Source organism: Pungitius pungitius, chromosome 1 (genome assembly GCF_949316345.1).
Source record: "Pungitius pungitius chromosome 1, fPunPun2.1, whole genome shotgun sequence".
Taxonomy (NCBI): domain Eukaryota; kingdom Metazoa; phylum Chordata; class Actinopteri; order Perciformes; family Gasterosteidae; genus Pungitius; species Pungitius pungitius.
In genome coordinates this window covers 3,534,777-3,600,048 of record NC_084900.1, presented here as the reverse complement: position 1 = coordinate 3,600,048, position 65,272 = coordinate 3,534,777, and the positions used below count along the sequence as shown (strand labels likewise).

Sequence of the window (65,272 nt, the reverse complement as noted above, 5' to 3'; positions counted from 1 at the left end):
AGTTTGTGAGTTGCGGGCAAAACTTTTGAATGACATATGAATATGTTTAAATGTTTTGTATGTCAAGCAGTGCATGCTACCAGTCAGTGCCTTTTATATTGTACCATTATGTTCTCTGTAAGTGTGCATAGAGTGCAGTTGTGTGGTGCTTGGATATTTGTAATTAAAAAAGATTAATTCATCAAATGCTTGTTTTTTCTGGTAATGAAAAAGCATGTTCAGAACATCAAATGTGATGAATACACTTTAGTGTAAAATAACACTGAATGATATAAATTAACACTTTTAAGAGTAAGGGAGTAACACGATTTAGATGTAAAAATACACTTTAAAGTGTCATCACATAACACTGTGAATGTTAGAAATTAACACCCTCAGTGAAAAGGAATAACCCCAGTTTAGTGTAAAAATTACTCTTAAATGTGTTAAGAAACAACACTCTAAGTGTTACATTTTTAACACTATTATGGAGTTAAAATATTAACACCGTCCAAAGTGTAAATTTAACTCTGAACTGGTGAGGATTATATAAACTCAGGGAAAGTGTTAAATTTGACTCTATGGGAGTTGAATTAACACTGACGTTTTTGCTGTGTAGCACTGTAAAAAATAACGGCAGCTTTACTCATTTCAATCAATAGTTCATCCATGGCTCCGTCCTAAGAAACGCGGAGTGTTGACAGTCACCTTCTCAGGGTCAGGAGAGTCTGGTTTGATGACGATGTGGATGGTGGAAAGAGAGCCAGGTGACACCTTTAATCCAAACTGCTGAATGTTGTCGGCCAGCACTTGAACAGCTTCGTTCAGCGGGTATCTCAAAACTATTCCATGTCCGATAATGGGGAAGGCCACTGAGCACAAGCCCTGCTGTACGCAAAGGTCCAAGCACCTCCTCAGCCCAGCGCCAAGCACCTGGGCAACAAAGAGCAGACATTTCCTCTGTGCTTTCAAAGGTTACTCCAAAAGTTACCAATAGGTTTCACTTTACCTGCACACTGCTCCCACTGACTCCATCCCATGGCAAGCACTCAAGGAAGAAGAGCTTGGAGCAGCCCAGAGATGGAGGAGCATCGACCTGCAGAACGTCGCCGGGGTGGAGGACGCCACTCGCTGCCATCGAGTCGAACCTCCACTGGATTTCGTTCCCGGCTTTAGTCAACAGGCTTTTGCCAATTTTAGTAGAAGTCAGCTTCCGGTTGAGCATTGGAACCACTAACGCATTCACCTGTGGAGAGAAGGTGCAGAAAAAACAATTTGAGTATCTGCATCACTTCTTTATTGTTTAATGTAAAGCAGAACAGAAATGATCAAACCTGCTGATCCTCCAACAAGCCAAACCCGATCTCCAGACTTGGCTTGTTGACGATACTCCCAGCAGCCATGCTGCCTGCTCCCGGAAAAGGTCGGAACGCTGCGCTCCCCGGGCTTCTGGTGCTTTGTGGCTTAATTATCACACTTGGACACTGCAGACTTTGCTGTTCTCTGATAAGAACCTGACAGGAGCTCTCTACCAGCTCCTTGGCCACTCTACCCTCTGCTTGGAAGTACCTTTGAGCCCCTGGACCATCTAGAACCAACGTGTCTACCATCAGACTGTCCAGAGCTGAGCTCAGGGCCTGCTGGGTCTCCTGGACCAGACAACGGGGACCAGACACAAGCACACATGGGTAAAGATAAGAAGAGGTCGTTAAGGTCACCTCGGTCTGCTTCATGCCAATCAGGTTCACAAATTCATTGAGACAGTTGAGCAGTTCAGGATGTGGTAGCTTCAGCACTTCTTGTGTCCCGACTTGGTTGATCTGGTATTCATGCAGAACCTCTTTGAGCTTTTTCACATCTTCACTGTAGCCCACCAGTTGTACTTCGGGGGCTGCGGTTCCGACGGGTCCTGGGACGAAGCCGAAGTCCACTCTGAACTCTCGAGAGTTGGCCCTGTTCTTGGCTCTGTTGAGGATTTCCTTCACAGTGTCCAGATCCGAAGGTACGGCCGCGGCTCCCTGCAGTTGCAGATTTTCCGCGGCGAGGTCTCTCCGCACCGCCACCTCGGCCTCATCCAGGGCGTCAGAGGACAAACTGGACAGGAGCAGGTCGGACCCCGCCTCCAGGGAAACGGGGTTTCTGAGGCTTTGCTGGAAGCGGTCCTCGTACTTGGGGATGACGTCCCTGGATTTTATAAAGCTCAGCACAGCCGAGCAGAGCTTGACTCTCTTTTCCTTTACCTTCTTCATCAGTTCTTCCAGTTTTGTAGCTCCCGACTGCACATCCTTGTTTGGGCCTTCCAAGGTGATCCTACCGCGTTCTATCAGGATTTTTACTTCAGGGTAATACGCACACATTTCTCCACCGAACTCTTCTTTCACCAGTTTGAACTGCTTCTCCGCAATCGGTAATTCCTTCCGGGTGGGCATGCTCTTTTGGACCATAGATATCCTCTCATTCACCGCCTCAACCTCTCCAACGACCACGACGTAACCGCTCTCACTGTACGCTTTGATATCGCCTGTCACAAAGGACGGGTCCTGCTGTAGCATTTTGACTTCTTTGGGCTCAACCGCAGTATAGCAACAGTAGGTCTCATTGACACCGGTGAAGACCCGGTCCACCTGTGTCTCCCATTTCTCTGCTACACCAAAGGCTCCTCCTGGGGCCTTCTCAATATCCCCCCTAACCACCGCCTCCTCGTTATCAAAGTCCAACTCCACCGTGCAGCCAATACAAGATAGTCGCTTCTGTAAGACTTTATTAGCTTTTGGGCTGTCTCTCAGGAAGTACAGGAGGAAAAGGTCCAGCGGGAAAACCTTCTCAAGGCATTTTGTGTTTGCTTTTGGGAATGTCTGTAGAAGAAAAGCAACATAAAAGAAATCAATTCATCTTCAGTAATGTATGCGATTAGAAGCAGACTGTTTTATAATATATAAAAGTTAGGGCTGCCAATAGATTTTTTTTAAATGAACTAATTAACTGCACATTTTGAGATTCATTAATCGTGATTAATCTCAATTAATACATGTTGTTACAATGTTGTTGTTAATGAATGTTTGTTTTTCTTCTACAGAATTAATCTTACAAGTAATGATTGATCACTTTTTAGAAAGCATGTATTTTAGACACTGTTGGTTAATGGTTAATGTTGTTTCAAACACAAAACTACACACATTTGATCATCTTGGAGGCAGAAGTCCACCTGGTGAAAAAGTGACTCTTCCTTCTGTCCTCATGCACTTTGCTCTCAACTCTCCATCATTGGACGGCTGTGTTTGAAGTGCCAACGATCTCCACACATTAAGCCAGGGCGTTTTCCAAAGCACCGTCTTTTAGGGACACAGTGGTGGTCCTCTGCAGACTGGAAGTAGCCTAGCAGCTAGCTTAGCCTAGCGATGCTTTACGTGGTCTGTTTGCCCTTCCGTTTGACACGTGGAGGAATTCATCTGCACAGTTCTCCTCTCTTTGTCTTAAGCTCTCTTTGTCTTAAGCTCTCTCCATCTTCAGCTCGCGTCTCTTGTGTCTAACTGACTGCAGCTAGCGGTGGTTTTGTTTTCCGAGGTGAGCGATTTTAGCGCACAGATTAACAGCCCTAATGAAAATGTATCCGCCGGCCTGCACTTCAACTTGCGTGACATTTCCCTTCGGATGTTGACTGCTGAGAAGTCCAACCCAAACGTAAGTGTATTCAAATCATGTGGCTCGGAGCAACAGGAAGTCACCTGGGACGAGATGGAGGACGGCGGGTTGCCAGGCTCCGATGGCATCGATCGGCTCACTGTCAGACGAACTTCTCCGCAAGGAAGGGAGATGGTGTGAAACTTCCTCAGCAAAACCCTTTCCTGGTCTGTCAAAAGAATACAGTTGTCAGATATCATCAGAGTCCTGCGTTAAAACAGGTACATTCGTTCTTTTGATCTTTTTACTTCCATTTTACACAGGCTTTAGGGACATTCCTTCCTCGGAAAGAACTGCCAACCACACGCACCAACAGACTCAGGCATGAAAATAATACAAAAGCACGAGTATGTTCTAGCGACTCCTTTGCGCTAGATGGAATTCCGTACCTTCTTTCTCCTTGAAACAGATCTTATAAGTGTTGCCTTCTGCCTCTTCAATCGTCCCACAATCACCTCCACCAGACTCTCTTTTTATCTGAAAGTACCTTCTGATTTTCCCCTTCTCCTTGTCTTTCAGATCTTTTGCCTCAAAGAACAACGGATATTGGTATTCATCCATTTTACCTAAACTCTGATCTTCAAACTCATGTAAGGCACGTCCTATGCTGACGTTTTTTTATTTTTCCGGTTTCACTTTCCTTTCTATGCTGGCTTAGCTTTCAGGTCTCATGTTCATGTATTTGCATTTGGCACACCCAGTCTATATTTAGGGTTAACTGACTGGTTCGTCTTGGTGCTAACATTGATATCATATGTTATCTATTTGATGTGAATGAATGTACATTAAATTATTACATGACATGTCATTTGCATATACACTAGGCTCCGACAGTATTCTGACACTCTTTATTAGATGTCCAATGTAGCTCGTCATCTCGCCGTGTGACGTCACGCCACAGCGAAATGGAACCAATAAAAAAAAAAGAGACAGCAGCAGGTAAAACAGACGCTACCAGTTCAAACCATCAGATGTCCTCCTTGGACTAAAAACTGCACTGATGCACTGACTGCTGAGAAGCAGCAGCTTTCAGTCAGCCGATGCGGTGACACACAAACACAGTCCAGTAAATGAGTACAGACTATGATAAACATATTATATCCACTCATCCACACTAACAAAATTGTGATAGTGTTTTTTTACACTTTGTACTTTTGTCTCATGTGTTTATTTTAAGTTTTATTAACACGTTCACGTTTGTGTTTATCAGCATTTCTGGCCCCAAAATTCCCAGTTGTCCTCCGCTGGCAGGTCTTTCCACTGATGATGTGATCCAGATAAAAGCTCAAAGACCAGCATCTGAAACAACAAGTTTCACCATTATTCCCTCATTTGTAGATAGATTACCTCTATCTGCCCTTGATTACTGTGGAAGAGCTTTTTGACTTACAGGCAGGGTTCGAAATGAGGGGGGTATAAGTCATTAGGGAGCCCCTATAAGAATTTATTTTTAGATTTTGGGAGGTCCCCGACAAATATTTTTAACATTAAAAATGATTGTGAAAAGGTCTTTTGTAACGTTTTTATATTAACAATAATTAATTTACTACCTTGGGCAGCAATAAGGGCAGCTAATAGCATCACAGATTGTTGTTGTGCTCTATGACGCAGACCCGTAGGTTACTGTTGAACGAAGCCTCACAAAAAGTGAAATCCCCAATGAAAATGCTGTAAGTGCTTCGATTATGTTTATATCTCCATAATAATTGCTTATTATAGTAAAATATTTGGAGTTGGTGTTCCCATATCAAAAGTTGCATTAACTAACTTAGATACCCAGTGTAATGATTAGAAGAGTTTCTTGCTGTACGTGTATGAAGCCAAAGAACCTGCCAGCTAACAGCAGACAGTTAGCAGTTAGCTAGACTAGTTATTCAAAGCTAGCAAACCAAGCTCATTGTCCAGTCAGTGATTACGAAAGATGGCGAGGACTTAATTCAAGTCTGTGAGTTTTGAATGTCATCTACGTGAATCGTGTAGATCCGAAGAGGTTCTTTTCCGAAATCCGGTGCTAATACGGTACAGGTGTCTTAACGGCCGTTATCTACCGGACCGAATAGCAACTCTGATTTCGGTGCCTTCCTTAGAGGCCACTTAAAGGCCTCCGAGGGAACTGAAGCAGCGCCGCACGGGACGCTAGTAAACACTACACTAGACAGCAGGTAACGTTAGCCTACCGTTAGCTAGCAGCTGAAGTATATATATATATATATATATATATATATATATATTAAATATGTCAATGGAGCAACCACGGTTAAAATACTGACAGCTAAACGGTGTAAAGTGTGTCTGTGTTTCACTGAACAGTCTGTAGCTGCCGTTGTCTGTAAAACAAACAGATGTTGCGTTCACGTGAAATTCGCCTCGCCAGCCTTGTGCTGCATTCGTAGTTCTTGTAAAATACCCTTTTCCCGTTGTTTTTGTTGTTTAATAGTAATTTACTGGTGAAATAAGTTTTTGTTATATGTTATTGTTATTACATTATTAATAATTCATTTAATTTTCAGCTGACTATCAGCTGACTACCCGTGTCAACGGGTTGGAAGAAGACCTACAGGGCACCCCTGCTTCTTTTTTTTTTAGTTAGTAAAAAAAAAAGAAGCAGGGGTGCCCTGTAGGTCTTCTTCCAACCCGTTGACACTAACTGATGAAGTTGTTAACAAATAAATAAAATATTTTGAAATCAAAATCAACCCTTAACATGTTGATTTTAAATAATGTGGTTACTATTGGATTATTTATAGATTGACTACTTTAAAACAAAGTAAACCATCTAATGTAGGTACAGTCTTTATAGACATCATTATTATTCAATCCAGCGGCTAGTTGTTTTACAAATTCCATTGACATAAGGGATGTGAAATGCCATTTGTATTTCATCAAACCCTTTGAAGGTGCATGGTGCCATAATGAGGACACCTGGTGGATTTAGGTAACTTAGTTAACTTCCTTGCTCAAGGAAAGAATGACCTGTTATCCACTTTGTCATGTCAGGGATTTATATAAGGTGCTGTAACTTTGTTGCTCCAGAATTAGAGGGTTACCTGTTTGATTATAGCCAATCCACTTCTCCAGACACCACTACAATACTGGGACTAGTCTAAACCATGAAAAACATCCCAAGACCATTATCCCACCTTCAAAATATGTCAATATAGTTTTGCCAGCAGTATATAGTATATAGCAAGGGAGTCTTCAGTATTTTTTATAGTTACATTTTAGGGGACCCCCCAAGAGTCCTAAGTCATTTCGCAACCTGCTTACAGGGCAGGTTCAAACACGCTTGTTGTCCTTAAAACATGTCTGACTGCAGCCAACGGGCATGTCTTACCCTTTCCTTAATTACCTCTTGAGCAATAAGTGGTTAGTCTTACTCAAGTATTGTTCAACTGAATCCATGGGATATTTCCTCGACCGGATATGAATTCAAAAAGCACAAAAGGATAACTTTTATTGGACCTGAAATGAACCAGCCACACTTTACGAGGCCTGACTACACGCAGTGATTTCAATGTTGAAATCAAATTGAAATGAGGTCTATGACGTCTATGACCTCATTGCAACATCTTTTCAACCGGGGCCAAAAAGTGTGTGAAACATCAACGTGCTAGAAAAGGCTACATTTCTTGATTATGTGTCATGTTGTAACGTAAGGATGAAAGAGAGACAATAATATAATTTTCTTAAAACGTCATGAATATGGAAATACAGACTGTGTGTCGTTAACAATGTGCTTTAAGGACATAATAATGTGAGCCGTTTCAAATATTACTTCAAAACACTTAACTCTGCTCACATCTGTAACGCGCATGCGCAACTTCTTCTGGGAGCGGAGCGCCGTGAACGGGCTGATACAACCACGGCTACCGGCCCCAATACTCTGTAAGTAGGTGAGTGTTAGAACGAAGCACACCTGGAACTATAACCAGTTATTTTACTTGCCCACTCGATATGGGAAAGACTGTTGTTTTTGGTAAGCTAGTTCGCGGCTGAATTCTGCCTGTAAACAAGCCTGTAAACAAGCTAGCCAAAACATCGTAAGGTACTGCATGCTTAAAGCAACATTGTAAAGTATGGTACTGTGTAATATACCTGGAAATGTTACTCCAAGTAAACAATCTATAAAAAAGGGTTCTAACACACCTGCTGCTGTTATCATTATTATCATTAGTCACTTTTTTATTACTGTCATCATAAACCCAAATTACAAACTTTGCCTTTTCCCTAAAGTCTTTATTCTCCTCTCCTCACAGGTTCCTGTGGATGGAGGTTACATCTGATGGAGTTTGTCCCTGCAGTTGTCCTGCCGTACACCTGGCGTACTATTCTAAATATTTGAATAATTTCTGTCGTAGGAATTGAACGTACTGTACATCTTTAAGTTGTTCATTCTGTACACACTGTCTCCTCCGCTGTTCTCCCTTTAGGTTTTGTCCAGTTGAAGGGAGTTTTACCTGTGCCCATGTGATGGTTTTGGGACACGATGCTGCATGTTTACAGACTGTAAAGCTTCCTCGAGCTTATTTTTCATTTTGGGTTGAACAAAAAAAAATGATTTGAAATCTGCAACTGAGGGGTGTTCTGCCTGAAAATGAAGTGCCAATAATTCAGAAAAATGGTTTACAAACACAACATTCTAAACTAACTGCTTCATGTTGTTGCTGCACTTTACATTACATCACATGTCATTTAGCTGACGCTTTTATCCAAAGCGACGTACAATAAGTGCATTTCCACATAGATACAAACTCAGAAGAACAAGTAACAAGAAAGTACAATTTTCATCAAATCAGCAGTTTCAAAACATGTTATAGAAAAGTACCATTATAAGTACAATTTAAGTGCTATGATTTGTTAGTGCTACAGTTTGTTAGTGTCTTAGTCAAGGTAGAGTCTAAAGAGGTGTGTCTTGAGTTTAAAGATGTAGAGGCTCTCTGCAGTCCTGATGTCATCGGAGAGCTCATTCCACCATCTGGGAGCAGGACAGCAAAGAGTCGCGATCTCACCGAGTGCTTTTCTCTCAGTGAGGGAGGAACAAGCAGCTTGGCAGATGCAGATCGGAGTGTGCGGGTTGGGATGTAGGGTTTCACCATGTCCTGGATGTAGACTGGTCCCGATCCATTCACAGCATGGTTTGTCAGTACCAATGTTTTGAACTGGATGCGGGCAGCCACTGGTAACCAATGAAGAGAACGGAGAAGTGGTGTGGGAGTATTTCGGAAGTTTGAAGACCAGTCGAGCTGCTGCATTCTGGATGAGCTGCAGTGGTCGTATGGCGGTACCTGGGAGACCTGCCAGCAGAGAGTTACAGTAGTCAAGGCGGGAGATGACAAGCGCCTGAATCAGTACCTGTGCCGCCTTTTGAGTGAGAAGGGGTCGTATTCTCCAGATGTTCTAGAGCGTATATCTACAGGATCGGGTCGTCGCTGCGATGTTGGCAGTCAGGGAGAGTTGGGAGTCGAGTGTCAGGCCGAGGTTCCTGGCACTCTGAGTGGGCGTTAACACGGAGTCGCCAAAGTTAACGGTCAGGTCTTGAGTGGACTTTTGAGCTTTTTTCCAGGGAAGAAAAGTAGTTTGGTTTTGTCGGGGTTGATCTTCAGGTGATGAGCGGACATCCACTGGGAGATGTCAGTCAGACATGCAGAGATCCGTGCCGCCACCTGAGTGTCAGAGTCGGGGAAGGAGAGAATTAGTTGGGTGTCGTCGGCATAGCTGTGATAGGAAAAACCATGCGAGCGAATGACGGAGCCAAGGGAGTTGGTGTAAATTGAGAAGAGGAGGGGACCCACGACGGAGCCCTGAGGAACTCCAGTAGTAAGAGGACAAGGTTCCGACACCGATCCTCTCCAAGTTACCCGGTAGGTGCGACCATCAAGGTAGGATGAGAGAAGAGAGAGCGCGGATCCTGTGACACCAAGTTTCTTCAGTCTTGTTGGGGTTGATCTTCATTAGTTGGGTGTCATCGGCATAGCTGTGTTAGGAGAAACCATGCGAGCGAATGACAGAGCCGAGAGAGTTGGTGTAGAGAGAGAAGAGGAGGGGACCCAGGACGGAGCCCTGAGGAACTCCAGTAGTAAGAGGACAAGGTTCCGACACAGATCCCCTCCAGGTTACCCGGTACTTATAATTCCATAGTTTATTTTTATATTCTGTTTTTGTATAGGAAAAGTGTTTAGTGTTATATTGATATTAATAAATACAAATTAATCAAATGTGTTGTCCTTGTTAAGGGCTGTTGACATGACAACTGTAACTGTAAGTCTTGGTCTAAACAAGACTAAACAAATCTATTCATCGTCTCCTCAACCAAAAAAATGCTCACTGTGGAACTTCACTTCCAGCCATTGAGGAAGTCTAGAGGAAACGCTGTCTGTGTCGAGCTGGAAGCATTCTCCAGGACGCCTCCTGCACACAGGCCGGTCTCCCTCCTGCCCTCAGGCAGGCGCTTCAGCTTCTTCTGGACAAGGACCAGCAGACTGAGGAACAGTTTCTTTCCCAGAGCTGTGTCCTTACTGAACTCTTCCACGTGCAAACCTCTGCCCCCACTCCTCAACCACCACCGACAAACCCCTCAACTCGTCATCTCCCCCCACTGACCAAAGACTGAACACCATCACTACTGGACCTCCCTGCACTCAAACACTTTGGAATCTGTTTGCACTAAAAACTATGCACTGAACATTTGACTAGTCTAGTAACGTTAGGCAGCTATTGTTTACTGTGATGGACTATTTAACGCTCACTCAATCTGTATTACCTTACTAACTAGGTAATATCATAGGCCCATTTGCCTTTTGTAAATTATGTTTATAGTTCCTGCGTATAGTCTACCTACATTTAAATGCACCAATCAACCCGTATAATGTGCACATATTACCTCAATCAATCTGCATATCTCATATTGTATAACTTATATCTGTAGGATATTTATTATTATCTGTATACTTGTACCTTCTACTATTGCACTTCTGGTTGGAAGCTAAACTGCATTTCGTTGCTCTGTACTTGTACATAAGTAATGGCAATAAAGTTTAATCTAATCTAATCTAAAAATGTGCTGTCCTTGTTGAGGGCTGTTGACATGACAACTGTGACTACAGATGTAAATTTCCAGCGAGCAATTTGAGATAAACTGACAACTGTTTACCCCCCATCCGCCCCCCTCAATTCCTGTCTTTTTACTCTACTGACACCTACTTGGAAGTGCTTCTTTTTTTCCAGCCAGTGTCTCCCAACCTAAGCAGCATGTTGCAGGACAAAATGACCTGGTGTTGCTCTGTCCATTTATATTCCTTCAGAATCTAAATAAAGGGGGAAATGGGTTCCAGAACACACAGGAACAGTCCACATTTAGGCTCTTTACAGAGGTTTTCATGATACAATCACCTGTTATCAGGTGTGAACATCATTACCACGTAAGGGCAGACAGATCTGAACTAGCCAGGATTTATATTCAAATGAGTTTTTAAGTCGATAAGCTCCCTGTCAGGTGGGAACCTGCACCATCAATAAACCGTTCACATGGAAGAGGAAGCGAAAGGCTGGGTCAGTTCCAGCATGAATATGTGAACTATTTCATCAACCGCTTCTCTGGAAGTCGTGTCGTCATCACTGCGAGCGAATAAGAGGGGGAGCAGTAAAACATGAGGCTCATATTCTTGCACTCTGAGAAGAATCCTGCACAGAAAGGGGGGAGATTCAGCAAAAGCCGCGGACCGCACAAGACTCGCCTCAACCATCTAACGATGAATACCGCAACCCAGTGCATCATTCTCCTGGCCTGCGCCGCCGTCTGCACGTCCAGCACGCGTAAGTGTGCAGATCCTCTTGGATGCCAAACGCTGTATTCGTGCATTTTAGGCTGTAACCCCCCCCCATTTCTGACTTTTTTTTTGTTTTGTTGCATGGGTCGAATTATAACAGGTGTACCCCACCCTGTGCGCGGATCATTTACCCCGCTGTCTTGGTTCTTTCAGCGATTCTGAACTGCCGCTGCGTTAAAACCATCCGGGCCGTGTCCGCCAAACTCATCGCGCGCTTGGAGACGCTCCCGCCTCGCCCGTACTGCAACAAGAAAGAACTCATGTGCGTGTGCTGCAGGTCTAACATTCACGCCGTGCACAGTTCAAGGACTTTCCGCCGGCACAGTCGATTAACCTGAAAGGCTTTTCCGTTTCTCCCCTCAGTGTCGTGCTGAAGGATGGGTCCTCCAAGTGCCTCGACCCAGAAGGGAAGTTCGCCAAAGCCATCGAGAAATATTATCGGTAATTGGCCGAAAAGCTTTTCTTATCTAAACGTTGCGCTCTCATAGTTTACAGAGTGAACGCTGGTAATTGGAGGGAGGTTGTGCCAAGTAAACGATGTGCACATCAATCTGTCAACACTGTCATTGCGCGTGGAGGACAAGAAGCGTCACAGCCTGGAGGGTTCTGATGAGCACTTTGAACCAACGCATTGTATTTACCACTGGATTAAAAACTGAGTAAAACCAATCGGGAGATTCAACTGAAACACTGAAACAATTCATGTAAGCACTTGCAAGCAGACACGGCTTCGATTCACTGGGTCATGACCCCTGAAGAAACGGCTGTAAACCGACCAGTGTTACAGAGCTTTTCAAATCAAATGTTGAACATGAAATGCTTTCTCTACAGGGACCAGGCAGAGAAGACCAGCACCGCCGGCCCCAAATCCACCGCGACGCCGAGGGCCACAGCGAGGGCCACGGCGAGGGCCAAGGCGAGGGCCGCATCATCACAGTGATCCATCCGTTTGCACGCATTCACACGCCTGAAGATTTAATCCCGGCTTCTCTTCTTCACTCACTTCAGTGTACGGGCTGCAAACTATTACACACTGAAACGTTCTGTGAAAGCCCTGATTGCGATGTATTCAAATGTGCACGTAATAATGTGAAGGTTAGTATAGTAGTTTGTTTTGTCACGAAGATATTTGTATTTCTACACCACACTGTATTTTGTAATGGCTGACTATAATGTACAACAATGACTCCACAAATGTGATGCAAAAATGTAGATCTATAAAATGTGTTAAAAAAAAAAACTTTTTGGCATTTTCTTTTAATTAACTTTGTCAGGGCCGGATGCTGGTGCAGGCGGAAGGCAGGACCCAAACGCAGAGTTTTCCAAAAAAAACAGTGCTCTTTATTCCAAACCAAAATTAAGACGTGCTCCAACAACGACTGACATTAGACAATGACGCAACAAGGGATAACATGCACACGGGGCTTAAATACACAAGGAAGGTGCAGGTGATTGCTTGATTGTTTCCACCTGTGTCCAATCACAAGACAAGGCAGGAAGTGCAGTTAACCCAGGACCACAAGGAACATGAAACTTCAAACTAAAACAGGAAGAGAGACCAAACCGAGACAAACCTTTCAGTGTACAGCAACTCTGAGACACCGAATAGGCAACTGTATTAAAGTGACGCATAAATTAGCGGCGAGGTCGACGGTTCAAATCCCGGCTGCCACATGTGCCTTGTCGAAGGGTCCAAGACACCCAACCCCCTGATTGCACCCCGGGAGAAATGCAACGCATGGGTCTAAATGACATGTAATGCAATAGAAGTTAGCGCGTGAGTCAGGGAGGCCGAACTGATTCGATGCACACGTTAAACACACATTAAACACACGTTAAACACGTGTAAAGCCTCCCGAGTTTGACTTGGCCAATGACATTTAAAAAGCCTTTGTGATGTTTTTGAAAGAGAGCAGATTTCTCCCAGGATCCATGAGGACAGTTTTTCTGTCCTTCTTGCAGACCGATGGTCCGTCTTAATGTCTCTCCGTCCGTCTGTCTGTCTTTTCGTCATGCTTTCCTAAAAGGGGAAGTGTCAAACTTGTCAGTTATGGCACCTTCCGCTGCAATTGTTATTGGAACAATGCTGATAAAGTCAGATTTTCGGCCCATTGGCCATAAAACTCGGGTTTAAACAAAAGAGTCACATTGTATCAGTAGAAACAATATTTTAGCTGATGGTCGCGTCTTCAAATTTAAGTATTGTCCCATTCAAAGACAGAACAAACTGGAAGGGAAGGCCATGGCTACATTTATATTTAAACAACACACAGGAGTACGCAGAATGTTAAAGTCTTTCTGTGCTTTGGGTTGTAAAATTCCTATGAAACATTTTTTTTTTTTAAAAGAGGACAGTTTTGCAGAGTCATACTGTAAGATAAAAAAGTCTTCCTGTCATGTGCCGCTGAGGTTTCGCCTGGTGACCCGATTGAATCCCACATCCAAGTCCCGACGTCTCGTGCTTCAGTCATCGGGGAGTGATGTTACTCAAAAGGCAAGTCAGACGGGCGCCTTGTCATAAAAAAAAAGATGATTTCAGCTCTATAATGAATACGTATGTTGTGACTCTGATTAAAGTGAGAGAGACTGAACCAGAACAAATGGATTGCAACAGTGTGGAGAGAGGCCCCACATAAGATCCTGACATGAAAATGAATGTATATACATTGCATTGTACACTACAATACTATATATATATACACACACACACACACACACACACACACACACACACATAGTATTGTAGTGTTTTTGTGATCGCACAGCATATACAATAAAGTGATTATTTTCATGTTTACCCCATTCCACTTTGTTGTGAATTTGGGAAGTAAAAGTGAAAACGTAAAAACAAAAAATACCCGATGACAGTTTGAACGGAAATAACTCATGACATGAAAAGATCAAAGCTGAAATGAAATAGAAACAGTTTACTGACACAAAGTCTGCAGTATTGTTTATGGTCATTGTCCTTCGTCTGCAGCGTGGACTCGTTTCCCCGCGGCGAGACAAACGTGAGCGGCGGCGTCCTCCCACCTCAGCGAGGCCTCGCGTCTGACCCCCCCCCCCCCACACACACACACACACACACACACACACACACACACACACACACCCCGTCCCATGACTGCCTTCTGCTGCACACGTGAAAGCACCCAAGTGGAACCGCACACACTCACATACAAACCGGGCTTTTTGGGGGGGGTTATATTTCTCAATTCCCCCCGTGATTCCTGGGTACATAAACACGGGAGTCTGTGTGTATATAAACGGTCCCAAAGGGAGTTTGTAATCCATCTTAACAACAGCTGCCTGAACGAGATGAAGCTGAGTGTCCTCCTGGTTTTCGGGGCCCTGTTGATCATCGTTGACGGTAAGAGCTTAACGAAGGGTGGGGGGGGGGGGTTTTCTTGGTAATTTGGCTTTGTGAATTTGGCGGATTCCTGGAGTTTGTGCCAGATCGGGTGATTCATTACTTCTAATGAGTATTTAAGACATTTAGGCTTCCTGGGAGTAATCCAGTAAGCAGCAAAATATCTGCAATGTGTGATTCATTTTGAAGTAAAAATACTATCCATTTATTTTCCTAAATGTAAATAGATGAACGAATCGAATGGTATTTTACTCTAAAACTTTAGAGTTTTTAAAAACCTTTTTAACTACAGCGCCAGAATTAAGGCCAAACAGGTGTTCAGGTCCTTTGGTTAAGGAATATTAAGGCTGAATCCAGGACTAATAGATCCTAAATTGATAACTTTACTCGAGTGGAGCGGAGTCAGAGTACTGTAGTTTTATCAGCTACACGTACTTTAAGTGTTCAAAGTAGAAGTGCTCCCACGCATCAGAACTGAGGAATCGTGACATTGTGCAATAGTTCTTGTTACAGGAGAATGGAGGGAGGAAGAGCCGTCTCAACTATTTTATGTACAACTATGTATCCCATTTCATAACATGATTGGGTTTTCTTATCGTAATCTGCAAAGTAATCGCAAAATACACGCCGTAGAAAGCGGGAAATAAGCTTCAGCGCCACCAAGTTTCCAAAGAAAAACTAAATGCCGCCAATAAAACATTGTGACCGGCAATAAATGTGTTAAGCCACTAGATCAGGACAAAACAAGGTGCAGGAATGAATGTTTCACCTGTGAAGGAAGGAAGGAGTAAAACCTCTCACCGACCCCCAGGACTGAGAATTAAAGTTCCAATGAAAGTTACACAAGCAGGAAGAAAAAAGGAGAAGTGCTCATTTAAACCATGTCACAATCGGAACGAGGTGGTTGTGAAGAAAAGCCAATGTGTCAGCATCTTTTTCATGGATTGATGACCCAGCCCCCCCCCCACACACACGCACACACACACACACACACGCACACACACCCACCGTCAACCCGAGCTAACGCCAGGAAATAAAAGATTGCAAAGTGAAAACATCTGCAAGCGTTGACCCCTCATGACATCGGCCTTAAGAGAATTTCAGAAGAAAGAGCCAGCCAGGGAACAACGGGCCGCGGGGGTTTTTGTGTTCAAAGTTTAACGTGGTGGTCCGATCTCACCGCGTCTCGTCGCTGCTCCTCGCAGGCATGCCGCCGATCAGCAGAGACTACAACACGCGCTGCCGCTGCCTTCAGCTGGAGTCCAGGGTCATCCCTCCGCACGACCTGAGGAGCATCAAGCTCGTCCCCGAAGGGCCCCACTGCCCCAGTATTGAAGTCATGTAAGCGAAATAATTCATGTGTTTCTTTTTGCGTGATATCAGCGTTTCCCCGAGTGACTCTGACGTGCTTTTGCACTCGTCCCTTCTCTCTGAGCAGAGCCGGACTGGCCAACGGCGAGAAGGTGTGCCTGAACCCCCGGTCCGCCTGGGTGAAGAAGCTGGTCCGCTTTGTCCTCGAGAGGCAAAGTCACCAGCAGGGACAGGCGCTTTAATAAAAATAAACACCTTTCCCGCGGGGTGTTTCACACAAAGCACTTGTTTTGTCAATTGTGGACGTGAGAGAGACGCCGTGGGATCACACGCGTCACCAGCCGCACCGTGGGAGCCTCCCCAAGTGTTATTAATTCTGATGCCAACATATCGCTGTCTGCTATCACATTTCAATACCGTAACCACACTAATTGTGTAGCTTCTGCCAAAGGGGGGGGGGGGAGGTGTACAGACAAGTTCATACAAAGGAGGAGAAAGTCAACCTTTACCTGAAGACAGCATATGAAAGATTATTTCCTTCTGAAGCCGTGTGGGAGATGCGGTAGAGATAAAAGTGCATTTCTTTGGCACCTTCTTTGGCAAACGTGCCGTCACGGAGGTGTTACCGGATGTAAAAAAAACCACGGGACGCAATAAAGAGAAGCGTAGTAAGATAGTGGACACACACAGTCATCCGAACAAAGACCTTCGTGGGAAACTTCTTTAGAAACATTCAAATTGCTTCCCTCAACTGCGAACATTACGCAAGCTGCCCGTCTCCCTCCACCGTGCTGTCATGTAAGGTTAAGCATGAAGAACTCCCGAGAACCCTAAAAGTACAAAAGCACATTGGTTTTATTAAATTCCTGCCTCTAAATCAGTAGTAATAGACATGTGACGACTTCTTATTTTCAATGTAAACAACACGAAGGAATGTCGAACAAAATGGTCCTGTCTTTTTTTTTTTTTAACAAGTTCCTCATCAAGTTGCAAAAGCTCCCCTCGGGTAGTTGGGGAGGATGCAGAGAAAGTTCACGGTGAATCGCGGGTGAATGATGCTTTCACAGCGTAGCCCTTCCCCGGGGGGAAGCAGGCCTGCAGGGCTTCGGTCCAGCTGCCGGTGGCGCTGAAGGTCAACAAGATGTCAAACACTGTGGGAAGACAAGAGAGAGAAAGTGAGACGGGTCAGAAATGCTCCAGTTGTCAGTTCTGGCATGTTAAAAATAAATGGATCACCTTGATTTATTGCCAGGATCTTGGAGTGGAAATTCTTGGCGTTGTTGTTTTTCACCATGTGCTCGTTTATGGGAAGCCGCGCCGTGTGAACGCTCAGTTCTCTGGCTCTAGACAAGCTCAGCGTCTACAAAAGTTGGGCAAATCGCGATAAAACATGTCCCCCGTGTGTGTTGTTCTCAACGGTGAAAGAGTTGCTGTTATGTCCAGTCTTGGTGTAGAATACCTTCCTGATGCTTTCGTCCACAAGGCCACCGAGGACGTAAACCTTGTCGGCGTCCACCGTCTCTAAAGCTGAGGTGAGAGAGAAGACCGATTTGTCTTAATTGTCGTATATATTGTATAGTAGCAGTAGTGAAAGCTGCAATAAGATACTGTGATTATTTATAGACACATCAATGTGGTCGGAGTGTGACCCCTGCTGGACAAAAGGTGCATTTCAATTCCAATGTTTTTAAAAGAAATTCAACTTCATTTTTAAACTCTTGAAACATGAAAACTTTAGAGGATTTATCTCTCAGAAAAAGGCCATTGTATATTCTTGCTATCCAATTTAAAAAAAAATCAAATAAAGAAAGAAAAAAGTGATAATAAGAAGCAGTCATATCTTCGATTGAGACATTTTGCCAGATATCAACTTTTGAGAAGTTCATCAAACCTTCTTCTGCATCTGGCGTGAGGTAGACGACAGTCTCTGGAGGAAAAAGGTCCAGACAGCTTTCTTCTGTCATGTCAATCTGAAACAAACGTGCAAAAACAAATAGAAAAAAACCCGAGTAATATTATTATCAAAACTACTCTAGGTCGACATTATGTGTAATCTTATGTATTCATTCAATACTCCATCTATCTATATTCTCTCATTCAAATACTTGTTTTGTTTTTATTTGAGAGACTTCAAGCTTTGTCCTGTTTCCCCCAGAGAATTCTGACCCAGAACAATAATCACCATGTAGTTGAGGAAGCCCTCGTTCATCCGAAGGCACTCTCTGTAGAGCCGGCCGCCCTCCACCAGGTCCGTCAGGAGGAGGTGGAACGGCCGAGCCGCCTTCTTGTTGGACCCGTACAGCCTCCTCAGCTGGCCGGCGAGGCGACTCACCTCCTGGGAAAAGAAAAGAACAAAACAGACGGGTGAATTCGATGGTTTGGCGACGGCCGTGCTCTGAATTCCTGGAGGCACCTGCCTTGTCGGACATGCCGTCGGTCATGCTCAGGTCCACGCAGAGTTTGAGCCCCGTGGACCGGGCCTCGGCCAACCGCTCTTTGGTGATCGCTTTCATGACTCGTTTGCTGAACTCAGGATTATCTGACAACAACAAAAAAAAGAAAGAAACACACACACAGGGAGCGTTAACGGAGGCGCTGGCGGGCGCCTTTCGATCTCCGAAGGGAGCGTCTGGGTCTCCTCGCTGGATCCGTACCGGCCTCCGGCTCTCGGTTGAGCTTCCTCCTCTGCTTCTCTTCTTTCCTCTTGCTTTTCTTGGCTGCAAGCTGCCTCTCCCAGTGCCGCTGCTTCCTCAATACATTCCTCTGCATTAGAGGGAGCAAGGCAGACAATAAATACATCGTTTTAGGAGCAACTACACTCCAACCACACAGAATTACGCCTTGCATCAGTCAAAGTAATCCAGAAACATCCTTATTACTTAAATACGAGTGAGATAAATATGCTTTGAGCTGCATACCATTGGGATATGAATAATTGGGGTGTTTTGGGACTGCTTATCACACTAACGTAATGAATGCAGGCTCGATGGAGTGCATTAAAAAACGGAGGCCTGGCAAACAGACTCACGGAAAACAGGGCAGCTTCTCTCGCCGGCCTCTCCTCCCCCACATCGGCCCCCACGTCTATCCGAAGCAGGTCCATCGCCTCGGAAACTCCGTCCGGCCAAGTCTCACCCGCATCTGACCCGCTGTGCGCCATTTCAGTCGGCGGCTTCAGGCGCGTCACGTGACAGGAAGAAGAAACATCTGCTCCGTAGAAGTTCTCCAAATCGTTCGTGGGCGACGGTAGATGTTTTGATCGCGTCCGTGGGTTTGTCTTTCATGAAATCCACTCAGTGAAACACGCTGCGAAGTCCAAGAGAGAGAGAGAGCAAACATACGTGAGTTGTCGCTACGCCTCGTCCATGCGAGTGGCGCATGAGAATGACGTCAGCGTAAACAAAGTGGAGGAAAGGGGGGGGGGGCAAGAGGGTGAAGTTGTGTATTTTGGAATAAACAACAGGTCTCCATTTGTGCATGCTATACATCAAATCCCTGGTTCTCTGGGTGTGTCTAAAACAGCCAAAAGTATAGCGGAATATGAGTAGTGAAAGTGTGAAAGTTATCCCGAACACGCCATGAGAGGGCAGTGTAAAGGCGACATCGATTAATGATTGGGAAGCTATAACACAGCAGATGAAACTATGTCAATCACATGTTTAGTCCCAGATGTTCATTCGTGTTCATTTTTTAATATCTGCCAAAGTTCACTGTGTAAATTCTTCCCCGAAACACAATCATAGGCCACACGTGTGACTATAACACATACTTGTGTCATTCACTCAAATTGAATTCATTATTTGGATCCCACAAATAACAACTATATAACACGTTAATTAATAGCGCCAATAAAACAATAAGAGACAAAAGAAGCCGAATGTTAAGGTTTGAAATGGCTTGAAATGACGGTGTAAAAACTAAAACTTCTTGCAAATACACAGTGAGAAAATACTTATTATTTATACATTGAAGATTGTCATTATTACTTCGCAATAAACTCCGAACCGTATTTTCTAATTATTTTTTATACTTTTTAAAAAGAGCACACAATTAGAATATTGATATACTTTTTAAATTTTAGCTTGACCTTTATGAACTTTCTTCCTGTCCCTACCGAGCATGCGCAGTGCGGCTCGATTGATGGATTGCCATGTGGTGAGTAAATGCTTAATATTAATTTTTAATTTCCCTTAACTAACGTTAATTAATAACGTGTTTAGCATCTTAAAATATTCAAACTGTGAGGTAATGTAAGTTGAGTGAATAAAATACTCTCTTTAATGTTAAGGTTGGTTATGCTAGCTAAGATTGACCTTCATAACGGAGTTTTCAAGCTAACGTTACCTTAAAAGTCATTATTTTAACGTAACCAGTGTGTGTGTGTGTGGTTCTTATCAAGACAATGGTTTTCACCATCTATACTCAACGCGTGGTGGTGGAGGGGTTAAACATTAAGAGGACAACGTTTTGTTTGCCTCCAAATATTGCATCAAGGTCGGGGGGCGTACCGCTAAAGCTAACGCTATATAAACGTGCGCTAGCTTAGCGCTAGCTTAGCATATCTTGAGCGGCTGTCGATGCTGTGAGCGAACCAAGCTTTCAGTTGGCCTGCTAACGGTGCGTCTTACCGGTCATTGGTCTAACGCTATAACATTACACTGTGTCCTGGGTCAATCATCGATGTTCAGCGTAAGTGGAGATAGTTTTCCCCGTGGGGCCTGCTGTTATAGAAGGGATTTGGCCCATAAGACACTTGGTGTCGGTTTCACATTTAGGAATACCAGCTTGCGCAGTGACGTCATTTTGCGGCCAAACCTTTTGATGATCACATATTGTTGGATCCACCTCGCACCAGGTGATACGTCGCCGAAGTGTCACATAACGTTACACTTCATTAACCACATTGAAACGGACCCTCGCCGTTTTACAAATAACGGTTGGATTTCTAACACTACCCGTTATGGTTTTCTGACGAAACTACCGATTCGTTCGTGTAATGAAGTAAGATTGTGAAATAACTACCATGTCATTACCATAGAAGTTCCCTCGTGCCGCTACCGTTTGTCAACGCACAGGAACTACCGCGTGAGCTCGTTTGTGGTCGGAAGACAAAAAGAGGTGCACACTAAGTCCAAGTTACTAACCAGCTCAACTTAACGTTAACACGTAATTCTCTCGTTTCCTCCGCTGTGACAGTATTCACACATGACATGGATCCACACAAGGTCACAGCGGTATTTCGCCAATATACATATACTAGGATTGTCTTAAATACCGGCTTTAAAAATAGCAGTTATCGCCCTGCAGATGTTAGCATTTGAAGCTAACACGCTGCCATGCAGGAGCCCAAAAGCCAATGAGACGAGGTATTCCACCGAGCAGCATTGTGGGTATTTCAAAATGAATATTTTGATTAGATTATTTAATGGCTTTATAAGCCTGTATGGTGTGAAAAGTTATCATGTATACGCTGATCTTTGTACTGTTAACGGAACAGCGTTGACATATTTTCTGGTTGCTAAATAGTGGTTATTTGTCATTTTACGCTTAAAATGCTACAACAGTTACAGTACAACATATGTTAATGTGCAACGTGTGACTTTTATCCGGTGTTAGCTAGTTGAATCTAATATTGTGGTCATATGTATCTGTGTCAAAATCGCGTGCACGTGTCTGACGTGTATGTGAGCACCCTGACAGAGAAGAGCGCGCCCGTCCCTCTAGTAGCAGGGCAGGAACACTGCAGAGGTTAAGACTATACTTTCAGGGATCATTTCTATAGTTTCTGACTCGAGAAATGTGTTTCTAATTTGTTTGGTCTCGCTATCCACGATGATGAGATGGTGATACTCTTCCCTGAGCGCGAAGCGGGCGGACAGACTTGATTAAGTTCTTACGCTGTCCGCTTTTGATGACCGTTCTTTGTCTCTTCATGGGACATCGAGGGGGAGAGTATGTGCGGAGTGGTAGTGTAACATTGTATAAATTAATCCTAACTTAAAATAGCTGCTTTAAGAATGATCACTGAATCATCAACCAGCGTTAATATATGCAGCAGCTTACAATGAACGTATCAAAAGTTACTAAATTGCATACATTTTCAATAAATTGTATTTATGCTCGTTAACAGAATTAGATATTGACAGTTAATACTTACATTACATATACATCTCTCCAATTATTACCTCATTGGATTATCCTTTCATGCTGTAATAATTCAATTTGAAAAGCCAAATGTGCAACGTCTGCACCATAAAAAACAGAAACATGAATCAGTGCTCCGACTGAAGAAAATCACATAATCATTTCGTCCAGCAAAAAACAATTGCGTGAGGGGAAATCACGTCATTTCCCGGTGCTCGAGGCCTTAGTGACAGAAGAGCCACTAGCGAGAGCTCGTCAGCTGAGCTTTTCATTGGTCACCTGGAGGACGCGTGGTTTCAGTCCGCATGCAAAACACTGTCCTAGTGTTTGTTTAAATTTAATGCTTTAAAATCACTATCGTGTGTTTGTAACCATGTGTTGAAGTGCAACGTGTGACTTTTATGCGGCGCGTCCACTCCGCATCTATTTGAATACTATTTTGTGGTCAGATTGGTTGCACGTGTCTGACGTGTATGTGAGCACCCTGACAGAGAAGAGCGGGCCCGTCCCTCTAGTAGCAGGGCAGGATCACTGCAGAGGTTAAGACTATACTTTCAGGGATCATTTCTATAGTTTCTGACTTGAGAAATGTGTTTCTAATTTGTTTGGTCTCGCTATCCACGATGATGAGATGGTGATACTCTTCCCTGAGCGCGAAGCGGGCGGACAGACTTGATTCAGTTCTTATGCTGTCCGCTTTTGATGACCGTTCTTTGTCTCTTCATGGGACATCGAGGGGAAGAGTATGTGCGGAGTGGTGTGTTATCTTTGTCAAAATGAATTTAAATCTATCGACTTTATTATGGCTCTGTAGATGTAGTCCAAATTTTAAACTTCAATTTAAAAGCAGCTCTATCGGAAATTGGTAATACATTTTTAGTTATTGAGTAAGTTACTGGAAGTTCAGATGGAAAGGACTAAATGGACCGTTGGAACGTATCCCAGAGGTTTTCTTCTCGTTCTGCTCTGACCCGTCGCCCCTCCGAGTCGGTGACCCACGTGAGGAGGAAGAGGAGGGCTCGTTTCTGTCGCAGCTCAGCCCGCACGGTGGGGTTCGTGCGGGGCACGCGAGTGGGATTATTTTTTTCAGTTTGGTTTAAGTATTTCTTTATTGACCTTTTGGACCCTGATATTTTATAAACTGGACAATCGATTCCGGTTTCGGTGAGAAATTACACGCCTATGATGTTCAACATTTCTGCAGATGGAGGTTCATCTTCTGAAAATTTAGAGGATTTTGACTCCATCCGGAGTGTTCTCCTTTACAGGTCAGTAAAAGCTTATGATGCTGCATTGATGGCACGAGTACCTTCATTTTGAAGAGTGGTGTTCGCTCAGATGTGCAGTTGTTTTCTTAATGCCGTACGGGATTGGGAGGAGGAGCAATATGCTTACATTTAATAACTTCTCCCGCGCGGCATCATTAAATCAGCGTGTATTTTCGGCTCTATTAACTATCACTGAATCTTTCACCGCGAGCTTTGGTGTGGTTTGTGCATGATTTAACCCGGTCAACTCGCACGCACGGTCTCCCGCGCCCGACGCCAAAGGAGCACTAAAAGTTTCTGCGTTGTCAGGGGCAACTGCGCCGCCCACCAACCACGGCGGACCGACCGGGTCACGTGACAACACCCAGCGCACTCACCAGCGCTTCCAACATGGCGAGCGAACGCCGCTGTTGATGTGTCTTGTTTTTGTTTTGTTTATAGTTACGTTAATAGTTACGTTTTCACAGACGCGCTGCGCGCACGCTAGAGGACACGGAGCGCGTCGCGTAACACGGATGGCCTTCGCGGACGCGCGCACCGAAGGAGCCTTTGCCGCCGGTGGGGGGGAAGACGAAGACGGTGGCAGTGACCGCGGGTCCTCCTCGCCGAGCTACTGCTCCGAGTAAGAAGACCAACACGTGCACGCGCTGACAGGAGGGGCGATTGTGTGCGTGCGTGCGTGCGTGCGTGAGGAGCGAGAGAGAGAGACCACAGAAAAGTTTGTTAGGAGGAGACGCTGTAACCAGTTAAAACATTCACAAGGGTCTACGTTTCAGATATCAAAGGCTTTAGATTCAACTAGTTTACTTACACAGGTCACCCAGGTGTGTTCTTTTGGCCTATAAGTGTCCCGGACGCTGTTTTCCTTTCTCCTCCCCCCCCTCTGTGTTTGATGCTTTTTTGGAGGGCTTTCAATTCGGGAGGTAAACCTCCTTAAATAATTGTGTGCTACTTGCCACCCTCGGTTGATTCATGGATAACCTTCAGAGTTGCGCCCCACAGGTTCTTCAAAGCCAGTTTAAAAAGAGAGAAACCAAAGAGACGTTTTTTTAGGCCCACCCTTTTAGACAAGCATGTGATTACACTTAACAATGTATTTTTGTCCCAAGGCTACTAACTGATACTGTAAAAGAAAATATAATTTAAAAAAACTTGATTGACTCAGTATTTGGACATAGGTTTGTCACAAACATTTCCAAAAACTTAAACCGTGCATGGATGGTTCTACGTGAATGTGGATATGATGAGTAGAGGCATTTATTGGACAGTCCAATCAGAAAACCAGAAAGTGAAATGAAGCCAGTGCATCTCTGCTACCGGTGCCCCTTTGACACTAGGATTCTTTTTTTAACCCTCTTTTCTTTCCCTCAGTGACCTGGAACCAGAATGGCTTGACGACATCCAGAAGAATGGGGAGCTTTTCTACCTGGAGCTGAGTGAGGGCGAAGAGGAGGCCGCATTGGCCCAAGCCGCCGCCGCCGCCGGCCAAGGCGTGTCCACCAATCACGTTCGCTTTAGCGAAGAGAAGGCCGAGGTCATCACTGAGCAGCAGCAGCAGCAGCAGCAGCAGCAGCAGAAGAAGAAGAAGAAGAATCAGCAGCCACGCGGCTCGCGAGGGAACAGTGAGCCCACTCTCAAGAGGTTAGCCAGGATCCTGAGGAGAACACGCCGGCCATCTCAGCACGGAGCAGGAGAAGAAGAAGGAGAAGAAGGAGAAGAAGGAGGAGATGGAAAGGATCGAGGCAAAGACGCCTCGACTTCATCACCTCCAGCCTCAATCCTCAAGAACCAGCCCGGTCAAAGGCCCGGCGTGACGGCCCAGCAGCAGTTGAAGGAAGTGTGCGTCTACCTGAACCCGAAACGCCTCGGAGGTCCATCCACCCCTCTGGCTGAGGGCGGGGGGCTGCTGGAGGCGCTGCTGGGGGTGGTGCACCGCGCCTCGCGGAGCAGAAGCCGGGAGGAAAGACTCACCGTTTGTGGATTCGTACCCAACGGCCCGGCCGCCAAATGTGGCCAAATTCTGATAGGTGAGACGAACACGGCCGACGGGCGACATCAGTTAAAATAAATAAATAAAATGCAGGTCTCGTGTTGTGTAAAACTAAGCCCATTGGACAGCTTTCACCAGCAGACGGGGGGGGGGAGCGTGGTTTATTTGCTGATCCAGATGTGCTTTCCTCTGTGACGCGTTCAGGTGACGCGCTCGTAGCAGTGGACGATGTGGACGTGACTTGTGAGAACATCGAGAGGGTTCTGTCCTGCATCCCGGGGCCGACGCAGGTGAGTGATTCACCTCCCCTCAGCTATGGATTGTTGAGCAGGCGTCACTCTCAGCTCGTTTTTATTTTCCTCCCAATTTGAGCCCCTTTTTTCATGCGAGTATTTCCACATTTAGAATCGTAGGTTCCTGGCTCGGGACGCTACAGGACGCTACACATGGAGAACAAATTACTTTAAAATGCAAGGCTTCTTCTGAGTAGCTGGAATGTGAATGGAAAGTCAGCGCGGTTTAACGTTTGAAAAACCCTCAATTAGAGAAATGATGATTTGAGCAGTGACTTAAAAAAAAAAAAAAAAATCTACAGTACGTGCTTTTTAACCAAAAAGCTGACCATCACAAAGTAGGAATTTTCTAATGACAGAGTGTGTGTGTGTGTGTGAGCGAGAGCTGCGCCCTGATGGTCGCTCCTGGTCGTTTATGACGACGCCGGAGATTTTCCTTTCTCTTTTTTTTCTTTCTGAATTTTGACTTCCTGCGCTCAGTCTCATCAAAGCTCCGTCTCGCACCCAAACGTTGAATCACTGAATCAGCGTTTTGAAAGGACACCACGGCTCCGCTCTTCCTCTTTAATAACAGCCCTGCAGTCGGCTGGGATGGCGGGCGGCCCAGCTGCAGGCGCCGGGTGTCCCGTGGTCGGCGCTTGACAGACCCGTGGGGTGGTTTCTGGGAGCGATGGTCGGATTAGAAAAACACAGTTTTCACTCTTTTTCTGAAGAAGGGAACACGATCCTCCTTTCTCTCTCCCAACACATTTGGTAGGCAGTCTTGCCAAGGATAACCATAGTGAATGATTCTTTATTTCTTTAAATATATATATATATACGTTCTCCTCCTCTCCTCCCGCAGGTGAGGCTGACGTTGGAGACGGCGCCTCAGGTCGACGGTGGCGACGGCGGCGCCGACGCTTCGGCGGGCCGCAAGGCGAAGGCGTCTGCTCCCCCAGTCAGCCAGCTGGTGCGTCTGCTGTGGGGAGAGGACACGGCGGAACTCCAGATGTCCATCGGACACGTCCCGCACATCGCCATGTTCCTCTCCCTCAAGCTGGACTCGGCGTCGCCGCAGGAAGAGGTCGGTTTGTGTCCAACGTGAAGTCCAGGCTCACTGCTTTGCGGGTTTCTATTGCGCCTTAAGACCCAAATAGTTTGAGGATATTAGTTGGCCGACATGTGGAAAAGGTGAACAATCAGTGTAACATGCGTCAGTAGAGCTGCAAGAGCGGTGCAACGTTGTAGTTAAGAAGAAGGAATGCAGTCCTTCATCCTGGACCAGTCAGCAACGTTCTATGCTGCAGAATCCCTGCACGTTATAACTATCTCCACCAGGAGGGTGCAGCACAACCGTCTCTGTGGCGCAATTGGTTAGCGCGTTCGGCTGTTAACCGAAAGGTTGGTGGTTCGAGCCCACCCAGGGACGCACATGTTTTTTTTTTTTTTTTTTAAATAACAGAAGACGTCATGTTAATAATTGGTAAAGTTCAGATAAATTGTGGATGTTTTGGACAGAAAAGATCGGAGTTCCTCGGTGGGAAGGTTTTTATTTATTTATTAAAGAGCAACCAGGAGGGACCGTTGAACGGCTTCTGGGAGTAGAAAACAAAACCTAAATATGGTCATTACTGATACAAAAAACCCTGGACGACCACATGTTTTTCCGTCCCCTCTGGCGGGTCACAGTGAAATCTGAGCATGAGTCTGTGGTCAACAGCCCTCAGCTGCAGCGGAGGAGTATTCTGATAATTGAGTGTGACGGACGACCCGAGGCGTGTAGGAAACATCACCTCCGGGACGTTATTGCCTCATTTACTTTTTAATGTTCACTCAAGTGTTAACCCCACAGGCTTTTAAGTGAAGTCGGCTTGAGCCTGAGCTGTGTGGTGATTCTGTGATTGATTGCAGCCTTTTTTTGTTCCTTCGTTGTGGTTGTCAAGGCTACAAGGGCCCGTTCATTGAGGGTTCTGGTCCTGTGTGTGTTGGTGTCTGCAGGAGGAGATCCTGTACCAGTACCCGTCCTCCGAGGCGTCCGGCCAGCTGAAAGGGGTGAGGGGCATCTTCCTCACGCTGTGTGACATGCTGGAGAATGTCACGGGGGGGCGCATCCTCAGGTAGGGGGCGCCGCTTTGCCTTTCTCCATCCCTTTTTATAATGGCCTTATATATATATATATATATATATGTGTATATATATATATATATATATATATATAATTTGTATAGTCCTATCACAGTTTTTTCTTTTTTGTTTGTAGTTCTTCTCTCCTTCTCGGGAAGCGGCTGGTTCACGTGGGCTACTGGAAGGAGAGCGGTTACCTGTTGGTCATCGGCCTTCCTGCGGACAGGTAGATAGAGATCACATGACTGCTTTCTCGCTTTTAGCCACCGGGGCCGAACGGGATCAAAAATACACGACGCTCCGCAGCCAAAGTGTGTTCACGTCCTCCTTTTGGCGTCTCCTCGTGTCCGTCCAGGGTCCCGCTGCTGTACCTGCAGACGGTGGTGGGAGACGTGGTGCGCACGCTGAAAGTGATGTACGGCTCCTTGGACAGGTGAGTTATGCGTTTAACATGCCTAAAAACAACGTTTGTCCAGTTCGTTCTCTTCTGCGTTTTAAATTCTCGGGCCGTTTGTCCTCGGCAGGGCGTTCCGTGAGGTGGACCACGCTCCCAGGTTGGACCACTTTTTCTGCCTGTTCTTCCAGCAGCTCATCCAGCCGCTGCGCCTGAGGGACGGCGCCTCAGCGACCGCCGATGTCTCGGGGACGCTTTTCCTCGACGGACTGCCAGCGGTCCGATGGCTCACGCTGCCTCCGGAAATCAAGGTGCGTCGAATCAAAGAATTTTGTTTATAGAAAGTAGAAGTTTATATTATTTAGGGGAAAGGTAGCGCTGGAAAGTAAAGGCAGCAACGACAGCTCGTTTCCCCACCAGGTGAATGTGACGTGGTCCCAGATGCAGCCATGGCGCCCTCTAGTGTCCACTGTGGAGACCGACAATGCGTCACTTAGACTAATTAATTAGTTTTATTATGAATGTTTGTGCGTGTGATCACTAGAATAAGACAGCCCTGGACCTAGTAAATGATGCACCAGAGGCCCTTTTTAATGCAGAATTAGTTTGGAATTAGAATTATATTTTACTTTCTCTGCCCACAGATGGAGGTGGAGACTGTGCTTTCTGATTTCGAGTCTTCTGATTTTCGTGAAATGGTAGGAAAATACCACTGTCACCTGGAGGGACGTTTGTCACATAACAAGATGTGTAATCCTGTAAATGTTATCATCTTGTCAGTCTTTTAATTGATCTTCTGCCCTTTAACAGTCTGAGGACTTTTTTGGCCTGAGGCGTCTGTACCTGATTCTCGGCTCCTGTTTGTTCTACAAGGTACACACATTCATACCCCCCCCCGCCCCCCCCTCCCTGTAATATACATGTGCATTGACAAAGTGGGACCTTTTGAGGAATGCCTGTGTAAATAGATGGATAATAACGGGTCCATTCAAAGGCACTGAAGCCAGACAGATGTTATGTCCCGTTGGTTTATGTTTCTTGTTGCTCTGCTGGCTGCGAGCCCTGAACTCCTCGTTTACTGACTATTTGCCTACGTCGCCCTCCAGTCCTACCTGATAGCCAACCATCTGCCCAAGGAGGACCTGCTGGACGTGTGCCTGTACTGCCAGCACTACTGCCTGCTGCCGCTGGCCTCTGAGCAGCGGGTGGGTCAGCTGGTCATCTGGAGGGAGGTGTTCCCCCAGCAGAGATCCAGCAGCAGCAGCAGCACGGCGCCCGGCTACAGCCAGCCTGAAGGACGTCACTTCCTCCTCATCGTTGGATTGGTGAGGGGACGATTCCCCAATGTCTTTGCACATCATCCACTCACAGTATTGTTTTGTTTATCGCGCTGTTTATTTATTTGCATGTATTCCTTTCTGTCTCCACCACAGAGGCACTTCATGCAGTGTGTGCTGTTGGAGGCGGGTGGCTGTGCTTCACCAGCTCTGGGGTCTACAGGACCCGATTGTGTTTACGTGGATCAGGTGATCCTTGTTGAGTTGCCTAACATGCATATCATCCATACATGCATCTACTTGAACAAAAGCACAACTTTTATTTTTAAAATGTTCCCCTTTGGGGAATTCTTTAGCTAAACCCCCCCTAAAACCAAACCCCATTCATTCTCTATGGTAGTGCTAATCCACTACGGATGTAATATATATTTGTCCACTAGTTGTGCTATCGAGCCGTTTTTACCATTCGGATGTGATCACGTTGAACGTCAATTCTTAACTTGTACTAACAATCATTCTTCTATTTCCGCCTCTTGGGCTTTTATAAAGTTAATAACAGATTATTACCGACACAAGTAAAGATGAAAAAGAAAAAAAAAAGAACTCCCCGTCGGGGAATCGAACCCCGGTCTTCCGCGTGACAGGCGGAGATACTGTCCACTATACTAACGAGGAAGGTGAACGAAGAATAAACAGAGGGGTATTTATACACCCACACGCCACTAGGGACGTTTTAGCTAAAATCCCTAAACAGAATCCCATTCATTCTCTATGGTAGCGCTAAACCACTACGGATGTAATATATCTTTGGCCACTAGTTGTGAGTTTCAGTCACAACGGCAAGAGGATGACAGCACACCTCTCCTGGACCTGTCACTGTGTCAACCTTAGCTAAAACAAAAGAAACAAATGCCATGAAGTCAACTATGTACATTTTCAAATTATTTTTATTATTTCTATAGGTGTCCATCTGCCTCAAATGTAAACTGTAACTTGACTGGTTTGCCTGAAGCACACAACATTCTGCTTCCTACGTCTTATAGTTTTAGTTTACCTTCTGCAAACAGAAATCACGCCCATGTGCTGGATGAAAATAACAATACGTTGATCACTCTCTCTTGCATCCTGGTCCAGGTGAAGGCCACACTGCTGCAGCTGGAGGCGTTGGAAGCGGGCATTGAGGAGCGTCTCAACGCTCCGCCAACTCCCTGCCTGTCCTGTGCCGACTGGTTCCTCCCTGCTGCCTCCTCCTCCGCCTCCTCCTCCTCCTCCTCCCCCGTCTTCAGCAAGCTAGCGGGGGCTGTGAAAGGCTCCTCGTCCTCCAGGTCCAGAGGCCGCAGCCTGTTTGGGGAGAAGGCCCGGAGGTCCAGCCCCCAGAGGAGCCTGGCTGACGGCGGCAGCGAGGGACAGACGGACGCCGGCTCGGGATCGGGTCTGGCTCCGGGCCTCAGTCCGCATTCCACCCCGGACTCTGCGAGGAAGCTGGGGGGGCGCCGGGACTCGTTGGGATCTGCGGGGTCCGATGGCAGCGGAGGCCTCTTCAAGGTACACCTGCAGTCCATTGTTGAGTCTGATTATTTGCTCCCGCTCGGCTCGACGCAAGAGAGCGCCGCTGCAGCGATGGAGAGGATGGGTGTGTCGTGTCTCACGCTTTTTGCATGCCTTGTCGTCAGATCCCCAGAATGAAGCACCCAAACCCGTTCTACCTGGGCACCCTGAAGAAGACCCTGACTGAGAGGGAGGCGGAGGAGATGTACAACACCACAAAGTGAGTGCTGGGGGAAGTGGAGCGTTTTCTCTCCCCTTAACTGCGTTTACAATAAATGTTGCTAGAAGTGAAAACCTACATTTTTGTTGTCGATACAGATTGACCTCAGGTGCAGAGAACTCCTTGTTCCACTACGTCTTGATGGAAACCGTTCAGGGCATCTTCATCGCTCCGACTCACAGGGAGGTGGCTCAGCTCAGCGGCTCCATCCACCCACAGCTCATCCGCAACTTCCACCACTGCTGCCTCTCCATACGGGCGGCATTCCAGCAGAGCCTGCCCGCCAAGGTGAGTCAGAGTTCTCTGGGTCAGAGACTGCAGCCTGTAGACTGTGGCTCATTCCTCGCCTCACCTGACGCCTCGGTTAGTGGCTTGAGTGTAAATAAGAGGTGTTGAACTGACAGAGCCTCGGGTGAGTTTCAAGCCAAGATTTTCAGTGTAGTTTTGACTATCAATTATTTATTACGTATTTATTTATTAAGTATATCAGCCATGTGGAACTTTAAAGTAAATTCTTAATGTATTTGGCAACACACCGATTGTATATTATTTATCAACCCAAAGGAGAAAATAGAGGATTTGTTCTGCCTTGTTGATTTGGTTGTAGTTTAATAGTAGAAATGCTGATGTTAAAGTCAATACCAGGTTGTTACAAACACAGGCATAGAAACAAAAATGGGGGGAAAAAACAACTCCCCGTCGGGGAATCGAACCCCGGTCTCCCGCGCTTCACCCGTGAATGCTTTAGCTAAAAATCCCTAAACCAAACCCCATTCATTCTCTATGGTAGTGCTAATCCACTACGGATGTAATATATATTTATCCACTAGTTGTGCTATCGAGCCGTTTTACCATTCGGATGTGATCACGTCTTGAAGTTATTTCTTAACTTCTACTAACAATCAATCTTCTTCTTCCGCCTTTTGGGCTTTTACAAAGTTAATGACTGATTATTACCGATACAAGTAAAAAAGAAGAAGAAAAAAAAAGAACTCCCCGTCGGGGAATCGAACCCCGGTCTTCCGCGTGACAGGCGGAGATACTGTCCACTATACTAACGAGGAAGGTGAACAAAGAAGAAACAGAAAGGTATTTATACATCCCATTCATTCTCTATGGTAGCGCTAAACCACTATGGATGTAATATATCTTTGGCCACAGCGCTGTGGTGCGGACACAACATTTACCCGCCCATCTACTCTTAGTGGATGTCAGATTAGATATAACATTATAACAAAAGTCATTAAACACTCATACACCTGGATAATATTTATAGGGTGCCATATAGTTCAATATACACTATGTTTGGGAATTCTTTATACAACTGAGGTTGGTTGTCAAATGTAGAGGTGTGAAGTAACAAAGTACAAACTTCACTACCTTAATTAAGTAGACATTTTGGGAGTATTTATTTTTCAGACGACTTTTTACTTATACTCCTTACATTTGCACGCAAATATCTGCACTTTCTACTCCTTACATTTTATAAACAGTAATGTATATTATTTTATATATTCACAAATATTAATTTGGCATGTTTTCAATCCTGTTTGTCATCGTTCAAAAACACACAGAAAAAATCCTATCCAGGTAAATATTGCGCCATCCGGATTAAGAGAATTTAATTGTGGTTGAATGAGAAGTATAAACGTATATAAGTCCGCGATGCACCTTCAGATGACACAAATCAGCGAGTGTGACGCCGGGTGCGAAATATGGTCGGTGGAAGGATTCTGTTTCAGAAAGGCAGCTTGCGGTGGTCGGTGGATCCTCCGGTGGTCGGTGGAAGGATCGTTTTCAGAACGGCACAAGCTGATCTCAGTTGGGTATTTAGGGACATGGACTCGCCTCCTCCTCTTCATGCAAATTCCCTGTAACGTGGAATGACGATCTTCATTACTTTATTGAGAATTTAGCACAACACAGCGGCTTGCAAGTAGCGCAGCGTCTTAAATAATATGATGGGGAATTGAACGCCGGTCTGGCGCGCGCGTCACCCGTGAATGCTTTAGCTAAAAAGCCCTAAACCAAACCCCATTCATTCTCTATGGTAGTGCTAATCCACTACGGATGTAATATATATTTGTCCACTAGATGTGCTATCGAGCCGTTTTTACCATTCGGATGTGATCACCTTGAACGTCCTGAAGTCAATTCTTAACTTGTACTAACATACAATCTCACATTTCCGCCTCTTGGGCTTAAAGCTAATAGCTAATAAAGTTAATGACTGATTATTACCGACACAAGTAAAGAAGAAGAAGAAAAAAAAAAAGAACTCCCCGTCGGGGAATCGAACCCCGGTCTTCCGCGTGACAGGCGGAGATACTGTCCACTATACTAACGAGGAAGGTGAACGTAGAATAAACAGAAGGGTATTTATACACCCACACGCCACTAGGAACGTTTTAGCTAAAATCCCTAAACAGAATCCCATTCATTCTCTATGGTAGCGCTAAACCACTACGGATGTAATATATCTTTGGCCACAGCGCTGTGATGCGGACACAACATTTAAGATGTAACGTATCGAAGAAAGTCATTAAACTTTTATAATCAAAGCCGTCTTGGCGGAACTAATAAAGGAATATTTTATTATAGGCAACGTTACAACGTTTGCATTAAGACTAACAATTTACTAACTAAGCGCTAAAACACTACGGATGTAGTGGTGCGGACACAACATTTACCCGCCCATGTGACTGATAAAACAGGTCAAATAAAGTCATTAAATATGTATAGCATGTTGGGGGACAATTCATTAGTCAGCTGGCCGCATCTTCTCTGCTGCAGGGCCGGCGGGCTGCGGACCGGCCTCGGGGCGCGGGGTGGGGTCTGGGTCCCGTGAAGGAACAGGGGGTCCTGTTTCAGTGTAAACCCGAAAACTGGACCGACCAGAGGAAGCCCGCTCCCACCATGACTTACTGGGTCATAGGGTACGTCGCCTTTTCCCTATTTTGGATATACACAGACCCCTATCACGGAAGGGAAGGGATTCAAGTGAAAGCCCTTCCTTCCTCATGTGCCCACCTTGCAGGCGCATGCTGCTGGAGCCCGTCCCTCAGGAGTTCTACGTGTGCTTCCATGACTCGGTGGCAGAGGTTCCGGTGGAGATGGCCTTCAGACTCTCCTTTGGCCTGGCCTTGTGATCTCAACATCGCGGACTCTCCGCCTCACAACATTTCCTGTTACACCTAATTTGAGTTGAGGATAAAGCCTCTTCTGCTGAGAGAAAGTTAGCACCTGTAAAACTTTACCAAGTTCAACCAATTAATGGACGAGTCTCCATGGAAACGGGACAGATCAGGTTTTCTTTGCTGTGTTCCAAAGCTGTTACTTAATTTAACGTGTACAGTTTTGTATGGGAATTGACACATTTCTCAAAAGATTTAAAGATTAAAGAAGGAATATGGTTTGTTTTTTTTCTTTTACAACCTCTAAACATGATTGTGGAAATGTTTTCTTTCATATGTGACAAATGTTAAATAAATATGTAGTCTTCAACAAACAGGAAATCATAATATTATTTTTTTCACATTTTTTAAATTCTTATTTTATAAAGTACATAATTGAATAAAAAAAAAAAAAAAACATTATTGATGACACAGCACATGAAAAATCCACATATTCAGTCCAGTTGCTCAGGGCAACACGAGCGCCTCGGTCTACGCGGCGCTCTGAGCGAGCAGCAGGTTGGCCTCGTAGCACCGGAGGCTGCAGAGAGGAACCCCGGTCTTGGAGCACGAGTACTTCTTGGGGTTGGCGCAGCCGCCGACCCCGCAGCTCGCCGGGGCCGCCGGCGGAGGACGGCGGGGCGCCGGCGTCGGCGCGGCGACCCCGGCGGGGAAGGAGACGGCCATGCCCAGGGCGCAGTCGCTGTACCGGATCATGGGGCACTGGTTCTGCTTGGACTTCCTTTCCCTCATGCTCTTGATCTTGGCCTTGCTGGTTTTCGTCAGCCTCTCGATGGTCTGGTTCTTGCTGTCCTCCGCCTTCTTGGCCGCCTGCAGGCGTCTCTTCCGGGCGCGCTCCTCCCGCTTCTGCATCATCTCCACAGTCATCTCCTTCTCCTTGTAGCCCATGGGGAGCTCCAGGAGAGGCTGGCTCTGCTGCTTGTGCAACAGGGCTTTCTAAAACACACACGAAAAAAGAAAAAAAAGAAGACATGATTATAGCAACATCGCCAATTTATTTTCAACGGATGGGGCACTAAAGTACATCCTGCCTCACCTGTCTGGCCGTGAGCAGAGACTCGTCCACCTCCTTCTTCAGCTCCCCGTTGTCGTCGAGCTCTCCCTTCTCCAGAGCGTCCAGCCACCTCTCCTCCTCGTCCACCGGCACGCCGAGCATGGAGTCCGAGTCTATGTCTGGCACAGGGCATGTGGCCAGGTTACTGTCTTCATCTGACACAGAACAGACACCAATTTATTGGTCGAGCGGGGGCCGCGTCACGGGGGGTCTGAATGTAGAGCGGATTTATCCGTTAAAACTTCTGTGGGTGTCGTCTTCGCGTGTGTCATTACGTACAGCTTTATTAGAGCAGTTCATATTAGAGGTATTTTATAAAGCTGGTGTTTCTGCACGATTAACTCATTAATGCTACATAGTTTGTGATTCTTAGTTGTACTTATCTACTGTTCATGGGGTTCATTTCCACACAGCAGTGTTTACCAACCACTTGGTCTCGTGATCAGTTGAGATGAAATAAAGTTCCTTCCTGATCACAAGCTCAGTGTGTACGACTGCTACACAAAGTTCTTTCTTTCTTGTAGGGGGGCAGACAGATAAAGTGTACAGTATGCACAAGAAAGAGAGATTAAAGAAAGGTAAGTGTGGGGGGGGGGGTTAGGTGTCAATCCAGCAACGGGAAACAGTACTTCCTACGTGCCCTTTAAAAAAAAAGAAGCTTGCAATTGAACCTTTTTTTTAAAAACAACATGGCATGAGCAGATTTCTAATAAATATAACAATGTACACTGCACATATTAGTTGGTACAGAGACATTATCTCTGTTGTACCCTCTCGGCAATGAACAGAATGTGTCAATTCATGCCGGTTTTAACTTAACCTTCTTAGCATGTAAACATAGAAATAGTGTTTTAACTGTAAAGCATTTACTTTAGATTTAATTTAGGAGCAGCAATCACAGAATTAGTTTTTGTAAATCTCTGCAGTGTGTAACTCTTTTCAATCAAAAACAAAAACCTGATTAAACTAAAATACCAGAAAATAACGTTTCATAAAGCTCCAGTCTAAAGTATCTTGGTACCTAGCCAGGCCCGGTACTGCTCCAAAGGCACAGACGGCTCGTCGTCGTCATCATCATCATCATCTCCATCCTCGTCTTCATCATCATCATCATCGTTGTCGTCGTCATTTTTATTGATAATCATCAAGGGCGAGGGAGGACAGGCCACGCCGGGGTGCACGGTGAAGGTGGGAACACTGTTACAGACAGGAAACAGAAGCTCCGTGACAGATTGGGTGAAGACGAGCGCCGCCCCCCCGCCAAACCGGTCGCCTTCGCCGTCCCGCCTCACCTCTTGGTCCCCAGCGTCTGTCCTCCCAGCTTGATCTTGAGGCGGAGCTGCGGGGGAGGACGAGGAAGCGGGACGGGCTCCGGGGCCTCTGCGAAGCTGTGATGCTTCCGCTTGTGCTTCTTGTGCTTCTTGTGTTTCCGCTTGTGCACGCTGTGCAGGCTGTGCAGGCTGGAGGAGCCTTCGCCTGCAGGGGGGGGGTGAATGCAATAAACATGTATTTCAGACGGTTTTCCCATTTCCTGACAATGCATCTGTTGATCGAGAAGATCTACATGCAGACTTCTGATCTTGCACAGTACATTGTGTCTATATATCTAAGTATGGTGCTTACAGACGTAAGAATACGTAAAATAAAAGGAAGGTACTGTGAGAACCGGGCACAGGTAACGATCCCAGGAAGGAGTCTGCTAACTGCTCACTCGGACTATTCTCACAAGAATCAAACAATAACACGCATTGCATACAAGAACCTTCAAAACCAAGTATAACCAACAACATGGAGATTAAGCTTCATAACGAGGCTGCTGTGTTCGCTTTAAAAACGTTGAATAACAAGTGAGTGTCCACGAAAACACAAGTGATGCGTAATTGCGCCGTTCAAAGGATACAATTAATATCGCATAGTTACCTAGAAACCTGGGGTGAATCATGTCTTTCCTTTTCCCCATCGGAACAACGGCGTGGAGGTAAAAGCCAAGAACAGGAACGTCGCACTGCGGCTTCACATCTCAACGCGCCCGCTGTTACACCTGGAAGGAAACACTAGTGAAGTGAATGTTGATGTGCCGTAATCGGCATGTTAGCTAAGCCATGCCCGGTTATTTGCAACAGGCCCGTCACGTTACCTTATTTAGCCGAGAGAGCGCTCACGTTCTCCTTCACGCATCCTGAACAAAACTCCCGTCTATGAAAAACATCCAATTCATACACGATGCGCTGTACAAAACCGAGGCAATTTGGAATGTAACTGATTTAAAATTAAGCTACGTTTATGGACGGCAGCTAGCCAGTCAGCTCGACTAAACTAGATATAAACACGGAAGTAGATTGACGTCATTTCCGGTCGGTTTGAGCCCTTGTGTTCGTTGGACTGCCCTCTACAGCCTGGGAAATTAAAAAATAAATATCCGCGTCCGCCTCACAATGTTAACGTTTACGACCCTTTATTTTAATAAATCGGAAGTTATGTGACATCAATTTCAACAAGAAGGCGACAAACGTGTTAATGTGTGATGGAACCGCAGCTGCGATTATGTTTTCCTATGCACCCTGGGTAATGTAGTTCGCGTTACGAACACCGCACATGAATCCCGTCGACGTCTTGGTGGTTCGAGGACTACGTTACCCAGAAGCCACCGGGGCGCTTCAGCTGCGACACGCAAGGTCAGTTACGAAGCCGAACGTGGTCGAGTTAAAATCGTTATGACTTCTTTATGCTCGTTGTTAACCTGCTCATCGAAGTATCCTCATCTTATCGAACTTTGTTCCACGTGGCCGCTGGGCTGATTCCGTCAAATTAGAGGGTTACAGTTGAGGAGTTTACGGCCAGCATGTGGGCAACTACGCTGTCACACAAGTTTCATTTTTATAAAACTGCAACCTCTTCATACGAAAGGAAAAACAAACAATATATTCATCATCATGTATTTATGTCATCATGATTTTATAACTTCACAGGAATCATGAATTACGCTCGGTTTCTCACCGCTGTGAGCGCAGCTAGAAAGCCCTCCCCCATCCGGATGCTGAGTAAGTATTCACCCACCAAACAGCTGCTATCAACAACTCCTGCAGCTGGTCACCACACTACCAGCAGAAATAGCTACTGGCGTACAGATGCTTGACACGGGGATCCTCCTCAAAATCACACGATAAAGCACCTGGAGGTCGTCATTCTCGTGTCAATTGATGCAAAGCTTTGTTTTGCCCACAGCTCAACACGTTTAATCAACGTTACCTTTTTACTTGTATTAATTTTGTCGCACTGCTGGAACACAGTTCATAACTATTCGCTCTTGTTCTCCGCCCGGCGTGAAGCCGAGCTGCAGCAGCGGTCGCCCGCGTCCCTGATCTCTTTGGCCGGAGGAGCGCCCAACCCGGACACCTTCCCCTTCCGGTCGGCCTCCATCGAGGTGAAGAACGGGCCGACGCTCACCTTCGACAAGGCCGCGATGAAGAGGGCCCTGCAGTACTCGGCCTCCAGTGGGTGAGGCACCCAAGACGCCACTGTCGCTCCAAAAATAAGTTTTTATCCCCCCCCCCAAAAACACAGTAACCTACCCGGCAACTGAAAATAGCAAAAAGGGAAATGCACAGTATTTTAATAAGAAGAGTATTGTGTGCTGTGTAGGATACCCGAGCTGCTGACGTGGATGAAGAGCCTGCAGAAGGACCTCCACAAGCCGCCGACAGAGATGGACATGTGCGTGACCACGGGGAGCCAGGAAGGCCTCTGCAAGGTACCAACGCCGCCCTTTACTGCAGCCAGGGATCCTGCAAAGACATTGTGCTCCATCAATGCATTCTTGCCTCAGGCTAAATCTTATTTGGCGTGTTTTAGGTGTTTGAGATGCTGGTCAACCCCGGGGACAACGTCCTGCTGGACGCACCCACGTATTCGGGCACACTGGCAGCGGTGAGAGCGCGTTCTTTCCAACAACAACAACAACAACAACACCGTAACTGGAGCCGCCGTGACCCCTCCGACCTTCTGCGTTCCCCTGCAGCTTCAGCCGCTCGGCTGCAACCTGATCAACGTCCCCAGCGACCAGCACGGCATGATGCCCGCGGCGCTGAAGGAGGTGCTGTCTCGCTGGGACGCCTCGGAGGTCCACGAGCCCGGCAGCACCGCCCCCAAGGTCCTCTACACCATCCCCAACGGAGGAAACCCCACCGGCGCCTCCATGACCACTCAGAGGAAGCAGGAAGTGTACGAGGTTTGTTTTGTTTGTATTACAGCCCGTTATGAGGTCCATCGCTGTGCGGTTTCCTACTAAAGACCCCCCCCATCTGTTCAAACAGCTGGCCAGGCAGTACGACATGCTCATCATCGAGGACGACCCGTACTACTTCCTGCAGTTTGACAAGGTTTGTTACTTTACAGGCTGACCGTAGGAACAGTGCAAACTCAGTTGTTGTTGTTTTTTTTAAATCCACGTTGTCATTCGTTTGAAGCCGTGGTCCCCCACCTTCCTCTCCATGGATGTGGACGGGAGGATCCTCAGGACCGACTCCTTCTCTAAGATCCTGTCTTCAGGGTGAGTGTGTGTGTGTCCTTCCCCATCATTGAATGTGCTGCTGCATTAGCTCTGGTTAATGGTGCGTCCCTTTGTCCCAGGCTGAGGATAGGCTTCGTTACCGGTCCCAAGCCGCTGGTGGACCGGGTGGTGCTGCACATCCAGGCCTCGACGATGCACACGAGCACCTTCACGCAGGTGAATCAAACATTGGCCCCCCAGTACTCGGTGCACACATTGCATTGCTGATAAACTGCTGTCTTGGAGAAAAAAAAAGAAAAAGAGAGAAACGCACAATATGGGAACTGAAACTGCAGCATGTGGAGTCCTCCTCCCACGTACTCTGCTTCGGTTCCCCTCCCCTCAGGCACGACCTCCCCCCCCCCCCCAGCAAAGAGGGGGAAGGGGGGCGTCGTCACGCTGCAGCACGAGCCAAAACAGGACGTGGTGCAGCGTCTGGATCAGTAGCTGCTGCAGAGGAGTTTAGGGAGGATTCATTAAGATCTGCTTTGATTCGATCCTCGACTCGGCTTTCTGGTCCAATCTGGACTAAACGTTGCCAATAACTCACACAGATTCTAAATGGGACAAGAACAGGTGGGCTTTGTGCTCCAAGCCCCTCTTCACACATTACGTTCTGCCTCCTTTCAGCTCATGGTGTCCCAGTTGTTGCACAGCTGGGGCCAAGAGGGCTTCCTCCAGCACATAGACGGGTACGTCGTATACCGAAGTGATGGCTGTTGAAGAAAGCAATCGGATCCATTTCTCGGCGCCCGCGGTGCCGTCAACATGAGGCAATATGGGTGACGCGGTTTCTGTTTCCTCCCACAGGGTGATTGAGTTTTACAGGAAACAACGCGACGCCATGCTCCGCTCCGCAGACAAGTGGCTCAGAGGTTGGTAGAAGACGAGCACGGCCCATACGTTTTTTTAATTGGCCATTCTGTAGCCTTTGGCTTTTGAATATAATGTCAATATTCATTCTGGAAACACTCCCCTGTTGTCTGTTTACAAGTAAACCCAACAGGGTGACATCACATTCTGTATCAAGCAGGACACATGAAGCGTGTAGACGACGTGAGAGCAGCATACGGCAATCTGACGCCCTTCCTTCATATGCTTTCAAGTCCGGGCCCGTCCTTGTGTCGGTCCAAGTTTATAAATACTACCATAGTCAAGTGACGGAATGTCATTTTAGGACTTTTTCAGACGAGAAATGAGTTGTTTAAGCAAACATTTCTGCGGTCGGTTTGTCAACATTCAGCCTTCGTAACGTGGAGGATGTCTGAGGTGTAGTTCACGGGACCATGTGACGCCTCCAGCACCGGGCGACCCAGCAGTGTTTTAATTGTGTTTTAATTAAAGCTCTTGTGCGGAGACCGGCAGCAGGACATCAGCTTCAAAGCGACTTCAAAGGATAATAATTAATAAAAAAATCCAAATATGAATTATTGAAACAAAAACGACAAAAAGAGAAGGGAAATCCTGATGCGCGTCAGAAAGCAAACACACACACACACACGTGTTGTTCTTTCTTTTTGTGTGTGTTAGATGTGGCAGAGTGGCACACCCCGTCGGCCGGCATGTTCCTGTGGATCAAACTAAAGGGCGTAGCCGACACCCAACAGCTGATTATGCAGAAGGCCTTGGAGAAGGAGGTCAGCGCATAAACGTGTTCCCGCTGTGGTCCTGTCTAACCCCTCACATGTTAGCAATCTCTTCTCGGGGCTCAACGTGGAAGAAAAACCCAAATATCTGAGGGTCGACGTGTACCCGCTGTGCTCTTTAATATGCAACAAAAAAAACAAGTACCCAGAATGCATTTCTGGATGTGAGCAGATGTTTTGGCACCGGGACGGTTTCATGTCCGGACAGAGTGTAGGATGGGGAATGTAAAGTGGCTGTTGCACTGTGAGTGGGTTTAGACGCTCACACACACACACACACACACACACACACACACAAGCACACTAAATCCCTGCAAGCAGATATACGATTAGCTGAGTATAAACAAGAGTGGGTACAATCCGGCTCTTCCAAGGTTTTGCACACTTTCCTCCACACAGCAGATAGCAAAGACTCCCCGGTCTCCCTCCTCCATGATAATATATTTCTTTGATTATAACAAAACTAATTGTGTTGTTTGCTCCAGTGCACAAAGAGATCAGCTGTGCAAAAACGGAACAAAAGTACTGATGTGGTGTGTGTGTGTGTGTGTGTGTGTGTGTGTGTGTGTGTGTGTGTGTGTGTGTGTGTGTGTGTGTGTGTGTGTGTGTGTGTGTGTGTGTGTGTGTGTGTGTGTGTGTGTGTGTGTGTGTTTGTGTGTGTTAAAAGGTACTGCTGGTCCCTGGAGGTGTCTTCATGATCAACAGTAGTGACCCTTGTCCTTACGTCAGAGCGGCCTTTTCTCTCTCCACGCCAGAGCAGATTGATGAGGTAGGCACACACACACACACACACACACACACACACATATATACTCACATGCTGTATTATGACTCTAATATCTCTCAATCATTTCAACAGGCTTTCAGAAGACTCTCTTCCCTCATCAAAGAGGCTTTATGATCAAACGTATGATTATTTTTTAAGGCTTCTATTTCTAAATACCTAAGTTTGAATGTATTTGGATACTGTGTGACCCCCCCCCCCCCCCCATTATGTCTACATAGTGAAGAGGAGACGCTCAGAATGTATGTTCTGTACTTAGTGCTGATTATTGAAAGCCATTTGTAGCATTGAGTTGCACTACACAGGGAGGCTGTCTTTATGTTTTACATGTACAAAAAAAGTACTTTTTTTATCATGTCGTCTTTTGAGGTTGTGTTTTTGTGACTGCTGCTCGACGGGAACCCTTAAAATGTTTTGATTACTGATGGACACACAGAGTTAATCTGGATTAGACTACATCGGTTTAAGGTTGCAGATTAGACAAGAACTGGATTGTCGTAGTTTTGAGATTCATATCGCACATCTTTCGATAGTTCGTCATGAGTTCTTCCTGCACTCGACCAGACTAAACCGTCTCTTAGCTGGGATTTGGGCTCTATTTACCATACTATATGGTGAGACTGAGACAAGGGTCATTTCACAATAAAGTTGTTCTTAAAAACACAACATTTCCCCTTTTTGTTATGCGTCCATTTGAAGGAGTACTGCGGTGTTTGCTTTTTTTTTAATGTATAAAGTGTAAAACAAGTGGTGCCTTATCTGGATATAAAGATTTAGGCTGCTGATAACCGGGGTAAATAATAACCCAGGCAGTTTTTCAAATTTTTTATTGGTAACAGATGAAAGAAGTGCATTTGTGTTTTTAGGATCAAACCTTGTTGACCCAACTTTGACTGGAGTCCTGGTGTTAGACCCTCTTTGATTCTGCAGAAGAACACCGGCATGTTTGGCGACAGTGAACAGTAACTACCTGCTGACAACAATAGGGTCCGTGTGTGTGTGTGTGTGTGTGTGTGTTTCCTTTCCCTTTGTGTTTGCTGATACGAGGCCCTTTTGTGAGCAGAGTGGCCGAGCTCTCAGAAGTGTTTGTGGAAAGCTCGAGCATTCATCCGTAAAGGATAACTGGGTCAGAGGGTTAGCTTAAAAAAAACAAAAAAACACACATGTATGGGTAAGAGAGGTTTTAAAGACTCAAATACGCTTCATTAAAACCGGGTTAAAACTGACGCAAAGAGAAATTAAGTTAAAGCGCAGAGTAAAAAAGTGCAGAAAAATAAAGCATTTCTCACAAAATCTAAAGTTTGCTAAACAACAGCACGCAAACAATCCCTTCCGTATGTCAAGGCATAGATGAGGCACTATTGACTCATTCGTATTGACGAGCCGGGCCTTGGTACAGAGTGTGTGTTTCAGACTGTGGCTTCAGGGTCAGTGAGCTATCAACAAACAAACCGCCCAGATGACCCCGACCCGGCCTCCACTCAGAGGGAACATGGACGGCCCGTCCACCTGTCATTATGCGTCCGAAAAGCCACCGTGCACAGAGGGCTCCACAGCCTGACCTGAGTAGAGATTCAAGCCCGGTGGTGGGTTGGCACACTGGGAAGCTGTCCAGGTCCTGCTGCGGTGCTCCCTGAGGGGGAGGGGGGGGGGGGGGCTCGGGGGGCCTCCAGCGCCAGGCTGCACAAACACACAACATGAATACAGATGGGTTACAGATCCAATTGCACAACTACAGGAAATGCCGAATCTCTGGAATGGCTGTTGCGGAATTACGCCGGGAATCCGTCACACGATTTGACTACTTCAAAGCAACTTGTATCAATTACAAGTGGAGCAAATGACCAAAGGGTTGGTGTGACAGGGGGTTGCTCGTGGCAACAATTCCACTGGAGATGATCACCCAACTCGCTTGCTCTCCTCAGCTTTATGGAGGATCTTTGGAAGAAGACAGATAAGCCCCCACAGGACTTATTTTTCATTCAATACTGTGCTGAAAAGAGTGGGGACGAGTTGCCGTCTCTATTCAGTGCTTTATTCATGTAAAGAATGTCCAACAGCTGCTTTAAACGTCTGTGTTTTTTTTCTGTTCAAACATATCCAAACCGTTAACTGCATCGTCGTAACAGCCCTACGTGTTCGCGTTGTTGTCGCACTTTGATCCTGGCAACGCAACCCGGGCAACTGGGCGACGTTGCCTCCGGGGGTTGCCGCTCGGTTCCGGAGGAGGAGGAGGAGGGAGAACATTGGGGAGGATGGAGATGCGGCGTAAGAGCTGAGGACGGATAGACTCCGGTGTTGCCCTGCTAGAAACGTCCACGGCGACGGGAGGGTGATGTGTGAGTAAGAGACCGTTAATCCGCGGGGGACGGTGCGCATTTGGTGGGTTTTTAGTCGACGCCTGAGCCGTTGGCGTCCATTCTTTAGGGCCTCTGACGTCGACGTTTGAGCCGGCCGGACCGTTGTGGGGAAACGTTAATGCGTTAATTTAAACGTTAATTTTTTTTAAAAGGCATTACGCTCTCTACCGATGATTTGGGCTGTTAACGGACGTCTATATTCACGTGTAGCTCATCAGGTAAATTATCTTTGGTCTTGTAATCGTTAGCTTGAGGCTTAAGTGCCGCCTCCGTTCCAGAAGCGTCCCGTGATGTAAAACCAGCACTCCAGCAAATAGCCGTGTCCCGCGCCCTTGTTTTTTTTGTGATGTCTACCGATTAAACGTCTAAAACGGCATCGAAATGGTTAAAAAAAAATCCTTCTCGCACTCAACGGCTCGCATTCGACTAATATGTACATGTAACTAACGAGTCGTTCCCATTCGCATCGAATAGCAGACGACGTTCCTTCGATGGGGTCTAGCTACGTCTGTGCAACGAAACGAGCGGGGGATTAGACGGCGCCACCCAGGCGCTCCGTTATGTTGCGGTGTGGCGCTTGCTTTACCCTTCATCGAGCTAATGGCTGCCGTTGTCCAACACAGGAGACAACTAACGTCACAGATGATCTTCTGCGTGGCCATGGAGTTATTGACAGTTACATATGTGTTATTATACCCTCAGGTAACGTTAGCCTCTTTTAGCTGTGTGCGCGCATTGTCGAGATCCCACTCCACCATTATAGGATACATTTGTTATGTTAATGTTGGCCAAATATCAACGAACGTTATATTTTTGCTGATAAAATAGAAAAGGCTATTTGACAACGGGGAGTTTGTGCGCGGACTATGACGTAGGGTGACGTCAGCAGCAGCCTATACTCAACGGCTCAGTCATCAAAAATGATGCAGTAACTCCTTTCTTCGCTCTGTGTTTATATGATTGCAGGTTGAATATCTTTGTATTTGAATGGGCTGTTAATTGCTAAACTGTTTAATGGTTATTAATGATGGTAAGGCGCAATCATGGCACCTTATCCTAACTCCTCCTCATCGGTTTGTTCCAGCTGCTGAGCATTAATAGAACAGGTTGTTTTGTCATCTTGGATTAACACGAGCTCCCCTTCTCCTTTTCTAGTGAGATGTTTCAAGCCACAGAGCTGATAACCAAATTGCCTTCCGCCACCGAGAGATAGCTGGTCTGCCGGATGGAGACCCAGGAGTAATGACAGCGACACCCAAGATGCACCGGACCGGCGGATTCGTTTCTCTTGTCCTGGCGTCCCTCGCCGTCTCCCACGCCGCCGGGGCCTTCTCGGGGGACACGTACGGAAACCGCACGGAAAACGGCAACGCGACGGAGGCCGGCTTCGTCCCGGTCGTGTTCACCAAGGTGAACCAGATAATTGCCCGGGAGGGGAGCTGCGCCGTGATTGATTGCAATGTCACCGGAGAGCCGTTCCCCAGTGTCCAGTGGTTCAACTCCCATGGAGAGCGTCTGGACACTGAGATGAACGGTGAGACAGATCTGTACATTTTCCTTTGAACCCGGTTTCCTGTCCTCTTTGTTGCTGGCGCGGGCCCGTTGTCAAATTCGTTAGCGGCAAATGCAACAAGAGAGTCAGGTTTATTATTGGCTATGAGTGAGGCCTCTGAGAGTTAACAATTAGACAATTAAGTGAGCAAGTTAGTCAGTAGTCGGTACACGCTAACGTGCACGCTGGGGTCGGTTTACATCAGCAAGTGGAGTCACCAAGGTTTTAAGTAAATGACCACTGAAGGAAACTGAGCTGTTACTGTGAAAAAAAACTGTTGTTGTTCACAGCTCAGTGTGGATTAACACGGTTCTCATACTGTATTTCAAAACAATACTGTATTTCAAAACAATACTGTATTTCGATACAATATAAGAATAGTTCCGCATCCATCTTATTCCCTCCTGAATCTCTGTTTGGCCAGCTGCCTAGCTCTGTGACATTTACATGCGTCATAGATGCAGCCAAAAGTTTTTGCTGCAGAAATTAACCCTGTCAGTCCCTGGAAGGCTTGAAGACACACACACACACACTATATTTTTCATTTAGAAACTGTCAATGAATAAGATAACCAGTGAATTAAACTGTCACTGGAAAACAGGGCACTGGTGCACAAAGACGTGCGTGTGAGCTTACATGGAAAACTGTACTTGCAGCTGCTTCAATGCACCTCATATGTCACCGATGTGTTTACACAGAGGACCAATCAATAAGTCTCTTTCCAAGCAAAAGTGTTTACATGTGCAGGAGCTACAGTCAAAGGACAGCAAATGTCAGCAGAGAGTAGCTGTCAGAGCTTATAAACTAAGAAACACCTGCTGATGCAGTGGAAAGAGATATTATATTGTACATTCAGGGGACTTTGGATGTTAGATCACAGTAATGGCGACAAAAGGAAGAGAGAAAACAAGACAGAGACCTTGTGTGGTTTTAATTTGGGGTTCCAGCCTGACATGCTTATGCTCCTTTGCAGTGATTATTTTCTGGGATGTCGGGTGTTTAATTAAATCGAGTGAACCATTCAGCAGGTCTTTAGTGGCCAGCCGCCTCCGTCCGCGCTTTGAATATCTCGTGATCGCCTATTTGGATGCTTTCCCCGAGCCAGGCCTGTTGAAGCCTGCCTCCGCAGAGGAGAGGCAGCGTTGTCATCACGGCCCACGAACCCACAGCCGCCGAGCAATCTCTCCCACACAGTCAGGGAGCCACTTTCACCACTTCACTCAGCAATGAACAGTTAGCGACCTGCTCGTTTCTCCTGCCGATGTCCGCCTCTGACTCGGGCCGCTTGTTGCCTGTAGTATTGGGCGGCACATCAATCACATCACATGACCCAGTGGCAGAGCCAAAATTAGAAATCTCGCTCTCAAGTGAATAGGCGGATGGGCGGGACGCCCCCCAGTGGATAGAAGTATGTTAAAGAGGTTGTTCTAGCAGTAATAGAACATGTTGTTATGGTCTCTTACAGACTGCAGTTTTACAGACATTACTCATACAGTTAGCTTAGCTTGAGTACCAGCACCTCTGAAGCTTATTAAATGAACAATGTTTGCTCATTTTGTTCATAAACCAAAGTTTATCCTTCAGCTTTATATGTAACTGACCGACGTGAGCTTGACCTCAATCTTCTTATCTAACTGACCCCCCACCAGAAAGCAAATAAGCCTCTTTCCAAAAATGTGTAACCGTTCATCGGAAGGCTGTCACATCACCTCGTAGGTCGATCGGTTTATTGGTCAGAATAACTACCTCGTCACTTTGATAAGAGCTGATAACCAAAGCAAACAATGAAGTACTCTCCAAACATACCGCAGCCAGTGTGCAAACACACGCGCTGATAAACTGAACACACACACTAAAGCGGACGCTATCAAGACCCTCACTTGCCCATTTTATATTTCTTTAAACGTTTCCTAAAGGTTGTGGTAACTTATTTTGTAACATCCTGTTGTGCGCTTTAACATTTGTTAAAATTGTGACACTGGACTGTTTTTGGTTATTTGAGAGAACTGGTTCTTCAGTGATGTTGTGCCACTCGTTTAGCTCAACTACTCTAATCCCCTAATGTCGACAGATTGTTTTTAGTTCGACACCTGTTTAAATATTGAAGGCCCGGCTGGAATAATAAGGTCACACTCTGATACAAATACATATCATGCACCGACAGGCCCACATCCGGGGGCTTCACATGTCAGAGGCAAATGTGGAGACTGGCACAGGTGGTGTCTGATCCAGAGGATGTAAGTGCACGCTGTTCTTAAAAGGCACTTTTGTGCCTAAACAACACTTCCCTTGAGCCGTCAGACTGCATAAAAGAAGTTAAAACAGCGTCCAGTGCAGGCACATCTGAGTGAGCCGAGTTCCTCTTCTAAAAAGCGCACCCTCAGCTGCAAAAACACCACCGAGGGAGAGTCACAGGGCAGAGGAACAGATGCATTGAGAGGATTTTCAGGGTTTAAACTTTGAATGAGCAATGGAGCTTCTCTGAAGACGAAAGGATTTTAAAAGCAGGTCAGGAGGTCCAGCAACTGGACCCCAACATTGGTTTAAGTATTCAAAACCACTTGATCACACCGGTTTTGAGAATTAGTTTTGGTGTTTTTTTTACTCATCACCTCCCTCCGTCTCTCCTCTGCAGGGGAGAAGTGGTGGCTGCTGGACACCGGCGTCCTCAACATCACAGGCATTGAGTTTGCCGACCGCGGGAAGTACACGTGCATGGCGTCCAACGCGCACGGCAGTTCCAACTGCACGGTGACGCTGCGTGTGGTCATCACCAAAGGTGACATGGGCGTTTACTACATGGTGGTCTGCCTGGTCACCTTCACCATCATCATGGTGCTGAACGTCACGCGCCTCTGCATGATGAGCAGCCACCTGAAGAAGACGGAGAAGGCCATCAACGAGTTCTTCCGCACCGAGGGCGCCGAGAAGCTGCAGAAGGCGTTCGAGATCGCCAAGCGCATCCCCATCATCACCTCGGCCAAGACGCTGGAGCTCGCCAAGGTGACGCAGTTCAAGACCATGGAGTTTGCGCGGTACATCGAGGAGCTGGCGCGCAGCATCCCGCTGCCGCCGCTCATCATGAACTGCCGCACCTTCATGGAGGAGATCCTGGAGGTGGTGGGGGTGGAGGAGATGAGGCACACCTTCGTCCGCGCGGCGCCCGAGGGATGCCGCGACACGGTCAGCAGGGCCATCGGCGGCAGGGACGTCTTCACCATCCTGCAGGAGAGGGAGATGGGGCGGGAGCGCAGCGAGTCTCCCGCCGCCGACTCGGACAACTCGTCGGTCCAGGAGCAGCCGCAGCACATCGCCATCCAGGTGTCGGTCCACCCGCAGCTCGCCGTCACCAGCTACTGCAGCATCGAGGCTCCGGCTCCGCCAGAGGCGGCACCCTCCTCGCCTCCTCCCCCGTCCTCCCCCCCGCCGACGACCGCGCCCGTCGACCACGAGGAGCAGCCCGAGGAGGAGGGAGAGGAGGAGGCGGAGCAGGCGGAGCAGGACGTCGAGGAGGAGGCGGCGGCGGCGCCGGAACCGACAGAAGCAAACGACACCCCCCCGTGTCAGGTGTTTTACGAGAGCCACGTGTGACGAGCTAAACCCAGCGAGTTGTCCTGCTATGCATTTCCACTTAAAGATGAAAAAAAGAAGAAGGGTCAACGAAACATTTTTTAATTTGACATTTTGGAGAAAAACAATCACATTTTTATTCATCCTTTCCCAAGCGTAACAATCTCTTGAAACCTTTTTCCTGAGAATAAATCATGAGGGTTTTTTAGACACCTGAGCAGGTTGTTCACTCTGGACTAGCTTGAATGTACTTGAGAGGGGTAATCAATAATATTAGCAATGCAATTAGCAGTGATTTGTAGAGAGACATAGCTCAGACGATTATTTAAAGAACACGGGCGCTTGACTCAAAGGGGGAAAATGAATCTTCAGCTTTTAGTCTCCCACACTGCTCGGGGTTTTATGTTCATCACCAGAAATCTGCCTCAAGCTGCTCTCTCCGTGTCGCTTTCCTCTCTGAACCCCGAAAGCTTCCTCAAACCGCTGCTGCGAGGTTTCAGGCGCTGTTATCGCACGACATCCTGCTCACAGAGAGATGCATGCTGGACCGAGAGAGACGGATAGTTTGGTCACCATTTCATGATTGTTCGGCTTCCTGTAAGTAGGCCAGGTAAATCTGTGTGTGTGTGTGTGTGTGTGTGTGTGTGTGCAGTATATATCCCAACCGGGTCAAACAGGCCTCTGGGTAGAGTTTTTGTCTGTTTCCTTTCAAATATTTTAAGAGTATTATTCCTACCCGTCGTGGTGTGGTTTTGTTCTTGGCTAGTTTAAGGAGCTTTTAAAATACAGTTTGTCTTCTTTCATCCTCAGTATAGAAGAGTGGCTTTCTTTGTCTCTCCGTGCAGTTTAGGTTTTTGATTTAAACCCCTCACTCGATCTCAGCATCGTGTCGCCTCTGCAGAAGCTTCCGTGTACAGCTGCATTCCTGCTGCATGTGTAGGTGGACACACTCAAAGGACTCTTTTCTTTGCCCGGCTCACGCTCCAGTCCGGTAGTGGTGATGAACTGGATGCTCTCCTGCTTTTTTCTGGTCTTCGTGAGATGGCTTCTTTTCTTTCTTTTTTTTTTTGTAGTGGAATAAAATAAAAGTGCTGTGCAATGAATATTGTTTTCAATGTTTGGTCAGTTGTGTTATCCATCAGTCTCATAAACATGGATTACTTGAAGCTAATATATGTGTAAACATAAATAAATAAATAAGAGAAATCTCTAAATCGTCAGAAAATTATATTGCTGCGAGGAGGTAGCTATAAACACTAAAAAAAATATGAGATCAAACAAGATCACTGTCTTAAACTCTGGAAACCGACACTTTTAAACGCGTGATCTCTATGGATTTTGTTGTGAGAAATCATATCTATTATTACTTTCTCATAAGTCAGCAGAGGTTTACCATCTCAGGTTGAGACGGGATTTATATTTATGAGTCATGAATGATGGATGCTCTGTAACGAGACACCAGGAGGAGACCGTCAAACCTTCTCAGCTTACACAGAAGCAGGGCTCTCAACTTTTCAAAAATCCTTGGAGTGAAATTTTGTCGGCCGATGCGGAGGCGCATGTTTCTCCTGCTTCATATTTCACAAACCGTCTGTCTGAATGTAGTTTCAGTCAAAAGAAGCAATTTGAAGACTCACCAGCGGATTCACACTAGAGATGAGCAGTGTGACACCATCTGTTTTTTAGAACTTCACATTGTAAAATGATGTGAGGCCAAGGAGTCTGTTGATGTTGACGTTACATTTTCATTGTTTATTCTGCCTCCAACTTCTGTTGTCATTCATTATAACAATGCTTTACACTATTAAGGTACAGCAGCAAATACACAGTGCAGGTTATTGAAAAATAAATTGATGACCAGGTTCATAAATTAACTATAAATAAAATGCATTTAGTGTACACCAAAACACAACCATGATTCTGGAGATATGTATTCAACAACGTAATGAGAATGTTGTTAAACCACTGTAATCAATAGAATAATACCAATCTACAGTTATGATTGTATTCAATGTAATCTACCAAAATGCATTCATGCAATACTTGATAGCATCACAACTGATAGTGACTGAGAGACATTTAGAAATCCGAGCTACCTTGAACTCACCAGGAGAGGAGACCACTCCCAGGGGGCGTGGCCACTGACTCACACCTTTACTGATCTGTATAAATACTTGTAAGCAGTCACTGTTCTCGCTGGTTTGAGACAACAGACAGGTACTAGGGAACACCTTTTCCCTTAAAAAATACTTTTGATTTTAACTGTTCATTCCAAGAGGTCTCCCGTCTGTCTGGCGTTTCTTCTTTGGTTTTAACATAACAGCCACAAAACACTCCCACAAGTCCTGCATTGAAAAGGTGATTCACAGTTTCAGTAAAACATGTTGTTTAGTCCCTGCGGACTAAAGTAGAAATCCGGTCAGGTAAGTGCCACTTAATGTTAGCTAACAGGCTAATTGTAGCCGGTGGGAAACAAATAAAGCACATTAAGACATCAACTTTAGATGCAGCAGACAACGTGGTACAAAGAGAAATGCCTAATTATTACATAAAAAATAATTGAATTAATCCAAGACGTTTGACGTTACTTTAAAATACTAACACTGGGTGCAGATTGAACTTAACATTAGCTAACGGGCTAATTTTAGCCGGTGGGATTAAATGCAGCACGTGAAGTTGTATACATCTGTATAAACTTGGCACAACAAGAAATGCCAAATTATTACATTAAAAACAATTGATAAACTAATCCAAGACGGATAAGACTGATAAACTATAACTTAATCTGCACAGTTTGCCGTTTTCTGTGCGGTCTGCGACTAGCCTTTCTGCTTTTAAAACACGGCTTAAGACCCACTTGTTTACCTTGGCCTTAAGTCACTTGCATTGAATTTTTTTGCCTTCTACTGTTTTCGCTTGTTTGTTGTACTACTTTTATTGTTTATTTCTGCTGATTATTTTATCCTGTAAAGCTGTCCATTGGCCTTTAAAGTGCTGTATAAATAAAGTTGACTTTGACATTAATCACAGTTGCGGTAGAACATGTTGTGCTGATGCTGGTGGTCCCTGTGTCTAAACAATTTGAAAGTCAGTCAGTCTGTGTACCCAACACGTTACCTCGATCCTTGCTGCAAAGACCTACAGCAGGAAAGCTACTTATAATATATATCATTATATACATATATCATGCAGATATATACTAAACTGGTTACTGTCTCTTTCTCTCAACATGCTGTTGCACATGAGGAACTAAAGAGTTGGCAGAAATTCTTTATCTATTTCATCTTATTGAATTGAGGCAGCTACATGCACAACAGGCCAATTAACTATTTCCTCTTTTGATATATGGTTTAAAGATTTAAAAGGTGCTGCCAATTCAGGACTTCTTTAAATGTCTAAGTTTTGTTCCCCACTCTGATCCGCTTCACCTCATTTTAACACGAAGTAAAAAAGAGGAAATTATTCATTTTAGTAAAGAGAAAGTACAGAACGGCCTCTGGGTTCAATGTTTCTGTGTCCAAACTTTATGAAAGTGTCAATCACACGCTGGACCCGTGCATTAGTGTACGTGATGTGATCCTGAGCAGATGATTGTAGATCTTGGAGCACGCCGCCAAGAATCGAGTCCCCGTTACTGAGCAAAGAAGTCAAAGACTAAGAAGAGTTTCAACTTCAAAAAAAGGTTCATATTGAACCGCTTCCTTTATTCTCCAATTGAGTCATAGAGACACTAAAGATAAATCTTTTAATAAATCTAACCACTAATATGAAATGTGTTTTAAAGTAGAGGAGAGATGGTTACCAGTGATCTAAGACATGTAGTCAATACCTTTTAGTGGAATGAGTGTCAGCATTGTGTTCAAATCTTATTTGTTAGAAATGAGCTGGAAACTGCTGTTGTTCATTTGTTCATTTGAGCTTTGTGTAAAAGGGAAGGAAGTTAAAATGAAGAAGAGGAGGAGAAAATGTCAAAATTAATTGTGCCGTGTCAGATTAAAAGCCACGGAAGCGTTTCTCACAGCAGAGAGTCAGAGTGTCACAGTGGACGTGAGGATGGGACACACTTTGTTTGCTGTGTTGGGCCTTTTCTGTGAGTACTTTCTCTCTTTAAAGCACCGTTTTCACAGATACAACTTTAAAGTCCATAAGTTAATAGTTTCTGTCAGTTTGATGAAGCGTGATGATGTTTGTCACTTTATTTTAGCGCTGAATATTCTCCTCTACTGTGGACACGCTCAAGGTTTTTATACAACTTTCTTTATTCTGATGAATTCACTCAAGAAGATTCAACACCTTCTATCACTGTTTTACATTTAATATTTCTGTTCTCTTTAATTTATTTATATATTGTTATATTGATCACTTTTATAGTAATGAGACATGTTGATTTAATAAACCTGTTTGATAAAGTGCAAATGCAATATAAAGCTTGAAGTTGACCACTGATGCTGTTTAGTCAGCTCGTCTTTTTTTTAAAGGATCAATTATCAGATTAATATCAGTGTGGATTATAATCATAATTGGGCTGGAGCCCAATTTTTATTTTCATTCATCAACATTTAAGAATAGAAATTACTCTCTCAGTCTTTCTCCCCAAAAATGTTGATATCTTACGGGGCATTTATTTGAGTTCATGTGATAATTTCGCCCCGTCCCTTTCCTCCTCCTCCACTTCGTGCTCGTGGAGAGCGAGGGGGTATTGCACAAAAGTAGAATAAAGAAAGAAAGAGATAAGGGATTAAGGCGGGATATTGTCTGACATGAAAACAGTCCGTGAGGGAATAAAGGTTGCGGACCACTGATCTAAACCACTGCAATACTAGAGTTTAAAATAGAACTGGTGACAGCAATAGTGACAAGTGATGCATGTTAATAAAAATAATCAGAGCACATTGATAAGTGTAGGAGCAACTTATGTTTATTGTTGGCATGATATTTTATTTTATATATAAAATATATAGTTAAATTTAATTTAATTATTGAAACGACAGGTAAGTCTTAAGTTGAGCTACATGACAGTGTGGTGAGGAATATTGTGGTATACAGTGTAATGCTGTTTATCCGTAAACAGTATAAAGAAATGTATGTGTGTTGTCGCTCTTGATTATTATGCACAGCAATGATTCATCTTTTTAATAAAATTACAGAAAAGATTGACTCAAACAGCAGAAGGACGGGGAAAATATGTGTGTTTACTAATTGTATTATTCATATTATTAATTTCATGAACAATTTTGGCGATGGGCGGCCTTTTGTTTTGTTTTTAGCACCTACCCCCCAAAATGTCTGTGCATGTGCCTGTTGACTAGTAAAAACTAGGGCTGTCAAATGATTAAAAATTTTAATCAAATTAATCAGAATTTTCAGTGGATTAATCATGATTAATCACTAATACCACAATTACACCTTAATCCTAACCATTTTTTCTTTCTGAAATGCATACTAAAGATAAATAACAGGACACAGATATAAGACAGATATATAACAGGACATAATTATCATTATTATTATCATCATTATTATTTTTTACATGTTATTTAATACATGTTATTGATATTTGAGTTTGTGCTCCTGATGGTCCAGAGCTGCGATGACCAGACATGTCAACCCTCCCGATATTTACGGGAGACTCCCGAATTTCAAAGCCCCTCCCGAAAATCTCCCGGACCGACCTTTCTCCCGAATTTCTCCCGATTTCCACCCGGACAACAATATTGCTGCATCACCCGTCACTGGGCGTAATTAACAACTAATTAACGTCGTTAACGCGCTATTTTTGACAGCCCTAGTAAAAACACAAACTCATCAGCAGAGTGTGGCGCCTCCTTCAGGTGAAATGTACTCATTACTTAGTGAACCTTTTATTATTTATTACAGGGAGACTTTAACATCTTTTGTCTACAACTTGATGTTAAATTATAATTATGTTGAAACATAAATCACTGATATCTTGTATTATTGTTCATTATATTAAACTGATTCAGTAAAGCAAAGAACTAAGTGTTCCACAGACAAAGATGTGACCTTTAACTCCTGCGTCCTCCTTGTATGAAGGAGAATTAGTGACTCTTCACTGTAGACATGGAGACCAGAGAAAGGAGAAGAATGCTGACTTCTACAAAGACAAAACACTTATTGAGATGGACACAAACCATCAGAACACACGTGAAGTCACCATTTCTCTGACGTCTGATGGGAGATCTTACATGTTAAAATATGAGGATGAAGAATCTTAGTCAGTATTTGAGTTGTTTAATTAGTTATTATGTTTAAAGACAGTTTACCATCACACCAGTTTTACACAGTTAAAGAAAAAGATGGAGGACATCAGCAGTGAAAGTAATCCACCAAGGACTCATCACAACATGTCTTTATTCTGTGAAATCTATTTCTAACAGGTGTCCCTCAGCCTGTCCTCACAGTGTCTCCATCATGGACGAGTCCTGGAGACTCAGTGACTCTGACCTGCAGTGTTGGACCTCCGTCTGCAGGATGGAGGTTCTTCTGGTATGAGGCTACTCCCGAAATGTCCCAAGCCAACAATTATAACCTTGATGTTCTAGCTGGTAGCACCACTGGGACTGAACAGGGTTCCTACGTTCTTCATGGACAGACACACACAGCAGGATATGTGTGCAGAGCTGGAAGAGGAGATCCTGTCATTTACACTCTATATAGTGATGTGAAGTTTGTCTGGTCTGGAGGTGAGTTTGTTCACACTTTTATATTCTTTCACAAGAGAATAAATGTCCTTTTTGTGTTGACATTGTTTGTCCTGTGTGTGTCTCCTAATGATGTGTCTTCAGGTGTGAATCCAGCAGCGTCTCTCACAGTGAGTCCTCACAGACTGCAGCACTTCAGCACAGAGTCACTGTCACTGAGCTGTGAGGGAACCTCTACTGAGTGGAGAGTGATGAAGGCTGATGGATCTGGCTTCATGTCATCTTGTTCTAACTGGGGAGCAATGACTGGATCCACATGCAACACCAATAGAGCCAGTAGTGGAGTGTACTGGTGTGAGTCTGAAACACAGTACAGCAATGCAGCCAACATCACTATAAACAGTGAGTTTATATTCATTGAAGGTTTTTATATCTAAAGTATTTACACATCTTATTATAGACTGCTGACACTTTTAAGGTGACTTTGTAATGACTTTAACACAATGTTTGTTTTAACAAACAATGAAACAATCTTGACTTGTTGCAGTATAGGTTCTCTGTATTATCCAACATTTAGTAGTCACTGTTTTTGGGAAAGAAAAACTTGGGCTGCCATTAGATTAAAAAAATTAACTAATTAATCGCACACTTTGAAATTCATTGATCTCAATTTATGGAGATTAAATAATGTTGTTACTGAATGCTTTTTTTCTAAAGTCCAAATCTTACAAGTAATGAGCAATCACTTTAGAAATCGAGTATTTTAGACACTGTTGTTTAATGGTTAATGTTATTTTAAACACAAAACTACACTCATTTGATCACCTTGGAGACAGAAGTCCACCTGGTGGAACATGTTGAACTAGTGACTCTTCCTGCTGTCCTCGTGCACTTTGCTCTCAACTCGCCTTCATTTAACGGCTGTGTTTAAAGTGCCAACAATGTCCCCAATTTAGCAGAACGTTTTCAAACCTCATTCTTTTAGGGACACAGTGGTGGTCCTCTGCAGACTGTAGAGGGTAATGATAGATGTTCAGATGGAAGTAGCCTAGAAGCTAGCTTAGCATAGCAGCTAGCTTAGCATAGCAGTGGTGTGTTTGCCACTTGTCATTTCTATTTTTCAATAAAGGTTTGAAAATTAATGTTTTAGTTTTTCAATCCGATTAATCGATTATTAAAATAATAGTTAGTTGCAGCTCTACTCCTGCGTCCTCCTTGTATGAAGGAGAATCAGTGACTATTCACTGTAGACATGGAGACCAGAGAAAGGAGAAGAATGCTGACTTCTACAAAGACAAAACACTTATTGAGATGGACACAAACCATCAGAACACACATGAAGTCACCACTTCTCTGATGTCTGATGGGAGCTCTTACATGTTAAAATATGAGAATGAAGAATCTGGGACAGAATATTTGAATTATAAGACATACTTCAAAACAGTTAAAGAAAAGCATGGAGGACATCAGCAGTGGAAGTAATCCACCAAGGACTCATCACAACATGTCTTTATTCTATAAAATCTCTTTCCAACAGATGTCCCTCAGCCTGTCCTCACAGTGTCTCCATCATGGACGAGTTCTGGAGACTCAGTGACTCTGACCTGCAGTGTTGGACCTCCATCTGCAGGATGGAGGTTCTTCTGGTATAAGGCTGTTCACAAACTGTTCCTCTACAACTACCTCTACTATAGCTATGAGCTTCTAGCTGGTAACACCACTGGGACTGAACAGGGTTCCTACATTCTTCATGGACAGACACACACAGCAGGATATGTGTGCAGAGCTGGAAGTGGAGATCCTTTGTTTTACACTCCGTATAGCAATGTGAAGTTTGTCTGGTCTGGAGGTGAGTTTGTTCACACTTTTATATTCTTGCACAAGAGAATAAATGTCCTTTTTGTGTTGACATTGTTTGTCCTGTGTGTGTCTCCTAATGATGTGTCTTCAGGTGTGAATCCAGCAGCGTCTCTCACAGTGAGTCCTCACAAACTGCAGCACTTGAGCACAGAGTCACTGTCACTGAGCTGTGAGGGAACCTCTACTGAGTGGAGAGTGATGAAGGCTGATGGATCTGGCTTCATGTCATCCTGTTCTAACTGGGGAGAAATAACTGGATCCACATGCAACACCAACACTAGAGCGAGTAGTGGAGTGTACTGGTGTGAGTCTGAAACACAGTACAGCAATGCAGCCAACATCACTATACACAGTGAGTTTATATTCATTAAAGGTTTTTATATCTAAAGTATTTACACATCTTATTATAGAGTGCTGACACTTTTAAGGTGACTTTGTAATGACTTTAACACAATGTTTATTTTAACAAACAACGAAACAATCTTAACTTGTTGCAGTATAGGTTCTTTGTATTATCCAACATTTAGTAGTCACTGTTTTTGGGAAAGAAAAACTTGGGCTGCCATTAGATTAAAAAAATTAACTAATTAATCACACACTTTGAAATTCATTGATCTCAATTTATGGAGATTAAATAATGTTGTTGTTACTGAATGCTTTTTTTTTCTAAAGTACAAATCTTACAAATAATGAGCAATCACTTTAGAAATCGAGTATTTTAGACACTGTTGTTTAATGGTTAATGTTATTTTAAACACAAAACTACATGCATTTGATCACCTTGGAGACAGAAGTCCACCTGGTGGAACATGTTGAACTAGTGACTCTTCCTGCTGTCCTCGTGCACTTTGCTCTCAACTCGCCTTCATTTAACGGCTGTGTTTGAGGTGCCAACAATGTCCCCAATTTAGCAGAACGTTTTCAAACCTCTTTCTTTTAGGGACACAGTGGTGGTCCTCTGCAGACTGTAGAGGGTAATGATAGATGTTCAGATGGAAGTAGCCTAGAAGCTAGCTTAGCCTAACAGCTAGCTTAGCATAGCAGTGCTTTAAGTGGTGTGTTTGTCACTCACCCTCCTTCTGTTTGACACGTGGAGTAATTCCTCTGCATTGTTCTCCGCTGTGTGTCGTGCCTCTATTTTATTTTACTTTCTATGCAAAAAGCTCTCTCCATCTTTATGTAACTGACTGCAGCTAGCGGACATTTTGTTATTCTGCGGTCAACAAACATACGTTAACTATGTCAAAATATTTTGTTACATTTATTTAGGCCACATTAATCATTGGATAATATTCAGAATTTGAAACAAAGTGAGATGGACAGAGTTCAGATATGTACTTAAATACCAGTGAAATTTTTATTATTTATTACAGGGAGAGTGACTTTGACATCTTCTGTCAACTTTATGTTAAATTATAATTATGTTGAAAACATGAATCACTGATATCTTGTATCATTGTTGATTTAATTAAACTGATTCAGTAAAGCAAAGAACTAAGTGTTCCACAGAAAAAGATGTGACCTTTAACTCCGGCGTCCTCCTTGTATGAAGGAGAATCAGTGACTCTTCACTGTAGACATGAGACCAGAGAAAGGAGAAGAATGCTGACTTCTACAAAGACAAAACACTTATTGAGATGGACACAAACCATCAGAACACACATGAAGTCACCATTTCTCTGATGTCTGATGGGAGCTCTTACATTTTAAAATATGAGGATGAAGAATCTGGGACCGAAAATTTGATTTAGAAGACATATTTCAACATAGTTGAAGTAAAGCATGGAGGACATCAGCAGTGAAAATAATCCCCCAAGGACTCATCACAACATGTCTTTATTCTGTGAAATCTCTTTCCAACAGATCTCCCTCAGTCTGTCCTCACAGTGTCTCCATCATGGACGGGTCCTGGAGACTCAGTGACTCTGACCTGCAGTGTTGAACCTCCGTCTGCAGGATGGAGGTTCTTCTGGTATAAGGCTGTTCACAAACTGTTCCTCTACTACTACACCTATGATCTTCTAGCTGGTAGCACCACTGGGACTGAACAGGGTTCCTACGTTCTTCTTGGACAGACACACACAGCAGGATATGTGTGCAGAGCTGGAAGAGGAGATCCTTTGTTTTACACTCCATATAGTGATGTGAAGTTTGTCTGGTCTGGAGGTGAGTTTGTTCACACTTTTATATTCTTTCACAAGAGAATAAATGTCCTTTTTGTGTTGACATTGTTGGTCCTGTGTGTGTCTCCTAATGATGTGTCTTCAGGTGTGAATCCAGCAGCGTCTCTCACAGTGAGTCCTCACAGACTGCAGCACTTCAGCACAGAGTCACTGTCACTGAGCTGTGAGGGAACCTCTACTGAGTGGAGAGTGATGAAGGCTGATGGATCTGGCTTCATGTCATCATGTTCTTACTGGGGAGAAATGACTGGATCCACATGCAACACCAACACTAGAGCGAGTAGTGGAGTGTACTGGTGTGAGTCTGAAACACAGTACAGCAATGCAGCCAACATCACTATACACAGTGAGTTTATATTCATTGAAGGTTTTTATATCTAAAGTATTTACAAATCTTATTATAGAGGGCTGACACTTTTAAGGTGACTTTGTAATGACTTTAACACAATGTTTGTTTTAACAAACAATGAAACAATCTTAACTTGTTGCAGTATAGGTTCTCTGTATTAGGCTGCCAATAGATTAAAAAAAATAACTAATTAATCGCACACACATGAAATTCATTGATCTCAATTTATGGAGATTAAATAATGTTGTTGTTACTGAATGCTTTTTTTCTAAAGTCCAAATCTTACAAGTAATGAGCAATCACTTTAGAAAGCGAGTATTTTAGACACTGTTGTTTAATGGTTAATGTTATTTTAAACACAAAACTACACTCATTTGATCACCTTGGAGACAGAAGTCCACCTGGTGGAACATGTTGAACTAGTGACTCTTCCTGCTGTCCTCGTGCACTTTGCTCTCAACTCGCCTTCATTTAACGGCTGTGTTTAAAGTGCCAACAATGTCCCCAATTTAGCAGAACGTTTTCAAACCTCATTCTTTTAGGGACACAGTGGTGGTCCTCTGCAGACTGTAGAGGGTAATGATAGATGTTCAGATGGAAGTAGCCTAGAAGCTAGCTTAGCATAGCAGCTAGCTTAGCATAGCAGTGGTGTGTTTGTCACTCACCCTCCTTCTGTTTGACACGTGGAGTAATTCCTCTGCATAGTTCACCGCTGTGTATCGTGCCTCTATTTTATTTTACTTCCAATGCAAAAGCTCTCTCCATCTTTATGTAACTGACTGCAGCTAGCGGACATTTTGTTATTCCGCGGTCAACAAACATATGTTAACTACGTTAAATCATTTTGTTGCATTAATCTGGGCCACATTAATCATTTATCATTGGATAATATTTATCATCTGAAACAAAGTGAGATCGACAGAGTTCAGCTATGTACATAAATACCTTTTAAATAATAATAAGACATTGGTTATTGATAAATTAGTGATAACACAAACAGATCAAACTTATCAGCAGAGTGTGGCGTAGGGTTGCCAACTCTCCCAACCCCAAATCAGGGACACTTTCACGGGTCTTCGACGGGGGGTGCTAGCGGTAATTCTGGGTTTTTCTGATGTCTGATGGGAGATCTTACATGTTCAAATATGAGGATGAAGAATCTGGGACAGAATATTTTTCGATTATAAGACAGATTTCAACATAGTTGAAGTAAAGCATTGAGAACATCAGCAGTGAAAATAATCCATCAAGGACTCATCACAACATGTCTTTATTCTGTGAAATCTCTTTCCAACAGATGTCCCTCAATCTGTCCTCACAGTGTCTCCATCATGGACGAGTCCTGGAAACTCAGTGACTCTGACCTGCAGTGTTGGACCTCCGTCTGCAGGATGGAGGTTCTTCTGGTATAAGGCTGTTCACAAACTGTCCCTCTTCAACTACCCCTACTATAGCTATGAGCTTCCAGCTGTCAACACCACTGGGACTGAACAGGGTTCCTACGTTCTTCATGGACAGACACACACAGCAGGATATGCGTGCAGAGCTGGAATAGGAGATCCTTTGTTTTACACTCCGTATAGTGATGTGAAGTTTGTCTGGTCTGGAGGTGAGTTTGTTCACACTTTTATATTCTTGCACAAGAGAATAAATGTCCTTTTTGTGTTGACATTGTTTGTCCTGTGTGTGTCTCCTAATGATGTGTCTTCAGGTGTGAATCCAGCAGCGTCTCTCACATTGAGTCCTCACAGACTGCAGCACTTCAGCACAGAGTCACTGTCACTGAGCTGTGAGGGAAACTCTACTGAGTGGAGAGTGATGAAGGCTGATGGATCTGGCTTCATGTCATCCTGTTCTTACTGGGGAGAAATGACTGGATCCACATGCAACACCAACACTAGAGCGAGTAGTGGAGTGTACTGGTGTGAGTCTGAAACACAGTGCAGCAATGCAGCCAACATCACTATACACAGTGAGTTTATATTCATTAAAGGTTTTTACTAGATCTGTCAACATTAACCTATGCGATCAATGTGGCCTGGATTAATGCAAAAACATTTTTAACGTAGTTAACGTTTGTTTGTTTAAGTTTACTGGGGAAACAAAACAGCCGCTAGCAAGGGTGTAACCATGGTTTAGACATTGGAGGGGTCCAAAATGGGCATTTAATAAACAGTTTGTACTTAGGAAGTACATGGCTGGGGTTTCCTTTGTTAAAATCTCCAAGGACAATAACCAAGGAGTCCGGGTTGATCCGCTCCCCACGCCGTATCTGGTCGAGTGTCCGTTGTGCCTCCTGCACGTTGCCCGGCGGCGGCGGCATGTAAACACCGAGCAGGATGAGTGAAGAGTTTACAGTCAATGATTCCACATCAGGAGAACAGTGTTGTAGGATCACTGTTACGTCGTTGCACCAGCTGCTGTTGGAGTAGAAGCAGATTCCTCCACCCGTTGTCTTGCCGGAGAGCTCTGTGTCGCGGTCTGCTCTGAGCAGCTTGAAGCCCGCCAACTGGAGCGCGGAGTCCGGTATCGGTCACATTTATATTACATATTTTCTGCTGTATATTGAGAGGGAAAGATTGGCATTTTCTCAATATTAACTTTCCCCAATGGAAACGTGGTTACGCCTATGGCCGCTAGCTGCAGTCAGTTACATCAAGATGGCGAGAGCTTTTTGCATTGGAAGTAAAAAACAGTAGACGTACAGCAGAGAAATATCCAGAGGAATTCCTCCATGTGTCAAACAGAAGGGGTGTGAGTGGCTAACGGACCACTTAAAGCACTGCTATGTTAAGCCAGCTCCTAGGCTAAGCTGACTGCTATGCTAAGCTAGCTGATAGGCTACCTCCATCTCAACATCTAACGTTACCCTGCGGAGCACATCGATCATTACCCTCTACAGTCTGCAGAGGCCCACCACTGTGTCCATAAATGAATGAGGTTTTAAAACGTTCTGCTAAATGTGGGAAGTTTGTTGGCACTTCAAACCCCTCAAATGATGGAGAGTTGAGAGCAAAGTGCACGAGGACAGCAGGAAGAGTCACTTTTCCACCAGGTGGAATTCTGTTTCCAGGGTGATCAAATGTGTCTAGTTTTGTGTTTAAAATAACATTAACAATTTAACAACAAAAATACATGCTTTCTTATTAATTAATTCATGAATTTCAAAATGTGCGATTAATTCCTAATTCTTTTTTAATCTATTAACAGCCCAAGTTTTTACATCTAAAGTAAATACACATCTTATTAAGGAGTGCTGACATTTTAAGGTGACTTTATAATCAATTTAACTCAATATTTAGTTTGTTTCAGTATAATTTCTCTGTATTGTCCAACACGTCTTTGTGGTTGACTTTCCTCTTCATGACCACAGACGTCCACCATTGACTTTAAACCAGGAGGAGATGTAGAGTCATCTGGCTCCATCCTGGCTCCTCCACTTTGTCCCTTTTGGACCATTCTGTAGCTCAGTGCCACTAAGTGGACACATGTCTCCTCACATATTGAGCATTAATCAAAGATGTAACTGTGAGCATGAACGTCACCAAAGGACCGTCTCTTTCATCCATGAAATGCAGCTATTGGCTCAGCTGCTGAATGAATGTGAATAACAAATGTAAACTATAAATGTCTTCTCTTCATTGGACATCAGCTTGTTTGACTTCCTGTCCTCTGGTCTCTTTACAGGTGGTGATGTCATCCTGGTGAGTCCTGTCCGTCCTGTGACTGAGGGACATTCGGTCTCTCTTGGCTGCAAGTTGAGGACAAAAGAACTTCTTGATGATGTGGATTTCTATAAAGATGACAAACTCCTCCCAAATGCTGTCAGAGGGGAGCTGTTTATCTCTGCAGTTACTAAGTCACATGAAGGCTTTTATAAATGTAGAGGAAGGAAATCAACTCAAGGTTTGGAGACTTTGACCTCAGCAGAGAGCTGGTTGTCAGTGGAATGTGAGTACGAGTAGAAGATGATTTCTTTTGTAATATGTGTTACAGTCTGAGTTAGAAAAGGTGTAACTGAATTAAACTTTGTTGTTGTGAGACAATATAGTTTTATACAATTTAGTGTTAAAAGATATTAAAAATAAAACTGTAAGATGAG

The 65,272-nt window shown here is 44.8% G+C and overlaps 9 protein-coding genes, 1 long non-coding RNA gene and 6 other non-coding genes across 28 annotated transcripts in view; 10 read left to right on the top strand and 6 right to left on the bottom strand.

The window, feature by feature from the left end:
* LOC119228479 (uncharacterized) overlaps positions 1-40 on the top strand; it is a 1,890-nt gene extending 1,850 nt beyond the window's left edge. The window contains exon 5 of the mRNA XM_062566304.1: positions 1-40. This exon is cut by the window's left edge and continues 281 nt beyond it. Within this exon, the coding sequence (XP_062422288.1) occupies positions 1-40 (40 nt within the window).
* LOC134124424 (uncharacterized) lies at positions 5-4,282 on the bottom strand. The gene is made up of 5 exons (XM_062560825.1): positions 4,050-4,282; positions 3,705-3,829; positions 1,314-2,834; positions 989-1,225; positions 5-912 (listed from the first exon to the last, which is right to left on the bottom strand). Exons 1-5 carry the CDS (start codon positions 4,219-4,221, stop codon positions 643-645), a joined length of 2,325 nt encoding a protein of 774 aa, XP_062416809.1. The 5' UTR covers positions 4,222-4,282; the 3' UTR covers positions 5-642.
* Positions 4,283-11,270: 6,988 nt separating this feature from the next.
* Positions 11,271-12,704, top strand: LOC119222642 (growth-regulated alpha protein-like). Its single transcript, XM_037479426.2, has 4 exons — positions 11,271-11,472; positions 11,640-11,748; positions 11,850-11,927; positions 12,318-12,704. Exons 1-4 carry the CDS (start codon positions 11,307-11,309, stop codon positions 12,424-12,426), a joined length of 462 nt encoding a protein of 153 aa, XP_037335323.2. The 5' UTR covers positions 11,271-11,306; the 3' UTR covers positions 12,427-12,704.
* Positions 12,705-14,713: 2,009 nt separating this feature from the next.
* cxcl19 (chemokine (C-X-C motif) ligand 19) lies at positions 14,714-17,026 on the top strand. The gene is made up of 3 exons (XM_037478837.2): positions 14,714-14,856; positions 16,062-16,197; positions 16,295-17,026. Exons 1-3 carry the CDS (start codon positions 14,805-14,807, stop codon positions 16,407-16,409), a joined length of 303 nt encoding a protein of 100 aa, XP_037334734.1. The 5' UTR covers positions 14,714-14,804; the 3' UTR covers positions 16,410-17,026.
* trmt10b (tRNA methyltransferase 10B) lies at positions 17,005-20,810 on the bottom strand. 2 transcript variants are annotated; one of them, XM_062560822.1, is made up of 9 exons: positions 20,796-20,810; positions 19,196-19,473; positions 18,822-18,930; positions 18,585-18,706; positions 18,350-18,502; positions 18,059-18,137; positions 17,627-17,694; positions 17,404-17,527; positions 17,005-17,318 (listed from the first exon to the last, which is right to left on the bottom strand). In XM_062560822.1, the coding sequence occupies exons 2-9, from the start codon at positions 19,325-19,327 to the stop codon at positions 17,200-17,202; spliced, it is 906 nt and encodes a 301-aa protein (XP_062416806.1). In that variant the 5' UTR covers positions 19,328-19,473; positions 20,796-20,810; the 3' UTR covers positions 17,005-17,199. The 2 variants fall into 2 exon arrangements, with proteins under 2 accessions (XP_062416806.1, XP_037334733.2); XM_037478836.2 differs by lacking the exon at positions 20,796-20,810 and having other exon boundaries at positions 19,196-19,551.
* On the top strand, positions 20,280-34,978 carry intu (inturned planar cell polarity protein). 5 transcript variants are annotated; one of them, XM_062560808.1, is made up of 18 exons: positions 20,280-20,322; positions 23,516-23,579; positions 24,047-24,201; positions 24,951-25,606; positions 25,774-25,859; positions 26,707-26,928; positions 27,843-27,961; positions 28,105-28,194; positions 28,324-28,401; positions 28,493-28,673; positions 29,007-29,060; positions 29,173-29,235; positions 29,469-29,687; positions 29,796-29,888; positions 30,774-31,184; positions 31,313-31,407; positions 31,506-31,695; positions 34,201-34,977. In XM_062560808.1, exons 3-18 carry the CDS (start codon positions 24,095-24,097, stop codon positions 34,603-34,605), a joined length of 3,069 nt encoding a protein of 1,022 aa, XP_062416792.1. In that variant the 5' UTR covers positions 20,280-20,322; positions 23,516-23,579; positions 24,047-24,094; the 3' UTR covers positions 34,606-34,977. The 5 variants fall into 5 exon arrangements, with proteins under 5 accessions (XP_062416792.1, XP_037334727.2, XP_062416793.1 ...); XM_037478830.2 differs by lacking the exons at positions 20,280-20,322; positions 24,047-24,201 and having other exon boundaries at positions 23,212-23,579; positions 34,201-34,343; positions 34,445-34,977; XM_062560810.1 differs by lacking the exons at positions 20,280-20,322; positions 23,516-23,579 and having other exon boundaries at positions 23,870-24,201; positions 34,201-34,343; positions 34,445-34,976.
* LOC119223822 (small nucleolar RNA U3) lies at positions 21,919-22,135 on the top strand. The gene has a single exon (XR_005120981.2). It is a non-coding gene; the product is annotated as a small nucleolar RNA U3 (small nucleolar RNA).
* Positions 22,854-23,070, top strand: LOC119223842 (small nucleolar RNA U3). Its single transcript, XR_005120999.2, has one exon. It is a non-coding gene; the product is annotated as a small nucleolar RNA U3 (small nucleolar RNA).
* On the top strand, positions 27,200-27,273 carry trnan-guu (transfer RNA asparagine (anticodon GUU)). The gene has a single exon. It is a non-coding gene; the product is annotated as a tRNA-Asn (tRNA).
* Positions 30,243-30,314, bottom strand: trnad-guc (transfer RNA aspartic acid (anticodon GUC)). Its single transcript has one exon. It is a non-coding gene; the product is annotated as a tRNA-Asp (tRNA).
* Positions 32,400-32,471, bottom strand: trnad-guc (transfer RNA aspartic acid (anticodon GUC)). Its single transcript has one exon. It is a non-coding gene; the product is annotated as a tRNA-Asp (tRNA).
* trnad-guc (transfer RNA aspartic acid (anticodon GUC)) lies at positions 33,686-33,757 on the bottom strand. The gene has a single exon. It is a non-coding gene; the product is annotated as a tRNA-Asp (tRNA).
* Positions 34,979-34,991: 13 nt separating the features above from the next.
* ino80b (INO80 complex subunit B) lies at positions 34,992-38,128 on the bottom strand. Of its 3 annotated transcripts, none has more exons than XM_037478834.2 (6): positions 37,793-38,128; positions 37,576-37,709; positions 36,948-37,131; positions 36,677-36,852; positions 35,638-35,810; positions 34,992-35,537 (listed from the first exon to the last, which is right to left on the bottom strand). In XM_037478834.2, the coding sequence occupies exons 2-6, from the start codon at positions 37,613-37,615 to the stop codon at positions 35,073-35,075; spliced, it is 1,038 nt and encodes a 345-aa protein (XP_037334731.2). In that variant the 5' UTR covers positions 37,616-37,709; positions 37,793-38,128; the 3' UTR covers positions 34,992-35,072. The 3 variants fall into 3 exon arrangements, with proteins under 3 accessions (XP_037334731.2, XP_037334730.2, XP_037334732.2); XM_037478833.2 differs by having other exon boundaries at positions 37,576-37,696; XM_037478835.2 differs by having other exon boundaries at positions 35,638-35,774; positions 37,576-37,696.
* Positions 38,129-38,242: 114 nt separating this feature from the next.
* On the top strand, positions 38,243-43,304 carry aadat (aminoadipate aminotransferase). 2 transcript variants are annotated; one of them, XM_037478831.2, is made up of 14 exons: positions 38,243-38,330; positions 38,625-38,696; positions 38,985-39,153; positions 39,298-39,406; positions 39,508-39,582; positions 39,674-39,883; positions 39,969-40,034; positions 40,122-40,204; positions 40,285-40,381; positions 40,835-40,896; positions 41,015-41,079; positions 41,735-41,841; positions 42,518-42,619; positions 42,710-43,303. In XM_037478831.2, the coding sequence occupies exons 2-14, from the start codon at positions 38,630-38,632 to the stop codon at positions 42,749-42,751; spliced, it is 1,254 nt and encodes a 417-aa protein (XP_037334728.2). In that variant the 5' UTR covers positions 38,243-38,330; positions 38,625-38,629; the 3' UTR covers positions 42,752-43,303. The 2 variants fall into 2 exon arrangements, with proteins under 2 accessions (XP_037334728.2, XP_037334729.2); XM_037478832.2 differs by lacking the exon at positions 38,243-38,330 and adding an exon at positions 38,339-38,476 and having other exon boundaries at positions 42,710-43,304.
* A 1,050-nt stretch (positions 43,305-44,354) lies between these two features.
* Positions 44,355-51,213, top strand: mfap3l (microfibril associated protein 3 like). Of its 5 annotated transcripts, none has more exons than XM_037478848.2 (3): positions 44,355-44,973; positions 46,150-46,528; positions 49,182-51,213. In XM_037478848.2, the coding sequence occupies exons 2-3, from the start codon at positions 46,237-46,239 to the stop codon at positions 50,135-50,137; spliced, it is 1,248 nt and encodes a 415-aa protein (XP_037334745.2). In that variant the 5' UTR covers positions 44,355-44,973; positions 46,150-46,236; the 3' UTR covers positions 50,138-51,213. The 5 variants fall into 5 exon arrangements, with proteins under 5 accessions (XP_037334745.2, XP_037334747.2, XP_037334746.2 ...); XM_037478850.2 differs by having other exon boundaries at positions 44,355-44,977; XM_037478849.2 differs by having other exon boundaries at positions 44,355-45,016.
* Positions 51,214-64,871: 13,658 nt separating this feature from the next.
* LOC119223515 (uncharacterized) overlaps positions 64,872-65,272 on the top strand; it is a 754-nt gene continuing 353 nt past the window's right edge. The window contains exon 1 of the long non-coding RNA XR_005120931.2: positions 64,872-65,121. This is a non-coding gene — a long non-coding RNA (uncharacterized LOC119223515). The remainder of the gene's footprint in view (positions 65,122-65,272) is intronic.

What these genes read in the sequence shown, in the direction of transcription:
- trmt10b (XM_062560822.1), bottom strand. Translation starts at nt 19,327, where the DNA reads ATGGCGCACAGCGGGTCAGATGCGGGTGAGACTTGGCCGGACGGAGTT. An exon ending in CCGACGGCATGTCCGACAAG is followed by an intron (nt 18,503 to 18,584) that starts GCAGGTGCCTCC and finishes TTCTTTTCCCAG; the next exon opens with GAGGTGAGTCGCCTCGCCGG. An exon ending in TGGACGAAAGCATCAGGAAG is followed by an intron (nt 17,528 to 17,626) that starts GTATTCTACACC and finishes CAACTTTTGTAG; the next exon opens with ACGCTGAGCTTGTCTAGAGC.
- LOC134124424 (XM_062560825.1), bottom strand. Translation starts at nt 4,221, where the DNA reads ATGGATGAATACCAATATCCGTTGTTCTTTGAGGCAAAAGATCTGAAA. An exon ending in CTGTTTCAAGGAGAAAGAAG is followed by an intron (nt 3,830 to 4,049) that starts GTACGGAATTCC and finishes TTCTTTTGACAG; the next exon opens with ACCAGGAAAGGGTTTTGCTG. An exon ending in GCTTGTTGGAGGATCAGCAG is followed by an intron (nt 1,226 to 1,313) that starts GTTTGATCATTT and finishes TTCTCTCCACAG; the next exon opens with GTGAATGCGTTAGTGGTTCC.
- aadat (XM_037478832.2), top strand. Translation starts at nt 38,630, where the DNA reads ATGAATTACGCTCGGTTTCTCACCGCTGTGAGCGCAGCTAGAAAGCCC. An exon ending in CAGTACTCGGCCTCCAGTGG is followed by an intron (nt 39,154 to 39,297) that starts GTGAGGCACCCA and finishes TGTGCTGTGTAG; the next exon opens with GATACCCGAGCTGCTGACGT. An exon ending in CGCCAGAGCAGATTGATGAG is followed by an intron (nt 42,620 to 42,709) that starts GTAGGCACACAC and finishes TCATTTCAACAG; the next exon opens with GCTTTCAGAAGACTCTCTTC.
- LOC119222642 (XM_037479426.2), top strand. Translation starts at nt 11,307, where the DNA reads ATGAGGCTCATATTCTTGCACTCTGAGAAGAATCCTGCACAGAAAGGG. An exon ending in CGTCTGCACGTCCAGCACGC is followed by an intron (nt 11,473 to 11,639) that starts GTAAGTGTGCAG and finishes TGGTTCTTTCAG; the next exon opens with CGATTCTGAACTGCCGCTGC. An exon ending in GCCATCGAGAAATATTATCG is followed by an intron (nt 11,928 to 12,317) that starts GTAATTGGCCGA and finishes CTTTCTCTACAG; the next exon opens with GGACCAGGCAGAGAAGACCA.
- intu (XM_062560807.1), top strand. Translation starts at nt 23,993, where the DNA reads ATGTGTCTTGTTTTTGTTTTGTTTATAGTTACGTTAATAGTTACGTTT. An exon ending in TCGCCGAGCTACTGCTCCGA is followed by an intron (nt 24,202 to 24,950) that starts GTAAGAAGACCA and finishes TCTTTCCCTCAG; the next exon opens with TGACCTGGAACCAGAATGGC. An exon ending in ACGGGGGGGCGCATCCTCAG is followed by an intron (nt 27,962 to 28,104) that starts GTAGGGGGCGCC and finishes TTTTGTTTGTAG; the next exon opens with TTCTTCTCTCCTTCTCGGGA.
- mfap3l (XM_037478848.2), top strand. Translation starts at nt 46,237, where the DNA reads ATGACAGCGACACCCAAGATGCACCGGACCGGCGGATTCGTTTCTCTT. An exon ending in TCTGGACACTGAGATGAACG is followed by an intron (nt 46,529 to 49,181) that starts GTGAGACAGATC and finishes TCTCCTCTGCAG; the next exon opens with GGGAGAAGTGGTGGCTGCTG.
- ino80b (XM_037478834.2), bottom strand. Translation starts at nt 37,615, where the DNA reads ATGGGGAAAAGGAAAGACATGATTCACCCCAGGTTTCTAG. An exon ending in CAGACGCTGGGGACCAAGAG is followed by an intron (nt 36,853 to 36,947) that starts GTGAGGCGGGAC and finishes TGTCTGTAACAG; the next exon opens with TGTTCCCACCTTCACCGTGC. An exon ending in CTCTGCTCACGGCCAGACAG is followed by an intron (nt 35,538 to 35,637) that starts GTGAGGCAGGAT and finishes TGTGTGTTTTAG; the next exon opens with AAAGCCCTGTTGCACAAGCA.
- cxcl19 (XM_037478837.2), top strand. Translation starts at nt 14,805, where the DNA reads ATGAAGCTGAGTGTCCTCCTGGTTTTCGGGGCCCTGTTGATCATCGTT. An exon ending in CCTGTTGATCATCGTTGACG is followed by an intron (nt 14,857 to 16,061) that starts GTAAGAGCTTAA and finishes TGCTCCTCGCAG; the next exon opens with GCATGCCGCCGATCAGCAGA. An exon ending in TGCCCCAGTATTGAAGTCAT is followed by an intron (nt 16,198 to 16,294) that starts GTAAGCGAAATA and finishes CTCTCTGAGCAG; the next exon opens with AGCCGGACTGGCCAACGGCG.